Source organism: Delphinapterus leucas, chromosome 2 (genome assembly GCF_059928025.1).
Source record: "Delphinapterus leucas isolate spDelLeu-1000000601 "Yukka" chromosome 2, BTC_Dleu_Yukka2, whole genome shotgun sequence".
Classification (NCBI taxonomy): domain Eukaryota; kingdom Metazoa; phylum Chordata; class Mammalia; order Artiodactyla; family Monodontidae; genus Delphinapterus; species Delphinapterus leucas.
The window spans coordinates 108484673-108556761 of record NC_143130.1 but is presented as its reverse complement, the minus strand read 5'-3'; the positions used below and the strand labels follow the sequence as shown (position 1 = coordinate 108556761).

The 72089-nt window shown below is 41.9% G+C and overlaps 3 protein-coding genes across 5 annotated transcripts in view; all 3 read left to right on the top strand.

The window, feature by feature from the left end:
- Positions 1–49195: 49195 nt before the first annotated feature.
- On the top strand, positions 49196–56055 carry LOC111164234 (granzyme B-like). Of its 2 annotated transcripts, none has more exons than XM_022553681.3 (5): positions 49196–49405; positions 52007–52094; positions 52609–52744; positions 52944–53201; positions 53857–56055. In XM_022553681.3, the coding sequence occupies exons 1-5, from the start codon at positions 49345–49347 to the stop codon at positions 53998–54000; spliced, it is 687 nt and encodes a 228-aa protein (XP_022409389.2). In that variant the 5' UTR covers positions 49196–49344; the 3' UTR covers positions 54001–56055. The 2 variants fall into 2 exon arrangements, with proteins under 2 accessions (XP_022409389.2, XP_022409388.2); XM_022553680.3 differs by having other exon boundaries at positions 49199–49405; positions 52007–52154.
- Positions 56056–57467: 1412 nt separating this feature from the next.
- On the top strand, positions 57468–68386 carry LOC111164169 (mast cell protease 3-like). The gene is given in 8 exon segments (XM_089906260.1): positions 57468–57605; positions 66426–66436; positions 66655–66745; positions 66747–66802; positions 67282–67417; positions 67612–67832; positions 67834–67867; positions 68206–68386. Coding segments are annotated over 8 exon segments (849 nt in total). The 3' UTR covers positions 68368–68386.
- Positions 68387–71540: 3154 nt separating this feature from the next.
- Positions 71541–72089, top strand: part of LOC111164213 (granzyme H-like) — a 3068-nt gene continuing 2519 nt past the window's right edge. Inside the window, exon 1 of one of the 2 annotated variants that reach the window (XM_022553637.3) lies at positions 71541–71686. In XM_022553637.3, coding sequence (XP_022409345.2) covers positions 71633–71686 — 54 coding nt within the window. In that variant the 5' untranslated portion in view covers positions 71541–71632. The remainder of the gene's footprint in view (positions 71687–72089) is intronic. The other variant, XM_022553635.2, reaches the window with a different exon arrangement.

The following is a 72089-nucleotide window of genomic DNA, read 5'->3' as shown; positions in this document are numbered from 1 at the left end:
AACATATTTCTAAGAAAATAAAGAAAAACGTCGCTTCTCTCCTTTAACTAATGCTCTGAATAGAGCTACCTTATAATAATACTTTTATTTATTTATAAGGCATAAATTCCCTAGAGCTCAATAAACTACAGGCTAAGCAAAATGTTAGTTAAAGAGGAAAAACAGAACTTTCTAGCTAATTCTGAAACAAAACATTAGACAGGGAAAATGACTAAGGAGAGAAGCTGAAAATTTAAGGAGAGCATGGAAAAGGGCTAAAAGGAAAAGGCCGTGATGTGGCTTTTTCATTTCCCTCTCCCCTTCTACGGCACACTCTCCCCACTGTGACTCAGACAGGTAGCAGTCTGGAGGAGAAAAGTTTCAGGCACATTTAATCTTCCTTTGCTGTCAAGGTGTTGCAGGTCAGCCTGCCCCTTTCCCCACTTCCAGATGCCCTTTCAGTGCATGTAGAGTTTATTGAGCATAGAGGAACTGGGGGATCAGTGTGGTTTCCCACCCATACCCTCTTAGGATGGATCAGAAATGCACTGGGTGGCCTGTGTGGGCCTTCCAGCTTCACCGTGTTGAAGAGGATACTGGGGATGGACAGAAAGTCAGCAGTATGGGAGGGCGGTTCACATGTCCTCTGGGACCAGAAGGAAGGGGGTCAAGGTCCACTGCAGGCAGGGCCCCATGTGCAAGGAGTTGCAGAGGCAATGGGGAGCAGTCCACACTCTTCAGACGCTCGCCCTTCTGCAGAACCTTGGTGTAGCTCGGCGTACACATAGCCCTACTTAGTCCTGCCAGTCAGAGCAGACAGGAGACCCTGTGGCCACAAAGGCAGAGGAGATGAGGTGGGAGACAGGTGGGGCAAGACCTTCTTCGCAATGGCCTCTAAACCTAGCACAGTGTCCAGAAGACCATTTAAGAGTTGTGTCTGAGGCTTCCCTGGTGGTGCAGTGGTTGGCAGTCCGCCTGCCGATGCAGGGGACACGGGTTCGTGCCCCGGTCCGGGAAGATCCCACATGCCGCGGAGCGGCTGGGCCCGTGAGCCATGGCCGCTGGGCCTGCACGTCCGGAGCCTGTGCTCCGCAACGGGAGAGGCCACAACAGTGAGAGGCCCGTGTACCGCAGAGTTCCGTCCGTGTTGCGTTGAAAGAAATGAAAAGCTCCAAGTCTGCCTCTCATTCCTTTTTAAATCTGACTCAGTAAAGGAAAACTGTTTCTCTACTCACAATACTTCTGACACTAGCTGTGTAAGTTTTTCACATGAAATAATTCTTTAATTCTCTGTGGAATTCAGCTAGGTGCCCTACAACTGAATTCATTCTGACACTAACAACCCAGAATTAGTGAGACACCACAGGTTAAGGGCTCAGGCCCAGAAGACTGTCCCCCACTTCAGAATCCAATTGCTCATCGGTCCCAGGTTACTCACATTTCTGTCTGATTTGGCTAACAGGTCAGGAGTTCCCATGACCCCCTCCTCAGGTACAATTATTTGCTGTAACATCTCACAGAACCCAGGGGAACACTTTACTTACTATTACCATTTTATTCTAAAGGATATTATAAAGGATACAAATAAAAAAACACATGAAGAGGTACTAGGGTGAAGTCTGGAAGGGTCCCTGAGCATAGAAGTTTCTGTCTCCGTGGAGTTTGGGTAGCATCATCCTCCTGGCACATGGATATGTTTGCCAACCTGGAAGTTCTCCAAACATTTTCACTTGGGGTTTTTAATGGAGGTTCCATTACATAGGCATGATTGGTTAAATCATGAGCCATTGGTGATTAATGCAAACCCTTCTTCTCTCCCCAGAGGTCAGGGGGTGGGACTGAAAGTTCCAACCCTCTAATCACATGGTTGGTTCCCCTGGCAACCACCCTCCATCCAGAAGCTATTTAGGGGCTTCCAGTCACCAGTCATCGCATTCATATAAACTCAGGTATGGTTGAAAGAGGCTTGTTACTGAATAACAGAAGACTCTTTATCACTACCATATGACCCAGCAATCCCACTACTGGGCATATACCCTGAGAAAACCATAATTCAAAAATAGTCATGTACCACAATGTTCATTGCAGCTCTATTTACAATAGCCAGGACATGGAAGCCACCTAAGTGTCCATCGACAGATGAATGGATAAAGAAGATGTGGCACATATATACAATGGAATATTACTCAGCCATAAAAAGAAACGAAATTGAATTATTTGTAGTCAGGTGGATGGACCTAGAGTCTGTCATACAGAATGAAGTAAGTCAGAAAGAGAAAAACAAATACCGTATGCTAACACATATATATGGAATCTAAAAAAAAATTTTTTTTTAAATGGTGGTTCTGAAGAACCTAGGGGCAGGACAGGAATAAAGACACAGACCTACTAGAGAATGGACTCAAGGACATGGGGAGGGGGAAGGGTAAGCTGGGATGAAGTGAGAGAGTGGCATGAACATATATACACTACCAAACGTAAGGTAGATAGCTAGTGGGAAGCAGCCGCATAGCACAAGGAGATCAGCTTGGTGCTTTGTGACCACCTGGAGAGGTGGGATAGGGAGGGTGGGAGAGAGACGCAAGAGGAAGGAGATATGGGGATATATGTATATGTATATGTATAGCTGATTCACTTTGTTATACAGCAGAAACTAACACAACATTGTAAAGCAATGATACTCCAATAAAGATGTTAAAAAAAAAAAAAGACTATCACTCAGGAAGTTTCAAGGATTTTAGAAGTTCTGTGCCAGGAACAGGTGATGAAGACCAAATACATATATTTCTTATTATATCACAATGTCACACGTGGGGAAGTCACTTTACTTCATCGAGCTTCAGTTTCATTACCTATAAAGTGGAAATAATAAATGTTGTGAAGATGAACTCCTTGAATTCCTATTTTTGTAAGCCAGAATTTTTTAAATGTCAACAATTTCACATAATTCAAGCTAGTAATTAATCCATTCCTTCATTCATCATTTTGTTTAAACTATGTGGTTTGTTTGTTCTTTGGCCACACTGCAGGGCTTGGAAATCTTGGTTGCCTGGCCAGGGATCGAACCCCGGGACCAGCAGTGAAAGCACCAAGTCCTAACCACTGGACCACCAGGGAATTCCCTAAACTATGTGTTTAGAACTGAGAATTTTGCTCAGAAAGGAACAAAACAAAGTCGCTGGCCATGAATCTTATATCATAGTCAGGGCAGAGGGTAGACAAGAAACACAGAGAGAGAGATGTAATATACTATCAGGTGATAAGCAGTAAAAAGAAAAATAAATCAAGGCAAAGGCATAGAGAGTATGGAGGTGGCTCTATTTGACCAGACAGTTGGGAGAGTCTGTGATGAGGAGGTGACAATTAAATAGAGACCTGATGGAAGTAAAAGAGCTCTGAACATGGACCATTCCAGAGAGAGGAAAGAGCAGGGGCAAAGGCCCAAGGAACAGCAAGGAGGCCAGTGTAGCTGGAAGGGAGTGAGGGCTGGAGAGGATGGAGGAGGATAAGATCAGAATGTAGCCCATGGGAAGAGCTTTTGAGTTTAATTCTAAATGAGATGGGAAGTCCCTGGAGAGTTTTGAATAGAGGCAAGATGTGATCTGACTTGGAGATTTATAAGATCACTCTGGTTGTTTGAGAAGAAGATGACAGGGTGGTCTTGGGGAACAGGCAGAGAAGAAGGAGGTTGACCACTTAGGACATCACTGCTGTCATCAGGAGAGAGACAAGGGTGGCTTGGACTAAGGTAGCAGCCGTGTCAATGGTAAGAAGTACGTAGTTATATTTTGTATATATTTGAAGGTGGACCTAACAGGAATTCTAGTGGATTAGAAGTAAGATGCGAGAAAGAGAGGGATCAAGAATGATTCCTAGGCTCTGGACCCATGCAACTAAGAGGATGGTGGTGCCAAAGTGGGGAGGAAGTGTGGAGGGAGGACCAGGTTTGGGAAGAAGGGGATGAATCAAAAGTTCTGTTCTGCACACAGTTACATGTGCTGTGCCTACTAGTCATATATGGAGAGTTTGGGCAGGCCAACTGGAGTGCAGACAAAAGGTCAAGGCTAGAGATAGTATCTCTAGCTATTTGGGGCTGCAATGAGTTAAAAAGACTTTCACATACGTGGGGATCTCTAATGAGCTGTGTGAGCATGAGGAATAAATGAGTAAACGCTTCCTCTCAGTTGCTATATCAAATGCGCTCATTAATAACTTAGTAACTAAAACTCTCTTCCCATATCCTAAATGACCTTCTAGTCAATAAATTGGATTATCTAAGTTTTAAGAATGTACATTTCTTTTTAAACTCCGTAAAACTCTTATTAGTAAAACTTCTATTAGTTTTCCCTGAATTGCTCCCTCGTGTGGGGAAAAAAAAAATGCTCGGGACTAGACAGTGAAGTAACTCAGCCTGGACACAAGAGGGCGCCGTGCAAACAGTCAGTGCGCGGAACAACTGAAAAGGTGGCGAGGAAGCGAGTTCCCAGATCCCTTCCCTTCCTTCTCCCATAATTTGTAAACCAGGGCTCCTGGGACCATGAATCCAGGAGGGCAGCCCCCAGGCCACCGGCGTGTGACCATTTTGGTCAGGGTGTTAACAGGGCCAGACTGTATTTTTCCAGAGCGAACCCCTGTCCGTCCTAATGTTCATTAGAGGAGAAAAAGGAAAATAAGAAAGGCATAAAGGAGAAAAAGAGGGAAAAATAAGAAAACAAACAAAAAGGAAACCAAGAGGTACCTATTTTGGGGAATCGGAGAATTCCAGGAATTCAGGATCAGAAGGGGCCTCAGAGACCATCTTGTTGAACCGTCTATGTCCCAGGTAAAGGGGCTGAAGTGCCTTCCTGGGGTTAGAGTTCAAGGCCTTCCCAGGTTGCTTTTTCTCAACCAGTGTTCTTCATCTACCCCCTGTGTTATCTGTATGAAGTGTATAAAGTTCATCAGGTGCCTGCTGGATCATTTTATCCTCAAAAAGCCTGAATACGAGCATATACCTATTTTGTATATTTATTTTGCAGAGTCCCCAATGCACTGTGGTGTACCAGTATAGAGTGCTACCACGTCATCAGTGTGATGACACATCTCAGGCTAAGGTGCAAGATACAGTAAATCTGAATCTTAAGTTGTCATTTCAATGATTGGTCTTGTGGTTTAAACTTTAGGAGGACTCTGGGGATGACCTTAGATTTCCTAGGAGTCTTAAAAAATTAAAAACTTTTCCCAGCATGCAGAATGGTAAATAAAGAATTGAAGTTCTGGTATCACACAGACTTGGATTTAATTGTGGCTTTCCTGTGTTGCTGGCCCATGGGCAGTATTTCTAAACCCTCCTGCCTTCTCATCTATAAAATGAAAATAATACTATATTAGAGGACTGCTGTGAGGATTAAGTAAAATATTGTTGATAAAGTTCCTAGCTTATTGTATCCTCTCAATTAGCAATTTGTAATGTTTGTGTCAGACAAAAGGTTAATATCCTTAAACAATAAGGAGTTCTTATAAATAGTAAAGAAAATGGACACAGGGTGTGAATGGACAATTCACCAAAGGAGATAAACTTATGTAAATAAAATAAAGCTCACAAGTAATGAGAGGCTGCAAATTAAAGCAACAATGGGAAACATTTTTCTCCTCCTTGGTTTCAGTTAGATGCAGCCTCACCCATCGGTTGTTTAAGCCAGACACCTAGGCTTAAAACTGACTCCTTTTTCAAATATGGGACAATTTGAGCATCAAAACAAATGACAGGAAAGGACTGAATAAGGTAAAAATTCACAAGTCTACACTGATATAAATGAATGTATAAATAAAAAAATAGGAGAGAAGAGACTTTTTCTTACATAAGGAAGTCAACTAACGAATGTATAAGGAGTGAGAGAATTGGAAAATCACTATTTGGCAGCCATCCTAATAATAATTTTTTGAGTCAAGAACCATCCCAACTAGTAAGTGAACATTTGAGGAGTAACAGGATATTACATAGTTTCAAAGTATCTCCCCACAAGAAACCTATACATTACAAAGATAAAATAGTAACTTTACTATTTGACTGGAGAAATTTGGCAGGTATGACCTTAACTGAATAATCAAATGTAACACTACCAGTAACAGGATTAATTGACAGCAACTGCCTCTTGAAGTGATGCACTGAAAAGCACTCAGCATCACGTCTGCAGCATCCCAGCGAAAAGTCCATAACCTGGATCTAGTCCTGAGGAGACATCAAACCCAAACTGAGAGCCGTGCTACAAAATAACTGGCTTGTACTCCTAAAAATTGTCAAGGTCATGAAATATAAAGACAGACTCAAAAACTGCTCCAGATTAAAGGAAACTAAAGAGAGACAAGATGAAATGCAATGCATGATCTTGGATTTTTTTTTTTGCTACAAAGGACATTATTGAAATAATCGGAGAAATATGAATAAGTTCTGTAGATTATATAATAGTATTATAGCAATATTAATTTCTGATTTCAATAATGGGACTGTTTTTAAAAGAGAATTCCTTGCTTTTGGGGAAACACACTGAAGAGTTTAGGTATAAAAAGGCAATATATCCACAAATTACTTTTAAATGAGAGAGAAAAAAAATGTAGTAAAATATTTACAATTTGGAAACTTGGCATTCATGTATTATTTCATGTATTATTCTTGCAGCTTTTCTGCAATCCTGAAATTATGTCAAAATAAAATATTTCTTTTTTTTCAGTCGGTTCCTTCCTTTTCCTCACCCCACAAATGCAGTCAATCAACAAAGTCCTTATGATTCTATTTCCTAAATATCTCAACAATCTAGTCCCTTCTCTTCAGCTCCACAGCCACTATCCTAATACAAACCACCCCCCCTTGCATGGATGACAAAAAAACTAATAAAAAATAGCAAATATCTTAACGGTATAATCTTAGAAGCTTTACCTTTCCAGAATCCCTTTTAATCAAAATTGTATTTGGGGTCCTAACTTAATAAGACAGGAGAGGGAAGTAAATGTTATAAAGGTTGGAAAAGGAAAAGAAATAGTCAATTTTCACAAATGATATGACAGTCTACCTCTCTATGGATGACCCAAGAGAATCTACAAACTAATACAACTAATCAGACTCAAGATCAATATATAAAAATCAATTCATGTACAAAAACCAATTTGAGTATGTATTTTTTTAAGAAAATGACATAATAGCAATAAAATTATAGGGTTCCTAGGTATAAGTCTAACAAAGGTATGTAAAGCATATGCAGAATAAAATAATAAAAATATATGAAGAACATAAAAGAAGACTGAGTAAATTCAAAAATATAATGTTGATGGATGGCATAGCAAATCTACAAATTGCCTACTTGAAATCTATTTACCACCTTCTTTTTTGCTAACAAATCTGAATATTTAGAGAGAGAGGGATAGAAATGTATTTTGCTAAATTTTCTTGCAGATAGGCATACTTTTTGATAAAGTTCTGGCCAACAAGAGGTAAATACACGTCTGGAATAGTTTTTTGTTGTTTGCTTGTCTGTTTTGCTTTCTTGGAATAAGCATCACTGCTTTTTCTTCTTCCTTTTTCTTGACAGAAATCAGATGTGATGCCTGGAGTAGCTGCAGCCATCTTGTGACATGGAAGCAATAAGCATAGGGATGAAAAATCAACATGTACCAATAGAAGAAGTCAAAGACTTCTTCTCTACTTATGAGAAACATCATGCAGTCACTGCAGCAGCCCTGGACTGCTCACCTCCAGACTGCTTGTCATATGGGAGACGTACACCATTATTGTCTGCACTACTGTAAATCAGGTCTCTCTTACTTGACCCCAAAATATTGTTAAATGTTGCAGTTTGAAACACCTACTGTTTTAAAGATAGCAATTCTCCCCAAATTAATTTATAAATTCAAGCAAACAGTTGTGGCTGATAAACATTGTTATTCTTCTTGGAGCTGTGTGAAATGTTAAACAGGAAGCTACCACATCCGGTCCTGAGCTTTTTCAGCTTTTTCTAGAACCAACCCAGACACCTAGAAGCTGTTTGCTTTACTTATTGCATTTGTCCCCCTCCTTACACCCCAACCAGTTCATGAGCTCCCTTTGCGTTTATCTATACTCCAGAGACACCCCTCCTCAGCAGTGGCCTGGGCCCCAGGTTCCCCCTGTCCCCGACCTTCATTGACAGTCTGATTTGATGTGAAGGGGAATGCTGAGTGGGCTTCATCAGAGCTGATTCACAGTCAGGGCCAAGAATCCACCCTCAGTGCGCTGAGGGTGGGGCAGTGGGAATGGGGGGGGAAGGGGAAATTGGCTTCCCTCACTCACGTCAAAATGAGAAAAGAGGCTGTGTTTTCTCAGAAATAACCACCAGATTCTGGTCACTCATGGGGGGCTTCTGATAAGTGGTTCACCAGGCGCCTCTTCTCCACCTACTGCGGTGATGGCGCACACACCACGCCAAGGTGAGCCATCCTTTCCGGGAACACCCTCCACTCCACAGGCTCGTACTTGGGCCCTTGCCCCTGTAGCTTGGGTCCACGAGGTATCTGTACTTTGTGGCTTCTAACATAGAACTGTCAGGTTCCAAGTACCTCACTCACGTCCTCACCCTTCCTGTCCCATAATCCCTGGATGTCCCTGAAAGGAAATGCATCACAAGTGCTCACAAACTAGTGCTCTGCCAACCCACGGAGCTCCAAATGTCCTCTTCCCTGGCACTGTCTTGCTTTTCCCTACGGAGCCTGACAGGCTGCGAAGCTACACCAAGGCATCTCAGCACTCCCCGTGGTGTCACCACGGAGCCCTCAGCTTCTTTAATGTCTTATGAATGACACGGACCATTGAGACCAAAAGAATGCTGTGTTTTCTCTGAAGTTCTAAAAGCACCCAAACCCCACTGCGTCACATGCCTCAGTGGTGTTAGCATCTCTTCCCCCCCCTTTCTTTGGTAAAGGAGTTTGATATTCCAGCAGCAATTCTGCTCAGGCCTCGGTGTCTCTCAGAAAGTTTTAGGGAAAAGAATGCTTTTGGTTTTGCTCATGACCTTTCTCTTTCACAAGCTGAGCTGGGGCAGAGACCCTGTGCTGTCTCCCTGTCCTTCTCTGTCTCCTTGCAATATCCCTGCTCCTTTAACCAAAGCCAGGCGCTCCACTTTGAAGCTTTCAATAAAAGGGATTGCTTTAGTCCCTCTTCTAGTTTCTAGAGAAGGAAGACACCTCGCCGGCTGGACCCAGGTGCATCACCTTACTTGGTTTCTAGCGTCAATTATATAGAATTTGAATCTAGCTCCCTCACACATTCAGCCACTTCCACTTTCATTTCTCCGAGAAACCCTAACTCCTCTCAAACCATCTTTTTTCAGACCCTGATATGGTTTCTGGAGAAGTCTTTCTCTAGCCTCTGCACTTTCAATCTTCCATTCAACAACCAGAGGAACATTTATCAAGCAGCATCACTGACACATACCACCCAGTTTGGGTATAATCAAAAAACATTTAGCCATGGATGAGGGCAAGATTGTAGGTATAAAGATGTTTATAGCAGGAGTGTTAATAAAACAATGAAAATGTAAATAATTTGTCCCCAAATAAGTAGTTGGTTGAATAAATAATGGTACATTCACCACTGTAAAAACTTACAACCATTAAGTCTAGTTAATTGTGAGGAGAAAAGGTGACAATATGTTTTTAGATTAAAACTGTAGATTATAGAAAATAATTTACAATAAAATTCCATTTTAAATAGTATAGCTAAAATAATAAATGCTGGAGAGGGTGTGGAGAAAAGGGAACCCTCCTATACTGTTGGTGGGAATGTAAATTGGTGCAGCCACTATGGAGAACAGTATGGAGGTTCCTTAGAAAAAACTAAAAATAGAATTACCATATGACCCAGCAATCCCACTCCTGGGCATATATCAGGAAAAGAGGAAAATTCTAAGTCAAAAAGATACATGCGGGGCTTCCCTGGTGGCGCAGTGGTTGAGAGTCCGCCTGCCGATGCAGGGGACACGGGTTCGTGGCCCGGTCCGGGAGGATCCCACACACCGTGGAGCGGCTGGGCCCGTGAGCCATGGCCGCCGAGCCTGCGCGTCCGGAGCCTGTGCTCCGCAACGGGAGAGGCCACAACAGTGAGAGGCCCGCGTACCACAAAAAAAAAAAAAAAAAGATACATGCACCCCAATGTTCATAGTACTATTTACAATAGCCAAGACATGGAATCAACCTAAGTGTCCATCAACAGATGAATGGATAAAGAAGATGTGGTATATATGCACAATGAGATACTACTCAGCCATAAAAAAGATGAAGTAATGCCATTTGCAGCAACATGGATGGACCTAGAGATTATCATACTGAGTGAAGTTAAGTCAGAAACAGAAAGACAAGTATTATACGATATCACTATATGTGGAATCTAAAAAAATATTACAAATGAATTTATTTACAAAACAGAAACAGTCTCACAGACGTAGAAAACAAATTTATGGTTACCAAAGGGGAAACGGGGTCAGGGGAAGGTAAATTAGGAGTAGTGGATTAAGAGATCCACACCACTATATATAAAATAGATAAACAACAAGGATTTACTGTATAGGACAGGGAACTATATTCAATATCTTGTAATAAACTATAATGGAAAAGAATCTGACAAATATATAGAGATATAACCGAATCACTTTGCTGTACACCTGAAATGAACACAATATTGTAAATCAACTATATTTCAATTTTTTTTTAAACTGAAGATTTTCAAAAGTAGAAATTTAAAAAACAGTGTAGCTAGCTAGAGGATAGGTAGACAAGACGAAAAGGATACATGCCAGAATATTAACAGTAGTTGATGGTGAGTTTATAGAAGATTTTTATTTTACTCTTTTTACTTGTTTACTTGTTGTGTCCAATTTCTAAATTTCCAAAATAAGCATGTATTTCATGAGTACTTAGCAGAGCAATAAAAGCTGCTTTGTTTTTACAGCATTATATAGGAATTAAACTATATAAGATTTTTTTTTTTTACTTTTACTTTGGATTTCTAAAAGCAAATTTGAGGCAGCTTGCAAAATGTGCCAAGAACAAAATGTTAAAATGAAGAATTAGAAATAAAGGGAAAATGCAGGTATTAATATAAAATGAAGCCAGGATTAAGTTAGTTTCCAAGAATCCGTAGCCATAAACGTTAGTATTGTTTCTAAAGTTAAGAAATTCGGCTCCTCCCACTATTACATGATAACTGAGTGGAGGTAGGTGGTTAGGGAGAAAGAGGAATGGAGGGTCACTGAAAGCTTTTATCTTGGAACAACTATGTGGATTATAGTGCCCTGACCAAGACAAAAGATTCACTGGGAACTTAATTAATGTTATTACTCCCCTCTTGAAAAGAGAACAAGGAAACAAGGATGGAAGAGAAAGCTCCCTCTGCGGCAACTGCGAGGCACTTGGCTAAGTGACCACCCCACACAGCAGGCTTGCAGCCTGACACTCAAATTCAGGTCTCAATAAAAAGTAGGTTCTTAAAAAAAAAAAAAAAAAAAAAAAGTAGGTTCTTCATCACCTAGGGGTAAGATGGGAATAAAGACACAGACCTACTAGAGAATGGACTTGAGGATATGGGGAGGGGGAAGGGTAAGCTGGGACAAAGTGAGAGAGTGGCATGGACATATATACACTACCAAAAGTAAAATAGATAGCTAGTGGGAAGCAGCCGCATAGCACAGGGAGATCAGCTCGGTGCTTTGTGACCACCTAGAGGGGTGGGATAGGGAGGGTGGGAGGGAGACGCAAGAGGGAAGAGATGTGGGAACACATGTATATGTATAACTGATTCACTTTGTTATAAAGCAGAAACTAACACACCATTGTAAGCCAATTATACTCCAATAAAGATGTTAAAAAACAAAAGTCGGGATCATTATCAAAAGGGAGCAAAGGAGTTGAATACTAAGACAAATGGCAAACAAGCACCTGAAAAGATGTCAATGTCATTAGTTATCAAGGAAAATGCAAATGAAAACCACCATGAGATACCACTTCACACCCACCAGGATGGCTAGAATTTTTAAATAGGAAAATAAGTGTTGGCAAGGATGTGGAAAAATTAGAACCCTCATACATTGCTGTGGGCGTGCAAAATGTACACCGTAAATGTAAAATGGTGCAGCCACTGCAGAAGACAGCGTGGCAGCTTCTCGACAAGTTAAACATAGAACTATCATAGGACCCACCAGTTCTGCTCCTTGGTATACACCCCAAATAAGTGAAAACAAGCCACAAATACTTGTACGCACGGTAGTCGTAAAGGGGGAAAAAACCAAATGTTCATCCGCGGATGGATGGGTAAACAAAATGTGGTATATCCACACAGCAGAATATTATTCAGCCACAAAAATCTATGAACTACTGATGCTACAACATGGATGAGCCTTGAAAGCATTCTGCTGAGTTAAAGAATCCGGACATAAAAATATCCCATATCTCCTGATTCCATTACATTAAACGTCCAGAACAGGCAAACCCATAGAGATAGAAAGTTGGCTATAGGGTTTTCTAGGACCTGAGGGAGGGGGAAGCGGGGTATGACTGCTTAATGGGCGCGAGATTTCCTTTTGGGGTGATGAACATGTCTTGGAACTAGAGAGAAGTGATGGTTTTACAACACTGTGGATGTACTAAACGTCAATGAATTGTACAGTTTAAAATGGTTAATGGTTAATTCTATGTTATGTGAATTTTGCCTCAATAAAAAAAGTCAGGGACTTTCAGGGTCACTTAGTAATCGTTTGTGAAAGTTAAATCTGAAGATACTGGGATTTTCAATTAAACTCTGTTTGGAGAGGAAGTGGAAATAATGAGTTCAGTTTTGAACCTTTGAGTTTGATGTGTCCTTAGGGCATCTAGGTGAAGGTGCCGGAGCCAATTAGGATCACAAGTCCAGAGCTGGTCTCTAGGTCTGGACTGCAGCTGTAGATTTGAAGGTCGTCAGGCTGGAGGTGAAGGTTGAATCTATAAGCCTGTGTTCTCTTCAAAGGCCCAAGCACAAATGGAATGGAATGCAGGCCCCGAGGGGAAGAAATCCCGCCATTGGCCCTGGATCACTTCCTTGAAAAGTTTCCTCATGGGTGTGGGCTTTATCTTCTTCATTCACTGTTTTCATTGAAAGTGGAGCGGAGTATGTCAATTTCCACTTTGCAGAAAAGCCTTTGCTGGGCTGTGGTTGGCTTTCTCCGACATGCCAGCATAGTAAAAACTGTGACCGTGTGTTGGCACATCACCGAAACAACTGACCACAGGTCCCTCCTTCTCAGCTTTCATCTCTCTGTCCCCGAGGAAGTGTGAAGAGGGTCCTCCCTCGCCTTTCTCAGCATTTGATCCCAGGTGTTTGTGGTGGGCTTACCGGAGAGCCCACTGATGTGTCACAAGAGATGTGACGCTGCGGCTGACAAAGCCGGGTCCCATAATTTTTTCCAACTTATTTCTGATGTTTGAACTGGAACAAATTTCAGGGCCCAAATAATATTGAGAATGGCATTTTAAAAAGAAAACATGATAAATTTGGTAACTGTTTGTTCTGGGTGAGGAGTGTCTGGGCATTTATTGTACCATTTTCTCCATGTTTTACATGTTGAAAATATAAGAACTTTTTAACAGAATCTTTGACATTATAGTCATTTAGATTTCACACAAGTTTATTAAACCTCAGGTTTTTTTCAGGAACTAAGCTAGGGAGTTTCAGACATGACTAGTGCCTGCATGATGGACCAGTTTGGGGATATTTCCTATTCCAAATAAACACCCTAAGCCTTAGGTTACAATAAATAATGCTGTGCAGTAGGAATGTGGTTAACAGTTATCCCTTGAGTCAATAAGAGGTGAAGGTGAAATTTGGCATGGATAAGAAGTTTGGGGATAGGAGGCATTCCCTACCCTCCAAGTGATAAACTTAACTTTTTTGTATATCTCCCAAAATAATATTTGGGGGAGGGAGGGGTTCAATCACATAGCTACATTCCATAGAGAGAGGAGTTGATTCCCCCAGCTACAAGCTGAACTTCCCAGAACAGGCTGCTCTTGTCCACCCTCTGCTGAGTATTCTCAGGACAGCCTCCTCTGCTGGGTGCTGGTCTGAGGCAGGTCCTGCTGACAGCACCTAAATCGGGCCTTCCTGACACTGCCTTGATTGCCGTGGGCTGTGGTGACCACAGGCCTGAGCAGGCCAGTCCTCCTTATAGCTTCTTGGGTATGCAGATCTTTTTTTCACTTCGGCAAATATATTAGTATTTTCCTTTATGGTCTCTGCTTTTTCTATCTTGTTAAGGAAACCTCTCTACCATAAGGTCATAAATATGTTCTATATTTTCTTTTAGAGTTGTAAAAAATTGTTTCTTACATTCAGGTCGCTAACAATCTTTCGTATATTTGGTATGAATTGGGGATGTCATTTAATTTTGGCCCCTGTGCATAACCAATCGTCCTGCACCACTGATCAGAGTTCACCTTTTCTCCACTAATTTTTCATGTCTCTGTCATCTATGGAGTCTAAATATGAGAAGATCTGTTTCTGAACTTTCTACTTTCTTCCACTGGTCTTTTTTTTTTTTAAATCCTTGTGTAAATACTGCATTGTCTTAATGTAGCCTTGAACAAATATTGATATTTGGTAAGGTAAGCCTCCGTTTTATTCTTCTCAAATTTTTTCTTGATTATTCTAGGCCTTTTACTTTCATATTGAAATCTTAAAAACAACTTAAAGTGCTTGAAGAACTCTGTTAGGCTTTTGATGAGAATGTTATTCCATCCATGAGTTAATTTGGGGAGAACTGACACCTTTAAGAATATTGAATCTACTCATTCAAGGACAAAGTATATTTCACCATTTCTTTTTTAAAAATAACTTTCCCCATAAAAGTCTCACAAACCTATTATTTATTCCAAGATACCTTAGAGACTTTGCTCCTATTGCAAATAAATTATACTTTATGACTGTTTGTTGTAGGTGTCTAGAACCCAGTTGATTTTTCTATATTCATCTTGTACCTGGAAACATTGCTGAACTCTTTTATTAGTTTGTAGGTCCTATTAGATTGTCCAATGACTTTTTTTTCCACTAATAAGTATTGCATTGATATAGGCACTCAAAATTATGGATATACATGTATAAATTTTTAAAACTCCAGAATTTGAAATATATCACCTCGCTTGTTTTCTATAAATCAATGTAATTTTGATTTGAGCTGGCAGGGAATCTAACCTTAATCAGCCATTCTTGGGACTAACTTCACATGAGGGTCATGTCATAGTTCCAGGGTCTTCAACGTGGCCAGACCTGGGGGCTTGGGAGAGCTCTCTCGAGTCACGTGTCATCAGTACAGTCGGTTCACTGCTGCGACATCTGCTCTCTCTGTGCAGTCTCCTTCAATCTCGTGGCTCTCTACAACGTTCGTGCCCTTTTGGTGATTGTCTGGAAGGTGTAATGGGAGGTGAATCCCTGAGCGTGCTTCCTCAAGCATCAGCAGCTATTCCGTGGACAGATTGGAAACAAGACATTGTGATGGAGAGAAAAGGAGAGCAGACTAGTAAAAGGGAAAGAGAGGAAGGGAGGGAGAAATCCATCTTATCGTCTGACGGTCACACATCATAAGTAGTGCTCCTTCTTGGGCATGAAAGGAAGGGACAGAAGACTGAAGAGAAGGTGCCCTTTTAACAATCTCTCCTAGAAACCCTGCTCAGTGACTTTCCTGGGCTAAAACTGTGTCACACATAAACCCTTATGTGCACAGGAGTCTGGGAGGGTGTGTATATTTAGCTGGGTACATTACAAAATGTAATGAGCAAATTTCTGAGCAAAATTGGAGTTCTTTAGTGAGGAAGAAGCGAGGATGGGCATTGGGCAGGAAACTCTCAACATCAGCCACAAATAATAGCCTCCATTTTTAAAAGGAGGACGCTAAGTCTTAAAGCTTTATCCACACACAGGAGCCGGGAAATCTTTGGGGCTGCTTGGGAGAATCTTAATAAAACTTATCTCCTAAGGGAGTCAGGGATGGACTCTGAAATGAAACTGTGTACCTCCGTTTGCCGCCTGTATATAATGAAACACTGCTAGAGCTTGGAGCTACGAGAGATGTTTTGATGTGGTTGCTGTGTTACCAGGGAGGAGGCTTATACAGCTAGACCTGAGGTTGTGCACAGGGAGTAATCTGCCCCCCCTCCAAGTCCTCGGGTGGTGGCAGCTGATATTGGGAAAGTCACACCTGTCATTGTGTTTCTGCACCAGAGGGTCCTAAACAGCTATGGTGCTACGGTATCTCCCCAGCCGGTGATAGGGACTCTGCTCTGGGACCACCAGGAGGTTTTTTATTGGATTAAAGAGGTCTTTGGACTACTTGCCTGGGCAGAGTTGGCTGTCCCCCCAGGGCCACAGCAGGAGCAGTCTCCCTCAGAATCTCAGGATATAGGTCCAAGCAGTGGGCAGCTTCCAAGATCCTCAGACGCCACCACTTCCTCTAGCCAGGCTGCCGGTGAGGGCCTGAGTGAGGTATAAAATTTCTTTCTGACGCTTTTCCAATTTAACTCAGAAAGCGGCTCAAGGATACTCCTGACACCAGAAAATCACTTAAGACTACCTGCTCTCACCACCACCCCTAGGATGTGCAGAAGACCCGACCTTGTCCTGGAGATTGGGGCAGCTCTAAGAAGACCAGGCGACAGTCATCATGTGGGTGGTAGAGAGAATGCCCAGGGAGCTTGGAATTCACAAGGATACACACAATGTATTAAGTTTTCCCAAAAAGAATTTTGACTTGGATAAAAATTTTCTGTGTAGTGGTTAAGTGTGCATACTCTACAGCCAGAACCACTGAAGTGTGAATCCTGGCTCCACCCCTGCCTAAATCCACAACCATGGAAGAGCTGCTTCACCTGGCTGTGCCTCAGTTTTCTCAACAGTAAAATAGTGATAATAACAGCACAACCTCATGGGATTGTTGTAGGAGCAAAGAAATGCATATAAAGCACTTAAAATAGTGCCTAATGCAGAATAGGTGCTCAATAAATGCTGTCTGGTCATCATTTTCCCCTTCTTACTGCAAGGGGCTCACAAGAGCTCACAGCTCACACCTCCCTGGGTTGCTGATCCCCCTAAGGCTTCGCTAAGAAGCGAAAGTGGGATTGCACCATAAAGTGGGAGGGAGATTTTCTATCACCGTGTAACAAGTTACCACAAATTTAGCAGCTTAAAATAACACCCATTTATGAGTTCATAGTTCTGTAGGTCGGAAGTCTGGGTGGGCTCAACTAGGCTCTCTGCTCAGGGTCTCTGAAGACCAGATCACGTTGTCAGCCAGGCTGGGGTCTCATCTGGAGGCTCTGGGAAGCCTTAGCGCCAAGCTCACTAAGGATGTCAGCATGAATCAGTTCCTGGCAGTTGTAGGACTGAGGTGCCATCTCCTTGCTGGCTATCAGCAGGGGGCAGCTCTCAGTTTCTAGAGGCTGCCCTCATTCCTTGCCTCATGGCCCCCTCCATCTCCAAGCCAGCAATGATACATCAAACCCTCTGCATGCCTGGGATTTCTATGACTTTTTCTTATGCAACCAGCTGGAAAAAAACTCTCTGCTTTTGAAGAGCTCATGTGATTAGGTTAGGCCCACCTGGATCATCTCCTTTTTGTCATATAACATAACATAACCACAGTCACACTCAAAGGGGAGGAGATTATACAAGGGTGAGAGTCACCAGGGGTCATTTTAGGATTCTGCCTGCCTCAAATGCCATGAACTCCAAGAGTGACAATGACAAAGATTTTAAATGGAATTAGGGAGAAAAACGGGGCAGGGACAGTTCAGGGTCTCCTGAAGAGTTGAGTTTGGTCATCTCCATCCTAAGACATTAGACCTTCTCTGTCTCAGATTCAAGATCACCTCCAGGGGTCAGACACTCAGGAAACACAAACAGCAACCCAAGTAAAAGGCATGTAGGCCATGAAGAAGCAAGAGCAGGTTCCTGAGCAGGTGGAACTGTGAGCAGGCCTCAGGGGACATGAGGCAATGCTCACCTGGTTCTGACCTGAGGGGTCCTGATAGAGTGGTCCCAGGACTTAGACATCACGAGATATCAGCAGAAGCTTGGGACATTCAGTAGACATTCAATGGATTAAGAAAAGGAGGATTTGCTTCTCCATGGGCTTCTTTAAGAAATTTGAAGACTAGCTTGGGCAGAGGAATACTCACTGGCTCCTCTTCCAGTGGGAGGACTCCAATCCTGCCTACCTCACACTGCAGCTCAGAAACAGATCTGGGGGCTTCTACTCCAACAACTAGGGAGCAGACCCTGCCCCTGACAGGACAGTGATAACCACAGAGCAAAGAGGAGGTCCCGCTCAATATCCAGTGCAGACTCTAGTCACCACAACACCAATCACGCTTCCTACCAACGTGATAAAGGCCAGCATACACTGAGGAAAGAGGCAGCAGGCATCCAAACAGCCCTTGCACCAAAAATATTAAACCCACACAGGCTACACAGGGACACTCCCACATAAAAATAGCTCTCCAAGACCACAGTAGATAGTTGTTTCTCCTAAACTCATGGAGCAAGAGAAATATAAGTAAAATGAAGAAGCAGAGGAACCACTCCCAATTAAAAGATCAAGAGAATTCCCCTGAGAGAACAAACCATGAAACAGACCTCTTCAGCCATCATTAAAAAGTCTACAAATAACAAATGCTAAAGAGGGTGTGGAGAAAAAAGGAACCCTCCTAGGCTGTTTGTGGGAATGTAAATTGGTGCGGCCTCTACACAAAATGGTACAGAGGTTCCTCAGAAAACTAAAACTAGAACTACCACATGATCCAGCAATCCCACTCCTGGGCATATAGCCAGACAAAACTATAATTCAAAAAGAAGCAAGCACCCCTACGTTCATAGCAGCGCTATTCAGAATAGCCAAGACATGGAAACAACCTAAATGTCCATCGATGGATGGGTAAAGAACATGTGGTACATGTATACAATGGAATATTACTCAGCCATAAAAAAGAATGAAATAATGCCATTGGCAGCAACATGGATGCAACTAGACATTATCACACTAAGTGAAGTAAGTCGGAAAGACAAATACCATATGATATCACTTATTTGTGGCATCTAAAATATGGCACAAATGAACATATCTATGAAACAGAAGGAGACTCACAGATATAGAGAACAGACTTGTGACCTTATCCTCCTGCTGGAGGGGACTAAGACACACCAACTACAGAGCTGAACTCAGACACACCAAGGTTTAGAGATCTGAGCAGGTCACAGTGTAGACATCAGCCAATTTATACTTTTATTATGACAACATATAAGCAGATTTCAGCAAAGCGCCTTGTTCCAACTCAGCCGGCATACTGTGACAATTTTCTGACAGAAGGAAGTAAACAAGCTTGGGGAGGAAGGAGAGCAGCTGACAAGATCAGCCAGAGGAGCTGGGCTTTCCAGAGAGGCTGCCCAGGGCAGGAGCTGCTCTGCACACCAGGTGTTTGCCCTCAGCAGTGAAAGGAGAGTGGGAACTCAGTGGGCCCAGCCTCTCCCAGCTTGTGTGGGTTGTAATATTTCACTGGTCTTCGCTATATTTTTCTTCCCCTGTTGTCTTTATTGTCAGAAGCAAATAATGGAAGAAAATCAAGAGCTTTGGTTTCCCGCCAATGCAGTGGCTCAGGTTTAGAAACCAAAGTGGTGAGTCTGGACTCTGAGTTCAACTGTGAACAGTCTGGGTGGTCGAAACAATGTAGGGAGCAGAAGTGACCTGGTTGTTCTTCACTGTGTCTGTTTTTAAACTTTAAAAAATAATACATCCTATATTTATCCTATAAAAGCCCTCTGCATCCTTTTTATTGTTTAATAATAAATTAAATTTATTGAATCATTGTATTATTTGTATTTTTTCAAAAAGAACTATGTTTAGTTGGTACAAAATTTAGGTTCCAAAAGCATAAAAAGTAAAAATACTTCTCTCACCTCTGACTCCTAGTCATCCTGTTTCCCTCCCTGGAAGAAACAAATCAATGATATATTTACTGAGATTTAGCCATGTTGATACATGTAAGTATAATTCATTCATTTTAATGAATGCATAATATTTCAATATGTGCAAATAGCACAATTTTTTTTATCCATTCTTTGGAAACTTAGGTTGTTTCCAATTTCTGCTGATAAAAAAGATTGCAGTGAGCATTCTTTACCATGCCTCTAAGTTTACGTGTGCAAGAATTTCTCTGGGGTATATCCTTAATGTGGGATGGCTGGGCTATAGAGTATATGTACCTTCACTTGTCTTTGACATTGCCCAATGGCTTCACAAAGTTACTGTTCCATGTGATACTCCCAACAATACTTGGTATTGCAAAGCTTAATCATTTTTGTCAGTCTACTAGGTGTGAAATGGTAAATCATAGTGATTTTTCTTACCACTTCCCTGACTACTGGTAAGGTTTATTGTCTTTTCAACTATTTATTAGTCATTTGAGTTTGCTCTTCCATGAACTGTCTGTCGTATCCCTTGCACATTTACACTTGAGTCATTTGTCAAGGATTTAAAGACTTCTTGATACATTCTAGATATCAATTTTTTAACAAATGCTGTAAACATCATCCCCCAATCCAAAGGGGGTTTGTTTGCACTATTATGATGCCTCTGGTTAAACAGAAGATTTAAATATTCAGAGATTCCAATTTATTCATTTCTGCCTCTTGTCTTTGAATTCCACATAGTTTCTGGAAAACAGAAGAATTTAACTTTTGGTAAAATCCCTCATTACTTCTCATTATGCTCAGGCCCTCCAGAACCTCTGGGTGTGTGACCACCTCAAGATACACTTTCCATCCTCAGCTGTGTGTTTGCATGATTGGCAAATATTACCTCCTTGGGAAGGTCAGGTTAGCCTCTTATAGTCTCCAATGATTTTTTTCCTTCAGAGTATTTGCCACCATTCATAATCATATACATGTGTGTTGATTTGGCTAATGTATGTCTCACTCCTCAAGATTAGAAATTATATCTGTTATTTCTCACCATCTGATTGCCAGTGCTCTGTAGACTGCCATACACAGAGAAAGTACTTAACAGTACTTAATACATATTTTTGAATGAAAGAATTGCCCAGACAGGGACATTGCATCTCCACCTGTACCATATTAAAACCCTTCCCTTAAGGACTTCTTCTCCGGTGTTCCTATGATTTGGCTTCCCATGTCAGTTTAAGCAGTGGAAAGGCTCAGAGTCTGCAGGAAATAGCATCTCTTCCTTTGATCTAAGGCCCACAACAATCTCTTTATGAGGTTCCCACTGTGGCAACAATGGCTATAAAGAGTCAATGGCGCTTTTGACTCAGTGAGCCCTAGGAGGGTGATTTGTGGTGACAGCAGGTAATTGCAAGATTGTGGTTATTGACTAATAAAAATGAGTCCTCAGCCTTAGCTCATCCCCCAAGCATTTTGTATTTTTCTTATCACACATTTTCAAGGGATTATCTTAATTTTTTTAGGTTTAGGGCAACTAAAGGAATGTCAAGGTTATATGATGACTGATTCGGTCAAGTTGGAATGTCTATCTTCCATTTGGATGCTATAGCACAGGGTTATGACATATGGACCCCACCCATTACCCTCCCATTGTCTGCCCATTACCGGTTTCCCTGAGTATATCATATGTACTCTCCTTCCCTTAGTTTGGCTAGAGTTTGGATTAGAAGCAAGAGGTCAGAATGTAACATTGATGTGGAACATCAGATACATGGTGTACAGTCACTTTATATAATGAAGGAAAAAGAAGGGTGGAAATCACATAGGAAAGAGGGAGTCCAGTGGAATTCCTAAAGATGATAATTTATTCTTCATGGAAAAAGGCAAAACTGAGGTTACACAATTGGTCTCTACTTTTAGAATGGCATCCTCCTAGAAAGGAAACTTAATGGTGGAAGGTAATGATACACAGGAAGGGGTATGCACATCACACCATTTAAAAGTAATCCAAAAAAGGCAAAGAGGATGAGAGTAAATGCCAGAAATGAAACAAGCTACAAAGAGACAGAAAAAGTAAGAGATAAAGTCTTGGTTGCACAGATTGAGAAAAATGCAAAAAAGTACTTGGAGACAATGAATTCTAAAAGATTCCTCCAAGTCTGATTTCCTGGAGATCCCGAGAAGCTCTTGCAAAGTCAGTCTCTTTTCCTATCACTGACTCTTCAACAGTCTTCTGAGTATCAACTAAGTAATTTATAAACTATCAGTTTATTTCTCACTATCCCTCCCCTTCTTACTCCAGGTTCATCCCAAGCCTTAAAGTTCACATCTTTTCTGTTTTGCCTCATTTTTATCATCCTCATTGTTCCCTGACAACATTAAGTAAAGCTCTACATGTGGGTGGTCCCCAAGGCTGGCACTGAGCATACAATCGTGCACAGTGAGTTATTCTTTGCCTGTTTTTGTCACTGTCTGATTGAATAATCACACAAGTGTAAAACAGGAAGAATGAAGAATATGGAATAGTGGAGGAAAATACAACCTCTTTTGAGGTCAGCAGTTTTTTTGGTGACTTTGTAGCACTGAACCCCAATTCTTCTTTTATTACTAAAGTATTTGCCAGTATAGACATCTTATTTTCCCCCATGAGATGCTGTGCCCTTAAAAGGCACAGGATGTGCTTCCTTCCTTCAGGAGGGCTGAGAATCTCCGAATGCCCTTTATACGGCTGCAGTACTGGCTTTACTCTACCAATAGAAAGTATTTAGGTGAAATACCTGGTTGGTCCCCCAGAAACAGATTGTAAAAAGGAATAAGAAAGGGATTTCCATCATAAACCTTGGTTAAACAGAGGGGAGAAATATCCAAGGACTACCAGGAAGGGATAACATTAGGAGGAAAGATTTTAATGGAAGTATATCCCTGGGGATTATCTTCTCTGTAATTTATGAGAAGACTCCCTCTGAGTTTTAACTTCCAGCCTGAGGTACAAGGAAACAAATGTCACAAATTGTACTTTACTATCCTATCCTGACTCCTGTAGATAACAGAGCCTGAAGCAAGGATTACAGAGACAACAATTTATTTGGGAGGTGCAAGCCCCGGGCAATGACAGTTGAGAAAAAGAATGGAGTCAAGGAAAGATGCAATGCTTTCTCCCTTGGATCTCCTTTTTACATTCTCCCCCGTTTTTTATCTATAGACATTCCTGAAAGGATCCCACTTGCGATATTTTCTAAACTCAAGCCTCCCAAGGAAAAGAGCTGAGAGAAGAATACCAGTGTCACACACTTTATTTGCAAAGCAGCCTGGAGAGAAGGGCTTTCTTGCATTCTTGTGGGAAAGATAGAAACCCCAATTTCCTTACTAGATAAGCAGTTGACTAAATGGTTTGTATAGGTTTTAAAGGTATTATTAGATTAAGGAAACTTCTCTCCATTTTGGTCTGCTAAAATATTACCTTTGTTATCAAGAGAGGATGTTGAATTTTATCAAATGCTATTCTGTTTATTAAGATAATAATATGGTTTTTCTCTTAGATCTGAGTGGCAAATTAATTGACCTAAGGTTAAATGAGGTCTGCATTCGTATAAACCTAATTTGCTCATGATGTAGTGACCTGTTTATATATTGCTGGACTAATTTCAAGAGTTGATACTTTGTGTAGGATTTTTGTGTCTATGAATCATGAATGAGATTAACCTGTAAATTTCCTGTCTTACTCTGTTATTTGTATCAAGACTATGCCAGCCTTATGAAGTGAGATGGGTAGTGTTCTTTGTTTTACTCTTTTCTGGAAAAGTTTGTAGATGAAAAGTTTTCCTTCCTTGAATTCCAGTGGAAATATACAGTAAAGCCATCTAGGTTACTTGGAAAATTTTTGATTGCTGATGCAATTTCTTTGGTAGATCCCGTATTACCTGGAAAGTATGCAATTTCTTCTTGAGTAGGTGATAGGCAATGATATTTCCATTTTGTCTAAAATTTCAAATTTATTAGCAGAAAGTTTCTTATAATATTCTTGGCTTATCTTTTAATGTTCTGTGGCATTGGTTAAAAAAAATTCCCTTTTTAGTTCCTGATATTGAATATTTGCACCTTCTTTTTTCCTGTGATAGTTTTCTATGGTTGCTATAAATATGGTATATATCAATTTCCTTGTTTTTACTTTCAACTTTTTAAACCTGTCTATTGCACAGAGCATATATTTATGGCTTTATTTTTCATAGCTGATCTGATATTCTTTAACTTTTAATTGGAACATTCTGTATGTCTATATTTAAAATATTTATTGATATACTTGCTTTTAAATCTACTCTTACTTTATCCTTTGTATTTGTCCTAACTATTCTACAGGGTTTTTTTCCCTCTCTTTTCTTACTTTTCCTTGGATGGATTACTTTTTACCTTTCTTTTTTCCCTTCTACTAATTTGGAAGTTATACATTGTTTATATTATTTTGGTGGTTACATAAAAGTGCTGCATGTTTTCTTAACTTATCAAAGATTAAATTTAATCAATAGATTTACCCTCCTCCCTGAAAAAACAAGAAACACAGGACTTTTAATCTCATTTAATTTCTCTCAACATTTTTGCATTTTATTTCTACCCTGTTTTTTAAGTGCCATTAGAAAATGTGATTATCATTATATAAACAATGTTCATTTTCCTTTACTAGACTAGTTTCATTTTTTCTGCATTGTACTCTAATAATTTCTTCTAATATTTCTTCCAGTTAATAATTCTTTTTTCTGCTGTCTGCAATCTGCAAGCAAATGATTCATTTAATTTTTTATTTTGTTATTTCATTTTCTACTTTTAGAAGTTCTGTTTAGTCCTCTATCAAATCATAATGACACTTCATATTTTCCTGTTCCCTCCAGTTTTTTTTTTAATAAATTTATTTATTTTTATTTATTTATTTTTGGCTGCATTGGGTCTTCATTGCTGCGTACAGGCTTTCTCTAGTTGCGGCAAGTGTGGGCTACTCTTCGTTGTGGTGCACGGGCTTCTCATTGCGGTGGCTTGTCTTATTGCTGAGCACAGGCTCTAGGCGCATGGGCTTCAGTAGTTGTGACACACGGGCTCAGTAGTTGTGCCTCGTGGGCTCTAGAGAGCAGGCTCAGTAGTTGTGGTGCACAGGCTTAGTTGCTCTGCGGCATGTGGGATCTTCCCGGACCAGGGCTCAAATCCATGTCCCCTGCATTGGCAGGCGGATTCTTAACCACTGCGCCACCAGGGAAGTCTCCCCTCCAGTTCTTTTAAAATTTGTGCTATAATGTGTGCTAGATAATTCCAAAACCTCAAGAACTTGCTGATCTGTTCCTGCTAAGAGTCATTTCTCCTGGCTCTCATTCATTGTGCCATGTTTTCCTGTGTTCTCTGGTATTTTGACTATGTGCCACTTATTATGTTTAAAAAGATATTGTGTGTGTGATGGGGGAGGGGAGGGGATGGCAGGATGCCCTAGACTAAATGTATCTTCTTCGGAGAGGATGTGCTAATGCTTCTACCTGGCATCTGAAGGCATTTCCCCTGTAAACCACCTGAAAACCAAGACCACTGCTTGAGACCCTATGAGAACCTAGGCTGTAAATCATCAAGAAGACAGGCCCTAGGTCATAGCTTCTCAGATTCTTGTTGTTTTTCCCTTTTTTTTTTTTTTTTTCTGCTTTGCTCAGTACCAAGGCAATCTTCTCTGTTGGGGGTACATTTCATTGTGTTTTATTTTTATGCTAAGGGGCAGCCCTTGGGGCCCCAGATGAACACAAGGAGAGTTTCTTTCTTGACTCTCCATATTGGTTGGACCCAGGGCCTTAACTTTTATCCTTCTGTCCCAAGAAATCACCAAAACCAAAGGCCAAATTGTTTAGATGACAAATACCTTTAGATACCCCAGACTTACATTTCTTAAAACAAAATTGGTAAACCATAGCTGTAAAACTTCCATAACTGAATGGACTGTCTGTCTTGTTTGGTATTTCAAGGCTTCCTCAAGTTACTGGAAGCCTAAAATTGCCTCCCTCCCAGATAAGATTTTAAGATTCACTGAGGCAAGCAATAATTAAAGAAAGCTAACATGGCTTCTGACCTCACGCTTTTCTTCCCTGGCTTCTTTGTCTCAGGCTCCGCCTCTGGCACCATCATCCTCCTTCCCTCCTATACCACCTATGCCTCCTCCATACCCTCAGTTCCCCCTACTAATTCTCTCATTGAACCTCCCTCTTTCCCTGAAACTCTCCCTGCTCCTATTTCCCCTGAACCTAACAGAACCTATCCCTTTAAAATTAAGCCTTCTGAGGACCCAGAGGCTAAACCCTGAATTTCTTATATTCCCTGGACTAAAGCAGAACTGTGAGACATAGTCAAAGATTTTCCCCAATTAACCAAAGATCCTCACAGATTTGCTGAGAAATTTAATATAGTCATTCAAACTTATCAACCTGGTTTCTCTGATTTAATCAGCTAGTTCATATGCTTGTCAGTGAAGGCCAGGCCCAGCATTGGATGAAAACTGCCACTTGGGAAAATCCTGAAAGGTCTCTAGAATTATAACTGAGACACCAGCCCAACAACATATTATATGATCAGGCTCAGGAAATTCTTAGGCAACTTTATCAGGCAATTCTCAGGGCTTTCCCATAGAGATTCCTACTATTTGAATTGTCCTAATTAACACCAGAGCTACACTCTTGGTGCTTGACCCCACTACTATAAAATAGCCCTTGCCTCGGGAATACCAAAACAATTCAAATAGTAGGAATCTCTAATGAACCTCAAAAGGTTCCTGTCTCTGAACCTATTCCCTTTTATCTAGGCTCTTTGAAAGATACACACCACTTTCTCTTTAGTTTATCCACCCCTATCCATTTATCAGGCTGAGACTTCTTGGAGAAGTATCATGCCAGAATTTCTTTCTCCTAAAAAGGGAAAATAATTCTAGAATTTGACAGTAGAATTTGACAATTCACCACCAGGTGAATTAAATGACCATTTGACATCTTTTATTTGCTCCATCTCTGATGATACTAGAGCTGAGTCTGGAAACACTGATCATTTGTCCCGATTGAATCAGCCACTAGCTACCCTTCTTACCCGCAAAATTTCCAGCTGATATTGGCAAAATTCACAGCACACCTTCCACCGTGATTCAAACAGATTCCTCAGAACCTCTTCCCAGAATTGATCAATACCTAATGAGTAATGAAGCCCCTCAAGGCGTAAAACCCAGAATAGAAGATTACAAGTTTCAAGGCCTCATTATCCCTTGTATTGTACTAGTTCCTGTAACACTCCCTTTTAAGGGTGAGAAAAAAAGGGCTGAGGGTGGAGGTTTGTCTGGGACCTCCAAGCAATAAACAACATTGTTATCTCTTCACACCCTGTTGTTCCCAGCTCTCATAAGCTGCTAACATCCATTCCCACTGGAAACAAATCCTTTCCTGTAAGTGATTTATGCAGTGCATTCTTTGGTATTCCTGTTGAAAAAGCTTGCAAATACTTTTTTTGCCTTCACTTGGGAAGGAAATCAATTCAGTAATGCCTCAGGGTTTTAATGAGGAAATGCCTCAGGACAGTAATGCCTCGAGTTTTACTGAGAGTCCTAATTTCTCACAGACCCTGAAGACTGGTCTGGATGATATAAAGTTCTCTAGAGGTTCTACTTTGTTGCAGTACATGAATGATTTGCTTCTTTGCCCTCCTTCTCAAGCCTCCTCACAAGAAGACAGCATCCACTTGCTAAAGCTTTTAGTCTTAAAGGGACATAAGGTCATCAAGGAAAAATTACAGTTTATCCAAAACCATGCTTCTTAGTTCCCTGTGAAAAGACCTAGAAATAAGATATATACATTTTCAACTTTAAAAAGTAATGCCAAACTGTTTTCCCTTGTAAATATAACATTTTACACACTCAACAACAATAGATGAGAGTTCCTGCCACTCTACTTCTTTGTCAGTACTTGATACTGACAGATTTTGAAAGGTTTGATAATCTGTAAAATATGAAATGTATCTAATTGTGGCTTAATTTTCACTTCTCTTACTATTAATGCAATTTAGTAACTTTTCATCTTCATGAGCTGTGTTTCCTATTTTGTTTGTTTCTGTTGTTTGTTTATTTTTGTTTTTTGGTCGCACTTCATGGCCTTGAATCCAGGCGACGGCATTTAAAGAGCCAAGTCTAACCACTGGATTGCCAGGGAATTCCCCTATTTTTTTTTTTATTTTTTTATTTTGGCCTCACCACATGGCTTGCAGGATCTCAGTTCCCCACCAGGTATTGAACCTGGGCCACAGCAGTGACAGGGCTGAATCCTAACCACTAGGCCACCAGAGAACTCCCTCCTATTTTCTTTGTCTTTTCCTAATCTTAATGTAGTTAAATTTATCAATATTTTATCAATAGTGAATTTTGAGTCTTGTTGAAGATTGCTACCAGTTTATCAAAAATTTGTTTTTTCTTCTTCCTGGGCACACAGCTAGACTACATTTCACAGCTTGTATTGTTAGATGTGTCTGGGTGGCTGAGTTCTAACCAATGGAATGTGAGTAGACATGATGTGTGCCACTTCCTGGCTTGACCCAAAAAGCCCTACCAACACCTCAATGCTCTTTTCTCCCTTCCAATTGATTAGGTTAGAAAACCCCAGGGGATAGTGGAAGCCACATTTTGAAGATGACAGGGCTGCCATTGGATTAACTGCTTGGAGGAGAGCCACCCTGCCAGTCATGTGTACCCTCTTTAAACTTACAGGAGTGAAAAATAAACTTCGATAGTGTTTGAGAAACTATACCTTAGTGGTCTATTTGTTACAGCTGTTATCATTAGGCTGACAATACATGTTTAAGATATTCTTTATTAATCTGAGATCAGAACAATAGCTCCTACATTTTTTGCTAAAAGACTGAAGAATTCCAGTAAAGAACCAGATGAATTATTGGACAAATGAGTAATCTTGATCTTTTGCCCATTCCCATCTGTTATGGGCTGCGTTGTGCAGTGCTGTCACCCAACCCTCACCCCTCCCAGCCCCAGGATTCATGTGTTGAAGTCTTTATCCCCAGTACCTCAGAATGTGACTTTATATGGAGATGGAGCCTTTAGAGAGATAATTAAGTTAAAATGAGATCATTAGGGTGGGCCACAATCCAGTCTGACTGGTATCCTTATAAAAAGAGGAAATTTGAGTATAGGTCTATACAGAAGGAAGACACTGTGAAGGCACAGGGAGAAGACAGCCATCTTCAAGGCAAGGAGAGAGGACTCTGGAGGAACCAGTCCTGCTGGCACAGTCATGTTGGACTTATAGCCTACAGAACTGAGAAAAGAAATTTCTGTTCCAGCTGATTTAGTTTCTTGTGAGGTCTCTATCTGGCTTGTGGACAGCTGCTGTCTTCACATGGCCCTTCCTTGGCGAATGTGTATGGAGAGAAAGAGAGAAAGCTTTCTGGTGTCTCTTCTCCTAAGGACACTAATCCAATTGGATGGGGCCCCACCCTTATGACCTCATTTAGCTTTAGCTGCTGCTTTGGAGACCCTGTCTCCAAATACAGCCACACAGGGGTTAGGGCTTCAAGACATGAATTTTAGGGGTACACAAACATTCAGTCCATGACAAATGTCTACCGCTACATGCAACAATATGGATAAATGTCAAAAATGTAAGTGAAATAAACCAGACACAGAAGAATACATACTGGGTGATTCCATTCACATAAAGTACAAAAATACATAAAAGTAATCTATGTTTCTTGAATACAAGTTAATGCTTTGGATTGGGAGACAGTGACTAGAGTAGAGCACAAAGTGGTGGGACTTTGGGGGGCTGGTAATGTGTGGTTTATTGATCTGGATCCTGGTTACATGGGTATGTTCAATTTGTGAAAATTTATCTAATATGTTTATATTGTAAATTGTACTTTATTAATAAATTTTTTAAATGTGCTAAGATCATGTTCAGAAAGAAAAAATGAAGGAAACAAACAAAAACATACTATACTCACATGCACACACAAATATACATGTACATATATATACATGTGTGTATGTAATCATATAAAAAGTGTACATAAAACAATGTGCATACTTGTGTCTATATACATAAGTATAAATATACATATAAGATATAGGTATAGATATAGATATTTGACTTCAAAAAGCTACCTTCGCACATATATAATCCATTTGAGGAACCGTTTCTATGGTTAACAATGTTTAAGAAGCCTCTACTATAGCCCAATCCTCTTTTATGAGTTGAAGACAATGAGGCCCAGAGAATAGCAACTGCGTCACATCACTGAACAGGAGACCAGGGCTCCCAACCCCCAACTCAGGTCTCTTCCTACTGAGAGATAAAGTCTCAGAGCTGCAAAAGGTCTTACAATTGATCTTATGCCCCCAGCCATGATAACCTCCCAGTCCTCCTGACAAAGGTGTTTTCCAGCCTGTGTTGCAACAGTTCCCTGCAGAGAAAGCACCTGAGCAGCCATCCCAAGAGAACTGTCAGAACACTCTTCTTTGCTGAGCTGAAATCTGCCTGCTCTGACTTCCACCACTTCTGAGAATGATATAGAGGAAAGTTTGCAGCTTACCAGGCATGTGTCCTCTGTGTGTGTGTGTGTGTGTGTGTACACAGTCTCTGTAACCATGTAACCTTGAGCACATCATTTAATATCTCTGAGTCATTTTCATTTTAAAATGTGGTTAATAATAATGACCAGGCAGAAGGTGGAGAATTCAATGAGATAACATATATAAATTATATATGCTTTGGAACATAATATGGTGTGGGTTATTATTAATGCTCTTTGCCTTCCCTCTTCCCGGATTTCCCCTACATTATATTTGTGTTAAAAAAAACAAACAAAAAAACCACACCAAGTGACAGCCTCAAATTTTTTTTTTTTTCCCTCAGTACGCGGGCCTCTCACTGTTGTGGCCTCTCCCGTTGTGGAGCACAGGCTCCAGACGCACAGGCTCAGTGGCCATGGTTCATGGGCCCAGCCGCTCCGTGGCATGTGGGATCTTCCCGGACCGGGGCACGAACCCACGTCCCCTGCATTGGCAGGCGGGCTCTCAACCACTGCGCCACCAGAGAAGCCCCAGCCTCAAAATTTTTGAAGCTAGCTATGATATACACCCATATCCCAGTCCACTTTTTCCTACATGAGTCAGCTGGGAGTTACCTTATCAGTGAAGACTCTTTCCTCTGGACACTGAGTAGAACCCAGTGTGGACACCATCTCAGGACACAACTTTCCTCTTCTTTTCTCTTTTAACCTCTATGGAGTCAAGAAAAAAAGCCTGACCTCCCTGCCCTTGTAAGACGGTAGCAAAGATGATATTTCTGGGAGAAAGGGGCCAAGCCATAGGATACAAGTCAATGCTAATTCTACTGATTCTGGTCCCCATTATATTCTCAGAATTTATCAAGTACCATTTATGTATATTTATCTGTAGGTATTTAACATGCTCATACCTGCACAGCCAAAATCTTAGCATATGATGCCAAAGGAAGCTGGAAAACCACAAAGGTGGAATTCAATATCTTGGTGAATTAAACATGGTACAGTAACAGATCAATCCTCAGGCTTCCAGGTTTAGAAAACTGAAATCAGGGAACATAAAAAATATCTAGAGTTTTGTAGTCACATCCTGGAAGTTCTGACAAATGAATGCTAATAGAGACTACAGAGAGACTAATATGGTCATTGGTATCACAGGAAATCATCCTGCCACAGTTCCTTTGGTAAAATGTTCTCAGCAGCCCAGCAGGTTTCTGCAGTGCCTGATTTCTCTTGGGCAGACTTTGAAGGGCTGAGTGGAATGGTCCAGATCTTGCTTTGTTCATATATATGGTTCCATATATATGGTTCATATATATGGTTGCTTCTTGGTACTTGGTCATAAACAGAGAAACATAATAGTAGGGGATATCTACAACTAGGAGATGACATACCAAGACTGAAAGACAGATAGGAGATGTGACACAAAAATTCTTAGGTGTGAATTAGATTTTTGAGAAACAACACTTTGTTACATGTGCCCTGAACTGTGAGATAGAGAGAAAGAAAGAATGAACAGTTTTGCAGTCATATGCTGGAGGTTCTTGTAAATGATTCAGCAGCATTTCTCTTACCTACCCCAAACCAAACCATTTGCCACATCCCGTGCAGACATGGTGAGACAGCACATAGCGCTAGACCTTGAGTGAGATGGGAAGAGAACCCATTCATTCCAGAAGCTTAAGGTGAGACCTTTAGGCTCTGTGGGAACAAAATGCTTGGGGAAAGGAAATGGTCTTGGTGGGCAAAGATCCTGGGGAGATAAAGATTCTCAGGTGGGGAGCAGAGGGTAGTGGGGTCTTAAGTGAGATTCAAAGTCACATCAAAGGCAACATCCCCACCTGGAACATCATTCCCTTCTAATTCACTCCCACCCAGAAGCGCAGTCAATACCAACTGATTTTTCGGCTTCTGTATATTTATATTTTCCCGTAGTTTGCTGGGAGTAGGCACACCATTCTCAATCAAGCCCACTTCTGCTCTCCTTTCCTCAGTAATCTTCTCCCTACTCATCACCCCAGATATCTAAACACTCAACAGTTTTACTGAATTATCCCCAATCCAACATCCAGACCTTCCTCTTTGTTGGCTGGGCAATGAGTAGAGTAGGCAACAAGGGAAAATTAAGGGTGTTCTAGTGTTTAACATTACTCTGGAAATCCCATAGAAGTATATCTGCCATAAAGACATTTTCTCTCCACATCCCTGCCATCTCACTCCATCATAACTACTACAGAAACAAAATGGAAGTACCACTTCCCCACTCCATCACATGACCTAGGTTCATCTTCACTGACAGTTCTTTCCCTTAAAGCTGTCTTTGATGTCATGTAAGCACCCCAGAAATTCTGACTCTCATCCTAGCCTCCTAATAGGAATGCAGGGATAACTCATAAGGCAGGAATCTCTTCTCAACGACAGGGCTGAGTCTCATTGTTGATCAGCTGGGGCCAAGTTCTGACACCTTGCACCTGTAGGTTCTGATTTTAGCCATAACAAGAGTGATCAGGCTCAGGGAAACTGGTTTATAGCAACAGACTCAAATGTCATGCATGAATGTGGGAAGTGAGAGTGTGGCAATGTCATGTCATTGGGCCATTGTCATTACCTACCAGAAATGGCCCTACCCCCTTCCAATAGGCACTAATTATGAGAGGTTAAGGCCCAAGGGGATTATGAGCCAAGCATGACATTATCTTGCATGTTGGGGAAAACATCAGGGTATAAAGGATAAAACCAAAGAGGATATGTGATCCAAATGAACTTTTCCAACACAATATGGTAGCCACTGAGGCACCTTTCATTTCTAAGAGAACCAGAGGCGTACATTATAGACATAGACAGAAACTTTTATTATTCAGCACCCCCTTAATTTTTCCCCAGAATACAGGGGGAACAATATAGGAAATGGTCAGGTTACTGGAGCTATGGATAAGATCACAGACTTTGGAATCAGATCCCTCCACTCTTACAAGCTGAGTGAGATAAAACAAGTTCCTTTCCCTCTCAGTGTCTTAATTTTCTCATGTGTGAAATGGAAGAAATATCCATAGCTAACTCGGAAGGTGGAGTGAGGACCTATGATCAGTGATCAAAAATATTAACCACCCAGTTGCTCCCATCAGGAAACTTGCATAAGCCTCTTAGATAGCCTCATCCACCAGAGGGCAGACAGCAGAAGCAAGGAGAACTACAATCCTGCAGCCTGTGGAACAAAAACCAAATTCACAGAAAGATAGACAAGATGAAAAGGCAGAGGGCTATGGACCAGAAGAAGGAACAAGATAAAACCCCAGAAAAACAACTAAATGAAGTGGACATAGGCAACCTCCCAGAAAAAGAATTCAGAGTAATGATAGTGAAGATGATCCAGGACCTTGGAAAAACAATGGAGGCAAAGATCGAGAAGATGAAAGAAATGTTTAACAAAGACCTAGAAGAATTAAAGAACAAACAAACAGAGATGAACAATACAATAACTGAAATGAAAACTACACTAGAAGGAATCAATAGCAGAATAACTGAGGCAGAAGAACGGATAAGTGACCTGGGAGACAGAATGGTGGAATTCACTGCTGTGGAACAGACTAAAGACAAAAGAATGAAAAGAAATGAAGACAGACTAAGAGACCTCTGGGACAACATTAAATGCAACAACATTCACATTATAGGGGTCCCAGAAGGAGAAGAGAGAGAGAAAGGACCAGAGAAAATATTTGAAGAGATTATAGTCGAAAACTTCCCTAACATGGGAAAGGAAATAGCCACCCAAGTCCAGGAAGTGCAGAGAGTCCCATACAGGATACACCCAAGGAGAAACACGCCAAGACACATAATAATCAAACTGGCAAAAATTAAAGACAAAGAAAAATTATTGAAAGCAGCAAGGGAAAAATGACAAATAACATACAAGGGAACTCCCATAAGGTTAACAGCTGATTTCTCAGCAGAAACTCTACAAGCCCGAAGGGAGTGGCATGATATACTTAAAGTGATGAAAGAGAAGAAGCTACAAACAAGATTACTCTACACGACAAGGATTTCATTGAGATTTGATGGAGAAATCAAAAGCTTTACAAACAAGCAAAAGCTAAGAGAATTCAGCACCACCAAACCAGCTCTACAACAAATGCTAAACGAACTTCTCTATGTGGGAAACACAAGAGAAGATAAGGACCTACAAAAACAAACCCAAAACAATTAAGAAAATGGTAATAGGAACATACATATCGATAATTACCCTAAACGTGAGTGGATTAAATGCTCCAACCAAAAGACACAGGCTTGCTGAATACATACAAAAACAAGACCCATATATATGCTGTCAACAGGAGACCAACTTCAGACCTAGGGACACATTCAGACTGAAAGTGGGGGGATGGAAAAAGATATTCCATGAAAATGGAAATCAAAAGAAATCTGGAGTAGCAATACACATATCAGATAAAATAGACTTTAAAATAAAGAATGTTACAAGAGACAAGGAAGGACACTACATAATGATCAGGGGATCAATCCAAGAAGAAGATATAACAATTATAAATATATATGCACCCAACATAGGAGCACCTCAATACATAAGGCAACTGCTAACAGCTCTGAAAGAGGAAATCGACAGTAACACAATAATAGTGGGAGACATTAACACCTCACTTACACTAATGTACAGATCATCCAAAATGAAAATAAATAAGGAAATAGAAGCTTTAAATGATACATTAAACAAGATGGATTTAATTGATATTTATAGGATATTCCATCCAAAATCATCAGATTACACTTTCTTCTCAAGTGCACACAGAACATTCTCCAGGGTATATCACATCTTGGGTCACAAATCAAGCCTCAGTAAATTTAAGAAAATGGATATCATATCAAGCATCTTTTCTGACCACAACACTATGACATTAGAAATCAATTACAGGGGAAAAAATGTAAAAAACACAAACACATGGAGGCTAAACAATACATTACTAAATAACCAAGAGATCACTGAAGAAATCAAAGAGGAAATCAAAAAATACCTAGAGACAAATGACAATGAAAACACGACAATCCAAAACCTATGGGATGCAGAAAAGCAGTTCTAAGAAGGAAGTTTATAGCCATACAAGCCTACCTCAAGAAACAAGAAAAATCTCAAATGAAATATCTAACCTTACACCTAAAGGAACTGGAGAAAGAAGAACAAACAAAACCCAAAGTTAGTAGAAGGAAAGAAATCATAAAGATCAGAGCAGAAATAAATGAAATAGAAACAAAGATACTACAGAAAAAGAAATTACAGACCAATATCACTGATGAATATAGATGCAAAAATCCTCAACAAAATACTAGCAAACTGAATCCAACAACACATTAAAAGGATCATACACCATGATCAAGTGGGATATATCCCAGGGATGCAAGGATTCTTCAATATATGCAAATCAATCAACGTGATACACCATATTAACAAACTGAAGAATAAAAACCATATGATCGGGCTTCCCTGGTGGCACAGTGGTTGAGAGTCCGCCTGCTGAAGCAGGGGGCACGGGTTCGTGCCCTGGTCCGGGAGGATCCCACATGCCACGGAGCGGCTGGGCCTGTGAGCCATGGCCGCTGAGCCTGCACATCTGGAGCCTGTGCTCCACAACGGGAGAGGCCACAGCAGTGAGAGGCCCGCGTACCGCAAAAAAAAAAAAAAAAGAAAAAAAAAACCCATATGATCATCTCAGTAGATGCTGAAAAAGCTTTTGACAAAATTCAACACCCATTTACATGAAAAAAACTCTCCAGAAAGTGGGCATAGAGGGAACCTACCTCAACATAATAAAGGCCATATATGACAAACCCACAGCCAACATCTCAATGGTGAAAAACTGAAAGCATTTCCTCTAAGATCAGGAACAAGACAAGGATGTCCACTCTCCCCACTACTATTCAACATAGTTTTGGAAGTCCTAGCCATGGCAATCAGAGAAGACAAAGAAATAAAAGGAATACAAATTGGAAAAGAAGAAGTAAAACTGTCACTGTTTGTAGCTGACATGATACTACACATAGAGAACCCTAAAGATGCTACCAGAAAACTACTAAAGCTAATCAATGAATTTGGTAAAGTTGCAGGATACAAAATTAATGCACAAAAATCTCTTGCATTCCTATACACTAATGATGAAAAATCTGAAAGAGTAATTAAGGAAACTCCCATTTACCATTGCAACAAAAAGAATAATATACCTAGGAATAAACCTACCTACAGAGCCAAAAAAACCTGTATGCAGAAAACTATAAGACACTGATGAAAGAAATTAAAGATGATACCAACAGATGGAGAGATATACCATGTTCTTGGATTGGAAGAATCAATATTGTGAAAATGACTATACTACCCAAAGCAATCTACAGATTCAATGCAATCCCTATCAAATTACCATTTTTTATGGAACTAGAAGAAAAAATTTTTAAATTTGTATGGAGACACAAAAGACCCCGAATAGCCAAAGCAGTCTTCAGGGAAAAAAACGGAGCTGGAGGAATCAAACTCCCTGACTTCAAAGTATACTGTAAAGCTACAGTAATCAAGACAATATGGTACTGGCACAAAAACAGAAACATAGGTCAATGGAACAAGATAGAAAGCCCAGAGATAAACCCACGCACCTATGGTCAACTAATCTATGACAAAGGAGGCAAGGATGTACAATGGAGAAAAAACAGTCTCTTCAATAAGTGATGCTGGGAAAACTGGACAGCTACATGTAAAAGAATGAAATTAGAACACTCCCTAACACGACACACAAAAATAAACTCAAAATGGATTAGAGACCTAAGTGTAAGACCGGACACTGTAAAACTCTTAGAGGAAAACATAGAAAGAACACTCTTTGACATAAATCACAGCAAGATCTTTTTTGATCCACCTCCTAGAGTAATGGAAATAAAAACAAAAATAAACAAATGGGACCTAATGAAACTTAAAAGCTTTTGCATGTCAAAGGAAACCATAAACAAGACATAAAGACAACCCTCAGAATGGGAGAAAATATTTGCAAACGAATCAACGGACAAAGGATTAATCTCCAAAATATATAAACAGCTCATGCAGCTCAATATTAAAAAAACAAAGAGTCCAATCCAAAAATGGGCAGAAGGCCTAAATAGACATTTCTCCAAAGAAGGCATACAGATGGGCAAGAAACACGTGAAAAGCTGCTCAACATCACTAATTATTAGAGAAATGCAAATCAAAACTACAATGAGGTATCACCTCACACCATTTAGAATGGGCATCATCAGAAAATCTACAAACAACAAATGCTGGAGAGGGTGTGGAGAAAAGGGAACCCTCTTGTACTGTTGGTGGGAATGTAAATTGATACAGCCACTAGGGAGAACAGTATGGTCGTTCCTTAAAAAGCTAAAAATAGAATTACTATATGACACAACAATCCCACTACTGGGCATATACCCAGAGAAAACCATAATTCAAAAAGACACATACACCCCAATATTCATTGCAGCACTATTTACAACAGCCAGGTCATGGAAGCAACCTAAATGTCCAGTGACAGACGAATGGATAAAGAAGATGTGGTACATATATACGATGGAATATCACTCAGCCATAAAAAGGAATGAAATTGGGTCATTTGTTGAGACCTGGATGGATCTAGAGACTGTCATACAGAGTGAAGTAAGTCAGAAAGAGAAAAACAAATATCATATATTAACGCATATGTGTGGAACCTAGAAAAATGGTACAGATGAACCGGTTTGCAGGGCAGAAATAGAGACACAGATGTAGAGGACAAAGGTATGGACACCAAGGGGGGAAGTGGCGGGGTGGTGGAGTGGTGGTGGTGGGATGAATGGGGAGATTGGGATTGACGTGTGTACACTGATATGTATAAAACTGATGAGTAATAAGAACCTGTTGTATAAAAAAATAAATAAAAGAAAATAAATAAATACAATTTTTAAAAAGGAAAAAATATATTTACCAGCATTATGATGTTGGATATTATTCTTTCATTGGTTCAGTGGGCTGATTAATCATACCTCCTTTTACAAATGTATGTTTTTATTATTACTTATTTCTACTTAGACACAGATTCTTAAAGTTATAAGTCCCAAATGGTTTTCACTACCTCTTAGTGTGGCTCCCTTTGGTCACATCTAGAAAGAAATTTGGTCTCTCCACTAAGGCTTTTTCCAGGTGGGGGTTCTTTCTTAGGAAGTTTCCTGTATGATGCTCTTCTCCACATGTGTCCACCTCAGTAAGCTTTCCTCTGCCTTATATTTGTGTTACTGTTTCTGGGTTTGGGAGGGATACTACACAGTCTTGGCCATTTGACTAGCCATTGAAGAAGAAAAATTTTCCCAAACTCCCTACACCCTCCCTCTTCAGCCTAATCAGCATATCATGTCAACATGGCTATATTCAGGACCTCAACCCAACTCTTGAATAATCAATCCAAATAGGGAGGGGGACAGAAATGAGGGTGGCAGGAAAGGGCAGGACCTGAGACTCTGAAGTTCCAGGTCCTCCTGTAACATCTCCTTCCTGTATGAGAAGCTGATACTAAAGCAAGGGAGTAGTTAGTGAAATTGTGGGACCTCTAGCAATTCAGAGAGGAGTCACCTGGGCAGCGATGGACACAAAGCCCTGAAATTCTCCAGCTTAAAGACAACAGAAATGACACACACACACCATAGACACAGAGCAAATAAATGTTCCATAGAGCTGTGCTCTGCTGACTCTGTTACCCCGCATCTTGTCTGATCAATCTGTCACTTTAGTCTTCAGACAGCACTGAAAGCCACGAAAAATATTCTGAAACATCTCCCTGGTTTCTGTACTTACAGAGATTGAGCCAGTCTTCGCAGGGGCAATTAGACAGAGATAAGGTAACAGAGACTTCAGTGACCACACAAACATGGAATATAGTCCTTGCAAAAATAGTTTGGAAAAGTCACTAGACAAATGGATGACTGTATCATTCAACAAACAATACAAGCAATCCCTGGGGGATGGGGACAGTGCAATTCCCAGAGTACAGTATTGTATTCAAAATATCCTGTTTTCAATGAAAATATGCAAATACAAAGGAACAAGAAAATATGGTCCATTCACAGATGGAAAAAAAGAACTTGACAGAAAACATTTTTGAGGAAACCTGGACATTATTTACACTAGACACAGATTTTCAATTGACTGTCTTAAAAATACTCAAAGAGCTGAAAGAGACCATGAAGGGAACTAAAGCAAATCAGGAACAATATATGAAAATGTAGAGAATGTCATAAAGAGATAGAAATTATAATTCTGGAACTGAAAAGTACAACAACTGAAATGTAAAATTCAAAAGAGAATTTCAAAAGTAGATCTGACCAGGCAGAAGGAAGAAACAATGAACTTGCAGGGAAAATAAAATAACCCAGTATGAGGAGCAGAAAGGAAAAAATAATGAAGAAAAATGAACAGAGCTTAAGGGATCTATGAGACGATATCAAAAGTATCAACATATGCATTATGGGAGTCATAGAAGGAGAAGAAAGAAGAGTCAGAAAACACACCTGAAGAAGTAATGGCCAAAAATATCCCAAATTTGATGAAATACAGGAATATGTGTATCAAAGAAGCTCAACAAACTCCAAGCAGGATAATCTCAAAGAGATCCACACTGAGACACACTACAACCAAACTGTCAAGAGCCAAAAACAAAGAGAAAATCTAGAAAGCAGCGAGAGAGAAGTGACTCATCATGGACAAGTGATTTTCAATGAGATTAATGGTCAATTTCTCATCAGTAACCATAGAGGCAGTGGGATGATATATTTAAAGTGCTGAAAGAAAAAACAAAAAACTGTCAACCAAGAATTCTATATTAGCAAAACTTCCCTTCAAAAATGGAGAAATAAAATGTTCTCAGACAAACAAAAACTTTGGGAATTAATCATTAATTCCTGCCCTGTAGACCTGCCCTACAAGAAATGCTAAAGGGGGGTCCTTCAAGTTGAAGCCTAAGGACAAGAGATGGCAACTAGAAGCCAAATGAAGAAAAAAGATCTGGTAAAAATAACCACATAGATAATTACAAAAGCTAGTAGTATTGTATTTTGGGCTTTTGTAACTTCTTTTTATTTCTTGTAGGATTTAAAAGACAAATGCATAAAAAGAAATTATAACCTATGTAATGGACACACATGTAAAAAGATATAATTTGTGTCAATAACAAGATGGAGATGGAGCTGAATAGGGTCAGAGTTAATGTATGTTGTTGAGGCTAAATTGGTATATATTCAAACTATATTGGTATAAATTTAGGGCATTAAATACAGTAACCATTAAGAAAGTAACTTTAAAATATACAGAAATGGAAATGAAGAGGTATTTAAAATAGTATAGTAGAGGGTCTTCCCTGGTGGCACAGTGGTTGAGAGTCCACCTGCCGATGCAGGGGATGCGGGTTCATGTCCCGGTCCGGGAAGATCCCACATGCCACGGAGCGGCTGGGCCCGTGAGCCATGGCCGCTGAGCCTGCGTGTCCGGAGCCTGTGCTCCACAATGGGAGAGGCCACGACAGTGAGAGGCCCGCGTACAGCAAAAAAAAAAAAAAAAAGTACAGTAGAAAAAAAAAGCAATCAAACAAAAAAGAATGCAATATTGGAGGAACTGAGAAACAGAAAATATATAAAAACCAAATAGCAAAATGGCAGAGGTAAGCCTATCATTATCAGTAATCATTTTAATTTTAAGTGGATTAAACTAACCAATTAAAATATAGAAATTGGAAGAATAAATTTAAAAATATGATTCAAGTCTATGCAGCTTTCAAGAGACTCCCTTTAAATACAAAGACAAAAATGTTGGAAATGAAAAAGTAGAAAAAGATATTCTATGCAAATAGCAACCCAGAGGAAACTGGATTGGTTATATCAATACCAGGTAAAATAGATTTTAAGTGAAAAATTGTTAAAAGAGACAAAGGACATTATATATTGACAAAAGGTCAATTCATTAAGAATACATAACACACCAAACATCAGAACTCCAAAATATATGAAGAAAACATTGAGATAATTGAGGAGAGAAATAGACAGTTTTATAAAAATAGTTGGAGACTTCAATACCTTACTTTCAATTGTAGATATAAACTACAATATAAATTGTAGATAGAACAAACAGACATACAAAACATTCTGACAGCAGTATGCTACACGTACTTCTCAAGTGCATACAAAGAATTCTCTAGGATACACCATAGGTTAGGCCATAAAACATTTCTCAATACATTTTAAAAGATTAAAATAATACAAATTATCTTCTTCAACCACAATGGAATGAAGCTAGAAATCAATAACAGAAGGAAAACTGGAAAATTCACAAACATGGAAATACATGGAAATTAAACAACACAATCTTAAGTAACCAGTGGGTCTAAGAAAAAGTTGCAAGAGAAATTAGAAAGAACTTTGGGACAAGTGAATATGAAAACACAACATACAAAATGTATAGGATGCAGTAAAAGCAATGCTCAGAGGAAAATATATAGCTGTAAATGACTACATTAAAGAAAAAGAAAGATTTCTAATCAACAACACAAATTTAAGCCTAACAAAACTAAAAATAGATCAAACAACCCAAGCCAGCAAAAGGAAGGAAATAATAAAGATTAGAGCAAAATAATCAAAATAGAAAACATCAACAAAACCAAAAGTTTGTTCTTTGAAAAGATCAACAAATTTGACAAACTTTTAGCTAGACCAACAACGACAAAAAAAGAAGACTCAAATTAAGAAAATCAGAAATGAAAGAAGGGGACATTACTACCAACCTCAGAGAAATTAAAAGGATTATTAGAGAATGCTATCAACATTTCTACACCAACAAATTAGATAATTAACATGAAATGAACAAATTCCTGGAAACACAGAAACTACCAAAACTGACTCAAGAAGAAATAAGAAATCTAACCAGACTTATGACGAGTAAAGAGATTGAATCAATAAACAAAAACCTGCCAACAAAGAAAATCCCAGGACCAGATTTCTACACCAGTGAATTCTACAAAACATTTAAAGAAGAATTAACACCAATCTTACCCAGACTTGTTCCAAAAAATTAGAGGAGGGAACTCTTCCTAACACATTGTATAAGGCCAGGATCACCCAGATACCAAGACCAAAGATACCAAAAGAAAAGAAAATTACAGACCAATATCCCTTATGAAAATAGATGCAAAAATCCTCAACAAGATACTATCAAATTGAATTCAACAGCACGCTAAAAGGATTATACACCATGACCAAGTAGTCAACCCGTGTGGATGGGATGTTCTTCTGGGATTATGAAAAAGTTTTCAAACTAGAGAGAGCAGGTGGTTGCACACTTGGAATGCACTTAATGCCACTAAATTGTATTTAAAATAGTTAATTGTAGGTTATGTGAATTTTACCTCAATTTTAATAAAGGGTCACAGCCTTGTATTTAGCATAATCCCCTTATGATTTTTAAAAATGCAGATATACATGAGAAAAAATGTTAGATCACCCTTCAAGATATTAAAGATGATTATCAATGACTGATGGGAAATCAGGTATTTTTAATTATTTTCTTTCTGCTTAAATTATTTTTTTAATTTTCCAACAATTTTAGAAATTAATTTCATGTTAAAATTTTTAATAATTAGAGAAGAGAGACTATGGTGATATTGACTAATAGATGTTTAGGAACGTGGGGGAAACGCTTAAGTTGCAGGGTTTAGTGAGGATAATAGAAAATTACATTGTATATGTAATATGACCCCAAGTATTTTATTTTTTTTAACATCTTTATTGGAGTATAACTTTTTTACAATGTTGTGTTAGTTTCTGCTGTATAACAAAGTGAATCAACTATATGCATACATATGTCCCCATATCCCCTCCCTCTTGCGTCTCCCTCCCACCTTCTCTATCCCACCCCTCTAGGTGGTCACAAAGCACTGAGCTGATCTCCCTGTGCTATGCAGCTGCATCCCACTAGCTATCTATTTTACATTTGGTAGTGTATACATGTCCATGTGACTCTCTCACTTCATCCCAGCTTACCCGTCCCATGCCCTGTGTGCTCAAGTCCATTCTCTACTTCTGCGTCTTTATTCCTGTCCTGCCCCTCGGTTCTTCAGAACAATTTTTCCTTTTTTTTTTAGATTCCATATATATGTGTGTTAGCATACAGTATTCATTTTTCTCTTTCTGACTTATTTAATTCTGTATGACAGACTCTAGGTCCATCCACCTCACTACAAATAACTCAATTTCATTTCTTTTTATAGCTGAGTAATATTCCACTGTATATATGTGCCACATCTTCTTTATCCATTCCTCTGTTGATGGACACTAGGTTGCTTCCGTATCCTGGCTATTGTAAATAGAGCTGCAGTGAACATTGTGGTACATGACTCATTTTGAATTATGATTTTCTCAGGGTATATGGCCAGCAGTGAGATTGTTGGGTTGTATGGTAGTTCTGTTTGTAGTTTTTTAAGGAACAACCATACTGTTCTCCATAGTGGCTGTATCAATTTACATTCCCACCAACAGTGAGAGAGGGTTCCCTTTTCTCTGCATCCACTCCAGCATTTATTGTTTGTAGATTTTTTTTTTTTTTTTTGCGGTATGCAGGCCTCTCACTGTCGTGGCCTCTCCCGTTGCGGAGCACAGGCTCCGGACGCGCAGGCTCAGTGACCATGGCTCACAGGCCCAGCCGCTCCGCGGCATGTGGGATCTTCCCAGACCAGGACACGAACCTGTGTCCCCTGCATCGGCAGGTGGACTCTCAACCACTGCACCACCAGGGAAGCCCTGTTTGTAGATTTTTTGATGATGGCTATTCTGACTGGTATGAGGTGATACCTCATTGTAGTTTTGATTTGCATTTCTCTAATGATTAGTGATGCTGAGCATCCCTTCATGTGTTTGTTGGCAGTCTGTACATCTTCTTTTGAGAAATGTCTTTTAGGTCTTCTGCCCAATTTTGGATTGGGTTGTTTGGTTTTTTTGATATTGAGCTTCATGAGCTGCTTATAAATTTTGGAGATTAATCCTTTGTCAGTTGCTTCATTTGCAAATATTTTTTTCCCATTCTGAGGGTTGTGTTTTCATCTTGTTTATGGTTTCCTTTGCTGTGCAAACGCTTTTAAGTTTCATTAGGTCCCATTTACTTATTTTTGTTTCTATTTCCATTTCTCTAGGAGGTGGGTCAAAAAGGATCTTGCTGTGGTTTATGTCAAAGAGTGTTCTGCCTATGTTTTCCTCTAAGAATTTGATAGTTTCTGGCCTTACATTTAGGTCTTTAATCCATTTTGAGTTTATTTTTGCATATGGTGTTAGGGAGTGTTCTAATTTCATTCTTTTACATGTAGCTGTCCGGTTTTCCCAGCACCACTTATTGAAGAGGCTGTCTTTTCTCCATTGTATATTCTTGTTTCTTTTATCAAAAATAAGGTGACCATATGTGTGTGGGTTTATCTCTAGGCTTTATATCCTGTTCCATTGATCTATATTTTTGTGCCACTACCATACTGTCTTGATGACTGTAGCTTTGTAGTATAGTCTGAAGTTCAGGAGCCTGACTCCTTCAGGTCTGTTTTTCTTTCTTAAGAGTGCTTAGGCTATTTGGGGTCTTTTGTGTTTCCATACAAATTGTGAAATTTTCTGTTCTAGTTCTGTGGGAAATGCCATTGGTAGTTTGATAGGGATTGCATTGAATCTGTAGATTGCTTTGAGTAGTATAGTCATTTTCACAATGTTGATCCTTCCAATCCAAAAACATGGTATATCTCTCCATCTGTTTGTACCCTCTTTAATTTCTTTCATCAGTGTCTTATAGTTTTCTGCATGCAGGTCTTTTGTCTCCTTAGGTAAGTTTATTCCTAGGTATTTTGTTCTTTTTGTTGCAATGGTAAATGGGAATGTTTCCTTAATTTCCCTTTCAGATTTTTCATCATTAGTGTATAGGAATGCAAGAGATTTCTGTGCATTAATTTGTATCCTGCTACTTTACGAACTTCATTGATTAGCTCTAGTAGTTTTCTGGTAGCGTCTTTAGGATTTTTTATGTATAGTATCATGTCATCTGCAAACAGTGACAGCTTTACTTCTTTTCTGATTTGGATTCCCTTAATTTCATTTTCCTCTCTGATTGCTGTGGTTAAATCTTCCAAAATATGTTGAATAATAGTGGTGAGAGTGGACATCCTTGTCTTGTTCCTGATCTTAGAGGAAATGGTTTCAGTCTTTCACCATTGAGAATGATGTTGGCTGTGGGTTTGTTACATATGACCTTTATTATGTTGAGGTAAGTTCACTCTGTGTCTACTTTCTGGAGGGTTTTAATCATAAATTGGTGTGGAATTTTGTCGAAGCTTTTTCTGTATCTATTGAGATGATCATATGGTTTTTCTCCTTCAATTTGTTAACATGGTTTATCACATTGATTGATTTGCGTATATTGAAGAATCCTTGCATTCCTGGGATAAACCTCACTTGTTTACAGTGTATGATCCTTTTAACGTGTTGTTGGATTCTGTTTGCCAGTATTTTGTTGAGGATTTTTGCATCTATGTTCATCCGTGATATTGGCTGTAGTTTTCTTTCTCTGTGACATCTTTGTCTGGTTTTGGTATCAGGGTGATGGTGGCCTCATAGAATGAGTTTGGGCGTGTTCCTTCCTCTGCAACTTTTTGGAAGAGTTTGAGAAGGATGGGTGTTAACTCTTCTCTAAATGTTTGATAGAATTCACCTGTGAAGCCATCCGGTCCTGGGCTTTTTTTTGTTGGAAGATTTTTAATGGCAGTTTCAATTTCAGTGCTTGTGATTGGTCTGTTTATAGTTTCTATTTCTTCCTGATTCTGTCTTGGAATGTTCTGCTTTTCTAAGAATTTGTCCATTTCTTCCAGGTTGTCCATTTTATTAGCATGTAGTTGCTTGTAGTAATCTCTCATGATCCTATGTATTTCTGCAGTGTCCGTTGTTACTTCTCCTTTATCATTTCTAATTCTATTGATTTGAGTCTTCTCCCTCTTTTTCTTGATGAGTCTGGCTAATGCTTTATCAATTTTGTTTATCGTCTCAAAGAACCAGTTTTTAGTTTTATTGATCTTTGCTATTGTTTACTTCATTTCTTTTTCATTTATTTCTAATCTGATCTTTATGATTTCTTTCCTTCTGCTAATTGCGGGGGTTTTTTGTTCTTTCTCTAATTGCTTTAGGTGTAAGGTTAGGTTGCTTATTTGAGCTGTTTCTTGTTTCTTGAGGTAGGATTATATTGCTATAAACTTCCCTCTTAGAATCGCTTTTGCTGCAACCTATAGGTTTTGGGTTGTCGTGTTTTCATTGTCACTTGTCTCTAGGTATTTTTTTATTTCCTCTTTGATTTCTCAGTGATCTCTTGGTTATTTAGTAGTGTATTGTTTAGCCTCCATGTGTCTGTATTTTTTTCCAGATTTTTTCCTGTAATTGATATCTAGTCTCATAGCACTGTGGTTGGAAAAGATACTGATATGATTTCAATTTTCTTAAATTTACCAAGGCTTGATTTCTGACCCAAGATATGATCTGTCCTGGAGAATGTTCCATGAGCACTTCAGAAGAAAGTATATTCTGTTGTTTTTGGATTGAATGCCCTGTAAATATCAATTAAGGCCATCTTGTTTAATGTATCATTTAAAGCTTGCATTTCCTTATTTATTTTCATTTTGGATGATCTGTCCATTGGTGAAAGTGGGGTGTTAAAGTCCCCTACTATGAATGTGTTACTGTCAATTTCCCCTTATATGGCTGTTAGCACTTGCCTTATGTTTTGAGGTGCTCCTGTGTTGGGTGCATAAAAATTTACAATTGCTATATCTTCTTCTTGGATTGATCCCTTGATCATTATGTAGTGTCCTTCTTTGTCTCTTGTAATAGTCTTTATTTTAAAGTCTATTTTGTTTGATAGGAGAATTGCTACTCCAGCTTTCTTTTGATTTCCATTTGTATGGAATATCTTTTTCCATCCCCTCACTTTCAGTCTGTATGTGTCCCTAGGTCTGAAGTGGGTCTCTTGTAGACAGCATATATACGGGTCTTATTTTTGTATCCATTCAGCCAGTCTATGTGCGTGGGCTTTCTGTAGTTGTGACGAGCTGGGGCTACTCTTCGTTGTGGTGCGTCGGCTTCTCATTGCGGTGGGTTCTCTGTTGCGGAGCACGGGCTCTAGGCACATGGGCTTCAGTAGTTGCATCATATGGGCTCAGGATTTGTGGCTCGCAGGCTGTATAGCGCAGGCTCAGTAGTTGTGGCGCACGGGCTTAGTTGCTCCGCATCATGTGGGATCTTCCCAGACCAGGGCTCGAACCCGTGTCCCCTGCATTGGCAGGCAGATTCTTAATCACTGCGCCACCATGGAAGTACCTCAAATTTTCTTAATAACATATACTACCACTAAAATAAAAAAACTACTTTTATTTTTAAAATTTCTACCACTGGGCAAGCTATGTTCAAAACAGTAGAGGCTTAATAAATGTATTTGTTTTCATAAGGAGGATATTTACCCTGGAATTATGTCTTTTGATGCATAATATTCCTCATAGAAAAATTGTAAAGTACAGAAATGTAAAGATGGAACCTTAAATCACCAGAGTCTAATCACTGAGAAATTCTTTGTTGTCCTTGAACAGAACTGGGCTTGGGCTATTTAGAAAGGATGGTCCTTCATTTGCATTTTAGCAAGATCATTAGCAGAGTTTGTTCAGCCAATGTCATCCTATTATGTGCCAGGCCTGCTGTATCAGAAGTGTGGCTTTCTGCACACAGCACAGAGAATACTAAAAGGACAATTATTGGTCTTTGGTCAGCCAGCATGCTTTCCCACTTCACATGGTATAGGCAACTTAGTAATTTGAACTTCCTTTGGCGAACCAGCCTTTTCTCTGTCTCAGTTCATGTGGTTTGGGTGAAACTGACCCCAGCTTATCCAAAGTAGGAATGACCTAGGCTTAAATCATCCCTGGATTCAATTTCTAGGGTCAGAGTGATTCATGAATTTAGGCCAATAAATGTCAAGTGCAGAACATTTGTTTCCAAACATTAACAAGAGAGATGGACCCTATCACTCTGAGCATTTGTAATTAAAAAAAATAAAAAATGTTAAAAGTCCTCTAGAAAGGAAGTTAAGGTGATGAATGGGTGCCTATATAGATTTAGTACATGGTGGCCATGCTCTGTTATTGTCCTGTGCGTCCCTCAACCAAGCCCTTCCCGAGTTGCAATCTGGTCACAGATGTTTCTTTCTCTTCCACCAGACCGTCAGCTCTCTAAGGGAAGGAGACACATGTGCAGTATGTTTGGTCATAGCATAGAGAAGAGCCTAAACTCACATCAGCTAAAGAAATCATCCTGTGGTCTCAGGAGCATGGAAATGAGGCCCTGGTGGTTCAACCACTGATGACTCAGATTTCTGGGCTCCAGGACCTCTACTGCTGCGATACCACACCCTACAGTCCCCGCCCTGTATTCTTGGGTTCCTGCTCTAGGCTGGAACAAGTGGTCTGCTCTGAGTCATCATCTGTGGGTACCCATGTGGTCACTACATGTTTCTCACACAACCACCCAGAGAACGTCGTCAGGTAGACGGAGTGGGGGCGAGGCAGCTTCCATAGAAAGCCTTCTAGTTTGAAGCACCACAAAACCAGAGGGGAACAAGAGGTCACTGAGCCCACTTGCACCTCCTTCCTCTCCTAGGGGGGCTAAAAAGAGAGCAAGGAGGAAACACCAGCAGCTCCGACCTGGGCAGCCTTCCTGGGAAGATGCAGCCACTCCTGTTCCTGCTCCTGTTGGCCTTTTCACTGTCCCCCAGGGCAAAGGCAGGTGAGTGACCATCCCCACCCTCAGAGGCCCAACCTCTTACCCCAGTTGGCACCGATCACCTGCCCCTTCTGCACACCCCTGATCCCTCTATCCACTGGGAACATTCTGAACACCAGCTCCCGTCCCACCTCATACCCCCAAGTATGATGCTGGATACGCCTCCAGCAGGAGTGACAGAGCAAAGGTTGTTCTCAAGAAAAGCCAATGGGTACTATCCCCTCCTCCAGCCCTATATTTGCTGTGTGGAAAGTCGAACTTTCCTAGAAATGATGGCAGAGGGTCGGAAACTGGAAAAGAGAAAATAATCAATTCCCCTGAAGAGGGCAGAGTGGGCTTGGCTTCTGCGTCTAGGATGAGACAGGTGCTCCCTCAGCAACTGCTCAGCAGACCTCGGAGTTGGTGCTGTTGCCTTTGCTCAGTCCCCAGGCTCCTCAGTCCCTTTCCCCACCTCTGCTTTCCTTTTCTTTTTTTTTTTTTTTAATATCTTTATTGGAGTATAATTGCTTTACAATGGTGTGTTAGTTTCTGCTTTATAACAAAGTGAATCAGTTATACATATACATATGTTCCCATATCTCTTCCCTCTTGCGTCTCCCTCCCTCCCACCCTCCCTATCCCACCCCTCTAGATGGTCACAAAACACCGAGCTGATCTCCCTGTGCTATGCGGCGGCTTCCCACTAGCTATCTATTTTACATTTGGTAGTGTATATATGTCCATGCCACTCTCTCACTTTGTCACAGCTTACCCTTCCCCCTCCCTGTGTCCTCAAGTCCATTCTCTAGTAGGTCTGTGTCTTTATTCCCGTCTTACCCCTAGGTTCTTCATGACCTTTTTTTTTTTTTTCTTAGATTCCATATATGTGTGTTAGCATACAGTATTTGTTTTTCTCTTTCTGACTTACTTCACTCTGTATGACAGACTCTAGGTCCATCCACCTCACTACAAATAACTCAATTTCATTTCTTTTTATGGCTGAGTAATATTCCATTGTATATATGTGCCACATCTTCTTTATCCATTCACCTGCTGATGGACACTTAGGTTGCTTCCATGTCCTGGCTATTGTAAATAGTGCTGCAATGAACATTTTGGTACATGACTCTTTGTTGTTGTTGTTTTTTTGCGGTACACGGGCCTCTCACTGTTGTGGCTTCTCCCGTTGCAGAGCACAGGCTCCAGACGTGCAGGCTCAGCGGTCATGGCTCACGGGCCCAGCCGCTCCGTGGCATGTGGGATCTTCCCGGACCAGGGCACGAACCCGTGTCCCCCTGCATCGGCAGGTGGACTCTCAACCACTGTGCCACCAGAGAAGCCCCATGACTCTTTTTGAATTATGGTTTGCTCAGGGTGTATGCCCAGTAGTGGGATTGCTGGGTCGTATGGTAGTTCTATTTGTAGTTTTTTAAGGAACCTCCATACTGTTCTCCATAGTGGCTGTATCAATTTACATTCCCACCAACAGTGCAAGAGGGGTCCCTTTTCTCCACACCCTCTCCAGCATTTATTGTTTGTAGATTTTTTGATGATGGCCATTCTGACTGGTGTGAGATGATATCTCGTTGTAGTTTTGATTTGCATTTCTCTAATGATTAATGATGTTGAGCATTCTTTCACATGTTTGTTGACAACCTGTATATTTTCTTTGGAGAAATATCTGTTTAGGTCTTCTGCCAATTTTTGGATTGGGTTGTTTGTTTTTTTGTTATTGAGCTGCATGAGCTGCTTATAAATTTTGGAGATTAATCCTTTGTCAGTTGCTTCATTTGCAAATATTTTCTCCCACTCTGAGGGTTGTCTTTTGGTCTTGTTTATGGTTTCCTTTGCTGTGCAGAAGCTTTGAAGTTTCATTAGGTCCCATTTGTTTATTTTGTATTTTATTTCCATTTCTCTAGGAGGTGGGTCAGAAAGGATCTTGCTGCGATTTATGTCATAGAGTGTTCTGCCGATGTTTTCCTCTAAGAGTTTGATCGTTTCTGGCCTTACATTTAGGTCTTTAATCTGCTTTTCTTCCTAAACCATTTCTGGCTCCCCTCTTTCAAGGATGAAGCCACTGTTGGGCAGACCAGGACTTCTCTCCTTTCCAGAATCCCACCAGCATTGGCCCTACCAACAACCCCCTTCCAGAGGCCCATTTTGTGTGTGTGTCGGTAGGGGGTGGACAGGGGTGTGGTCATTCCTTCATGTAGCCAACAAATACTTATTGGGCACTTACTGTATGTCAGGCCCTGGGAAATAGGCTATGATGACATCTAGATCCCTACTCTAAAGCCCTGAGCACTGGAAAGCTAGGCTATCCTAGACATCACGGGATGACAGGGCCCTTAGAAACTCATTAAAACAAAGCATAGTCGGGAGAGGAATGTTCTAGGACTTTGCTGTACCTAAGACAGGTATGCTCACCTCCAACTATGTGTGGAAGACAGTTTCACAGACCCAGACTGCTGCTCTTCCCTTTTCTAGAAGAGGATGTTGAGGCCCCTCACACCGCCAACCTCAGGCCAGGCTGAACCAGCAGCGCCCAGCAGTTCTGAGCATCAAGCCGATGCCTACCAGGTGCAGTCAGTGGTTGCACACAAGCAGAACAGTCTTTTCCTTCAGGGGAGATCATCGGGGGCCATGAGGCCAAGCCCCACTCCCGTCCCTACATGGCATTTCTTCAGATCTGGGACCAGGATGATCAAAAAAGGTGCGGTGGGTTCCTGATTCGAGAGGACTTTGTGTTGACAGCCGCTCACTGCTGGGGAAGGTGAGGAGCCGGAAGTAGCCCGCACCCTCCTGGGCTCACCCTCCAGGGAGCCCTGCCTTTTTCTCTGGAAGCAACCAGCCTCCTAGGAACACATGAGCTGGGAGGGCTCCTGAGAGGGTGAGAAAGAGGGCAGCGGGGAGGGGCAGGTCAGTGTCAGAGGCATCGCTGAAGTAAGAGAGACTAGAGATAGGGCATGCCTTGGGATCAGAAGGCAAACTAATGCAATTTCACATGTTTTCCTGGGGCTGACACTTGGGAACCACTGTGCCCTTACCAATGGCTCCAGAATCCGACCTTGGCTGCCAAGAAACAGAGGGCACAGACAGTTCAGCCCCCGGGGCCCTCCTGTTGCCTGCATTTCCCCTCAGCTGCAGCCCGGCCCTGGTGTCACCTGCTCTTCGGCTCCTGGGCTGTATCTCCTGTGACTCCACCTCCTGCTTTGCTGTCTGTGCAGCTCAGTCAACGTCACCCTGGGGGCCCACAACATCAAGGATCGGGAGAGGACCCAGCAGGTCATCCCAGTGAGAAGAGCCATCCCCCACCCAGGCTATAATAAAAAGAACTACACCAATGACATCATGTTACTAAAGGTAAACCTCCTTGCTTCTCCTGCCCTCCTGGAAACAGATCATTTCCCCTCCCACTGCCACGCATCCCTTTCCTCCCTCCCATCTGGCTGCCTGACCAGTCCCTGTGGCTCAGGTGAGAGGGAAGACACTGCAGCATCATTGCCATGTCCAGGCCCGGGGACCACTGGCTGAGCTGGACTCTCTTGCCTCTTCCCATCAGCTGGAGAGAAAGGTCAAGCAGACTGCAGCCGTGAGACCCCTCAGCCTGCCCAGGGGCAAGGCCCGGGTGAAGCCAGGACGGGTGTGCAGTGTAGCCGGCTGGGGGCAGGTCGCTATGGGCACGTACTCAGACACGCTGCAGGAGGTAAAGCTGACCATACAGAAGGATCAAAAGTGTGAATCCTACTTACACAATTATTACAACAATGCCATTCAGCTGTGTGTGGGGGACCCAAAGGAAAACAAAGCTTCCTTTAAGGTGAGAATGACCACCTACCTTGCCTGGCTCTGGGGAGACACGTGTTTGTAGAAGATCTGGGACCAGGGGACCCAAGCAGTGTGGGAACTGCCCCACCCTCTAAGCTGGGACCTTTCTCTCCAGGAAGAGAAGGGGGAACAGGCAGAGCTGGGAGTGCCTAGGGCCCCTGCAAGTCTACAAAAGACCTATGGGGAATCTAAACCTGGTGCTCCTTCAAAGCGGGAATTTGCAACACACTGAGGCACAGGTGTTAGAAAACGGGGCTTCCTGAGTGTGTGGTAGTTAAAACCAGGTGCCTCCTCAGAACTGGAACCCACCTGGCTTAATGAGCTCATCCTCCCTGATGAGTGTCAGCCCACCAACCTGCTTCCATGTCCTTGAACAGCAGCTTGGAGCCCACAGTCCCACAGCGTCTTGATAGAGAAAGGATCTGAGACCTGGGGGAGGAGAGGGTGCTGCCACCTGGTGAAGTGAAGCGGTGACAATGTCCAGGGTCAGGGCTTGGCAGCCGAGGGGACCACGGGGGCCTGCCCTGCCCTCTGGCCTCCTACCTGGAGGCCATGCAAGGTGGCCTCCCCCGAGAGGGGGCTTGGGACGGCAAGGAGGCAGGACCAGGAGGAGACCTGGCTCAGTGCTTCCCCTTCTCTGTCCTCAGGGGGACTCCGGGGGCCCTCTGGTGTGTAACAATGTGGCCCAGGGCATTGTCTCCTATGGACAAAAAAATGGGTCACCTCCACGGGCCTGCACCAAAGTCTCGAGTTTCCTGCCCTGGATAAAGAAAACCATGAAAAGCCTCTGACTGCGGAACCAGACCTTCTTCCCTGGAGCTGATCCAGAATTACACTGGGGGGCTGGGGGTATCAGCAGCTGAATAAATGTCTCTCAGCTGAGCAGGAAGGGCTGGCTTCTCGTTTACTCATTGACCCTTCTTCATAGGCACCCACTCTATGTTTCGAAAGCCAACGACAAAATTTTTCAGTTTTCTGCTTCCACCTCTTCCCCCTCCCACCATCTCTTCCCATAAACCCCATGCAAAGCTGTTACCCAGGTCCTGCATACCCACACCTGTCTTTCAGGGCCTGCCCTCCTTCCAGGGCTGAAGCTGAGCACCATCAGGAGAAAACATGAACCTCTCTGGTCCTGGGGCTCAGGGTGAGCTTCTTGGCTCCTGGCCCTGTGTTACATGGCAGAGAGGAGGGGATCACACCATGGGTCCTGGACACCAAGCAGGCACAGCCTGGGGCTGCAGCTCCAGGACAGAGCCCCACCACTGGGGAGGGGAGGCGCCTTCCTGAGCAGACGTTTCTCTCCCACAGCCAGGGAGGCTGGCGCAGAGCAGGGATGGGTCTCGTGAGAAGCTCCTCATTCTCACCTAGGCTGAGTGTCCTCCCAGCCCTCCTCGGAGCTCACGGACCAGCTCTGCCTCCAGTCCCCAGGCTGCCTCTTGTCCATCCCTGCTCACCACCATGAGTTCTCAGAGTCCACCGACTCCTGTCCCCTCCAGACCACACTGATCTGAGCTGACCCCTTCCTCATATCCTTCCCACCCAGGACACCCTGAGCACCCTAGGGTTCCAGCAGGGCATCACCACTGAGATGCCAACCCAGCTCATGCCCTGGCAGAGAGAGGTATCAGAGGGACCAGGCCTGTGCTGGCACCAGGCAGGGCCCATGAGGGATGTCTCTCCAGAACCCTTGGCCCCATCTCTCTCCTGGTCAGGGCCAGCTCAATTTCCACATGCAGCCCAATGCCCGCCATGTGTTCAGGGTCCACTGGCCACGTGGTCACTCAGTAGCCTGAGTCCCTTTCAGCCTGTCCCTTTAGTCACTGCTGGCCTCTAGGCTGAGATTCCCTGCTGGTCACCTGGGAACTTTTGAGTTAGAAAGGACTCCTGTCTTTAGCAGGACTGAAAAGCACAATGTTTTTCATCAGTCAACACACGCACTGATTGAGCACCTACTAAGTGCCAGACACTGGGGTTGTACGGTGGACATAAGATAGGTGTAACAGTGAGGAGCCAAATCTGACTACATGTTGGATCTGTTTCTTTTACTTTAACCTTTACTTTCCGTTGCTTTTGTTCACTAAAAGGATACTGTCTATACACAGTGGCCTGCCTCAGGGAACCCTGCCTCTCTGCCTGAATGTTAAACGAAAGTGCCTTTGTTTAGGGAAACATCCTGACCCTTTCAGGATGTTTGCAAGAAAGAAGATGGCTGGCTTCTTTGGATGGCTGCAAGAAAGAAGAAATTGGACTTCCCTGGTGGCACAGTGGTTAAGAATCCGCCTGCCAATGCAGGAGACATGGGTTCGAGCCCTGGTCCAGGAAGATCCCACATGCCACGGAGCAACTAAGCCCGTGCACCACAACTACTGAGCCCACGTGCCACAACTACTGAATCCCGTGCACCTAGAGCCCATGCTCCACAACAAGAGAAGCCACCGCAATGAGAAGCCCGTGCACCACAACGAAGAGTAGCCCCTGTTCGCCGCAACTAGAGAAAGCCTGCGTGCAGCAACGAAGACCCAAGGCAGCCAAAAACGAACAAATGAATGAAAATAAATAAACAATAAATAAATAATAAATTTATTTTTAAAAAAAAGAAAGAAGAAATTATCACATCCCCTCCCCAAGGGAAGAAATTAGCACATCCCCTCCCGAAGGCTGGCCATTCCAGGGGACAGTTGCCAATCTTATGGCCTTTTTACCTTACTTCCTCATCTCCTCTCCCATCTCTCTTCTGTAAAAGAAATTGGCATCCAAACCAAGACAAGATGGTTAGTTTTGAGACTTTAGTCGGCCGTCTTCTCGGTCTGCCGGCTTTGCGAATAAAGCCCTATACCTTGCCTCAATACCTCGCCTCTGATTTATTGGCCCATCATGCAGCAAGCAGAGCGCATGTGGACTCGGTAACACAGGTTCTATCATCTGAGCGCGGGTGGAACTGACAGTGTTGACTTTCATCTGAATCTTTTCTCTCCCTTCCCACCTTCACATGATTCCACCTGAGGGGCCTAGATCTCTTTATCCCTGTGGGAAGTCCACAGGGATAAAGCATTTGTGTTTATTTTTATTGCTGGTTACACTCTGTAGAAGTGCTATTACATGTGACTCTAGAACGAGTCATTTGTTTTCTAGATGTGAAGATCCCGCTGTGTTCACGGGAGCATCCTTGTCCCCTAGGGGAGAAGGTAGCAGGGAGGGAGGAAGAAGGAACAAGGGCAACCTTATTTCTTTTACTCTAAAAGTAGCAGGTAGGAATGTCATTGCACACATTCAGATGGTAGGAAAACCCATATGAAGTATTTGTTTGAAGGCAATCAGAATCTGAGTCTACACGCTCATCCTGTTGGATGGACCAAAAACATGATCCCTGTCATGACTGCAAGCTCCTGCCTGTGCAGATGAAACTGGAATCAGGGAGGCCCACGTGGTCTGGACAAATGGAGAAGCGTCTCTGCTCTTTAGGCCATCACGGCTGCTGCTGCATCCATACAGTCCAAGATGACCTAGACTTTTCAGACTTAGGAAGGAAAGGCTTGGAGGTCACATGTAGAGTGTGTGATTTTTTGCTGAGCAAGGACCTCCCTGGGCTGGGCTCACCTCGCCAGACACTCCTAGCAGCCATCTACCCAAGGTCTTGCACTGCTATGCAGCACTGCCTGGGAGGTGAGCGTCACTTCTAACTCTGTGATGGTGCCATCCTGCCCCCAAAACACACCATGCTCCTCTGCGCCATGGGGTCAATACCCTGGGATCACGTAACCCTCAAAAGCATGCCGTTTCCCATTTCTGTACACAAAGCATGCAGCAGCGTAATCTCCTAATGACCTGGGCACTTTTACAAAGGAAGAGCAGTGATGTCACACAGCTTCTGATTTAGAGCTGAAAAAAACCCTAAGACATACTAAGGACCTGGCTCCTTGATTGAAAAAGACAAAAAGGAAAATACAGAAACAAAAAACACAGCATTTTAAAAAGTTGCCCAGCCACATACATGTTCAGTTCAAGTATTACATTTATTTTGAGGAAATGGTTTTATAATTTAAAACAGGTTTAAGAATCTTTGTTGCAGACCCTCATTCTCCTTTGAGAGATGAGGGAGACAAAGTCCCAGGAGGGGGTAGTGACCGACTGGAGGCACCATAGCGTTAGGACAGAGCCTGGACTAAGCCAGGCTCCCTGACAGCCAAGCCAGCAAGAGGCCTTCCATGTTTTCTAACCCCTGCCCTTGTGATGACTTCCTGGCATCCCTGGACAAGACATGAACCTCTGCTCAGACACTTACCTCTCCAGAGAGCAAGCCTCTGGGCCCCTGTGGCAGCCATTCTCTGACAAGTATTCAAAACGCCCTCCTGGTGAGCTGGTCTTTCTGCTCATGGGCACACTTGGATGGAGGCAGGTAAGTACCTGAAACATGCTGATTCCTTCAAATCTTCTTGTCCTTAGAAGTATCCTCTGTCCCCCACCTTCAAGGAAAAAATTCTTGCCTTGCTTAAGCAAGATCTCTGTAATGGAAATAAAAAATGAAATGCAGTAAAACATCTCTGCAATGACCTCTAACGAAATGCCTCTACTCACCAAGACCCTCTCCCATCACCCCTCCTGCCCTCCAGACCCACAAGAAGACTCAGGTCCCAGTGTGGTTGGAGAGAGAACTGCCAAGCCAGCTCTGGGGCGAGAGACCTAAAGGGATGCAAGTTCTTGCTAATTTCTCTTGGGAATGTGCATTGGAACAGAGATGGCTCTGCCTTCCCTGCCCATGACCATACTTCTGCCAATAGCACTCACTGTGGACTTGCAGAACTTCCAGGGTTTATTTCCTGTCTTGGTATCCCCCCACACAATACCCTTTTGGCCAACAAACACATTTCACTATGAAAAAAATTCAACAAAAGTTTCCTTACTTTCCAGAGGCATATTGCTAGACTACATTTCTTATTCAGAGTCAAGAGGCTCAATGAACCTGTGTTAATCAAGCAAGACAAAGAAAATCACATCTAAGCATGTAATAGTCAAATTAATGAAAATCAAAGATAAAGAGAAACAGTTGACCATAGGCAGAGGGGAAAAGAACTTACATTACTTTAGGGGAAACAAGAATCACAACAAGCTTCTTGTCAGAAATAATGGAAGTCAGGGAAATAACATTTTTAAATGATTGAAAGAAAAAAATAGGCAACCTATTTCTGGAATTCAACCTAGAATTCTATGTCCAGTGAAAATAGTGTTCAAAAATGAAGACAAAATAAAGACATTTTCAGAAAAACAAAGGTAAGAGAATTTGTTGCCATCAGACCTGCACTGTAAGAAATACTAAAAGAAGTCTTCAAGCTGAAGGGAGATGATTCCCCCATTTGCAAGCAGGAAGGGAAAAACAAAAATAAAAGTGTAAAATGTGGACTCAAGATGGTGAAGTAGGAAGACCCTGAGCTCACCTGCCCCCAAGAACACATCAAAACTACAACTACATATAGAGCAACTCTTGCTGAGAATAACTGGAAGACTAGCAGAATAGGTCTTCTACAACCAAGGCTATTAAAGCACACATACACACACACAGGGAGTCTGGGAAGAGGAGGGGATGATATCTAGGCAAGACCATTATCCCTAGTGATGACCCATAAAATGAGGGGATGTCACAGACTCAGGGATCCTCACTGTGAAGAGAGGGGGTTTGAGCTTCATATTAGGCACCCCAGCCCTGGGGTCTGACACTGAAAAGGTGAGACCCATTAGCTGGTTTAAAAATCATTGGGCTTACTGGAGGGCTCTCCCTAGACTCCACTCTTAAAGAGTGCACAGACTTGCTCCCAGTCCCCACACCAAGGTAGCATACTGAAAACTGCCCATGTTTTTTTCTTTTTTTTTAAGAAAAAAAGGGAGAGAACCCAAATAAGTAAAATAAGAAATGAAATAGGTGAAGCTACAACTGATACCACAGAAATACAAACAATCATAAGAGAATACTGCAAAAAAGTTATATGCCAACAAATTGGACAACCTAGAAGAAATGGATGAATTCCTAGAGACATACAATCTTCCAAGACTGAATCAGGAAGAAATAGATCATCTGAACAGCTGATAACTAGAATTGAAATTGATTCAGAAATCAAAAATCTCCCAGTAAACAAAAGTCCAGAACCAGAGAGCTTGGCAAAGGAATTCTACCAAACATTTAAAGAGTTAACACCTATCCTCCTCAACTATTCCAAAATAATGAAGAGGAAACACTCACAAATATTCCATGAGGATAACATTACTCTGATACTGAAACCAGACAAATACAAAAGAAGAAAGAAAGAAAGAAAGAAAAAGAAAGAGAGAGAGAGGGAAAGAAAGAAAAAGAAAGAGAGAGAGAGGGAAAGAAAGAGAAAGAAAGAGAGAGAGAGGGAAAAAAGAAAGAGAGAGAGAAAGAAAGAAAGAAAGAGAGAGGGGGAAAGAAAGAGAAAGAAAGAAAGAAAGAGAGAGAGAGGGAAAGAAAGAAAGAAGAAAGAGAGAGAGAGAAGGAAGGGAGAGAGGGAGGGAGGGAGGGAGGAAGGAAGGAAAGAAGAAAGGAAGGAAGGAAGGAAGGAAGGAAATACAGAAAAAGAAAATCCCTGACCTACATAGATGCAAAAATCCTCAATAAAATATTAACAAACCAACTTCAACAATACATTAAAAGGATCATACACCAAGATCAAGTGGGATTTATTCAAGGGACAGATGGATGGTTCCTTATCTGCAAATCAATCAACCCTACACCACATTAACAAAACAAAGAATAAAAATCATATGATCATCTCAATAGATACAGATAAAGCATTTGACAAAATTCAACATCGATTCATGATAAAAACTTTCAACAAAGTTGGTATAGAGCGAACATGTCTCAACATAATAAAGGCCATTTATGACAAACCCACAGCTAACATCATACTCAACGATGAAAAGCTGAAAGCTTTTCCTCTAAGGTTAGGAACAAGGCAAAAAGGCCCACACTCACAATTTCTATTTAACATAGTATTGGAAGCCCTAGCCACAACAATCAGACAAGAAAAAGAAATAAAAGCATCCAAATAGGAATGAAAGCAGTAAAATTGTCACTATTTGCAGATGACATGATATTATATATAGAAAACTCAAACGGCTCCACCAAAAAAAAAAACATATTAGAAGAAATAAATGAATTCAGTAAAGTTGCAGGATACAAGATGAATATATGGAAATCTGTTTTTTTTTATATACTAGTAATGAACTCTCAGAAATAGAAAGAAAAAAATCCCAATTACAACCCATCAAAATAAGTAAAATACCTATGAATAAATTTATTCAAAAAGGTGAAAGATCTATACTCTAAAAACTATAAAACATTGATTGAAGGAAGTTGAACAAATAAATGGAAAGATATCACATGTTCAGGGATTGAAAGAATTAATATTATTAACATGAGATATGACCCAAAGCAACCTACAGATTTAATGCAATCCCTATAAAAATACCCATGCCATTTTTCAGAGCTAGAACAAATGATCCTAAAATTCATATGCAAAAACAAAGGACCCCAAATAGCCAAAGAAATGCTGAGGAAAAAGAACAAAGCTAGAGGTATCATCCTCCCTGACTTCATACTGTACCATAAAGCTACCATAATCAAAACAGTATGAAATTGGCACAAAAACAGACACAAAGATTAATGGAACAGAATAGAGAGCCCAGAAATGAACACATGTACATAAGGTCAATAAATATACCACAAAGAAGGCAAGATAATACAATGGAGAAAAGTCTCTTCAATAAGTGGTGTCAGGAAAACTGGACAGCTACATGTGAAAGAGTAAAATTAGAACATTTTCTCACACCATATACAAAAATAAACTCAAAATTTATTAAAGACCTTAAACCATTAAATTCTCAGAAGAAAACATAGGCAGTGCACTCTTTGGCATAGGTCTCGGCAATATATTGGGGTTTTTTGGATATTTCTCCTCAGGCAAGGGAAACAAAAGCAAAAAGAAACAAATGGGACCTAATTAAACTTAAAAGCTTTTGCACAACAAAGGAAACCATCAACAAAGCCAAAAGGCAACCTACTGAATAAGAGAAACTATTTACAAGTGATATGTCTGATAAGCAATTAATATCTAAAATATATAAAGAACTCACACAACTCATTATCAAAAAAAAAAAAAAACCCAACTGAAAAATAGGCAGGGTGCAGGGAACTATACTAATATCCTGTGACAAATCATAAAGGAAAAGAACATGTAAAGAATATACATACATGTATAACTGAGTCACTTTGATGTGCAGCAGACATTAGCACAACACTGTAACTCAGCTCTACTTCCATTAAAAAAATGTTTTTAATGGGCAGTCATCTGAATAGACATTTTTCCAAAGAAGACATGCAAATGGCCAACAGATACATGAAAAGATGTTCAACATCACTAATCATCAGGTAAATGCAAGTCAAAATCACAGTGAGACATCACCTCACACTTCTCAGAATGGTTATTGTCAAAAAGACAAGAAATAACAAATGCTAGCAAGGATGTGTTGAAAAGAAAAAACTGGTATCCTGTTGGTGGGAATATAAATTGGTATAGCCCCTATAGAAAACAGTACTGAGGTTCCTCAAATAGTTAAAAATAGAACTACCATGTGATTCAGCAATTCCACTCCTGCGTATATATCTGAAGAAAACAAAAAAACTAGTACCAATGTTCACAGAAGCCAAGCTATGGAATCAATCTCAGTGTCCATCAACAGATGAATGCATAGAGAAGATGTGGCACATATATATGCACAATAGAATATACTCAGCCATAAAATAAACAATGAAATTTACCATTTGCAACAACATGGATGGACCTGGAGGGTATTATGTTTAGTGAAATAAATCAGATAAAGATAAATACTGTACATTTTCACTTACACGTGGAATCTAAAATATAAAACAAATGAACGAATGTAGTAAAACACAAACAGACTCATAGATACAGAGAAGAAAGCTAGTGGTTACCAGAGGGGAGAGGGTAATGGGAGAAAGAAGATAGAGGAAGGAGACTAAGAGGTACAAACCACTAGGTATAAAATAAATAAGATACAAGGATGTAATGTACAACACAGGGAATATAGCCAATATTTTATAATAACTTTATAGTCAGTATAAACTGTAAAAATACGGACACCTGAAACTAATATAATATTGTAAATCAACTGTACTCTAATTTTTAAAAAGTGACCAAGTGGAAAAGTATTTATATCAATTTCTTACATGGATTATTGACTTTAAGGCAAAAAATGCTTTAGTATTTACGGCATATAGTGGTGAAATGTATGACAAAAAGAACTCAAAGGGTGAGAAGGAAGACAAATGAAAATATATCATTACAATGTTCACATATGAAGTGGTATAGCATGAATTCAAGGTTGCCTGTAATATGTGAAGGAGGCATACTGTAATCCTAGAGTAATAGCTAAAATAATATATAGATATATAACTAAAAGCCAATAAAGAAGACAAAATGAGATACAACAAAATATAGCAGGAAAAGTAGGGCAAAAGAACAAAGAATAAATCACATTAATAGAAATCAAATAGCAATACGATATTCTTCAATCCAACCCTATCAGTAGCTGCATTAAATGTAACTAGATTAAATACTCCAAAGGACACAGACTGTTAGTCTGGATGAAAATGCAAGACTCAACCTTGTGCTGTTTAATGAGAAACATCTTAAATATAAAGACATGGATAGGAGGAAAGTAAACTTATGGGGGGAAAAAAGATGTATCCTGCAACACCAATTAAAAAAACAGCCTTACCCATGGTATATGCTGTTTAACTTTAGAACTTTCGGCCATCTGAGAGATGAGATAGAGTAGAATAATTATTTTCTTTTTTCCTTTTCTTATTTCTGTTTATCTGAATAAGAGTGAAGTTGAGACTCTTTATTATTTTTTACGTTTATTTTACTGTGAACGCTCAGGTCTTTTGCCCATTCTATCAGGTTTTTGGTCTGTTTCTTCTGGATTTAGAGATCTTTGAATATTAGATTAGCTCCTTAATTGTGACAAAGGTTGCAATAATTCTTTACAAGTTTGCTGCATGTAATTTAAATTTTCTTACACTCTTCTTTGATATATAAACTTTAAAATTTATTTTTTCAAATCATAATTTATTTATCAGTCTTTCTTTTAAAGTGTATGAATTTAGAGTCATTGCTAGAAAGGCTTTCTCCACTTTCACTTTCTAAAGGACTTTACCCATGTTTATTTCTAGGCAATATATGGTTTTATTTTGTGTATTTCAGTATACAAATATCTTACCTATTTGGACTTTATTCTGGTGGTTTCCGTAAGATACTGCTCCAACGTAATCTCTTAACAAATGACTATCCAGTTGTTCCTAAATCATTTATTAAAAGTCCATCTTTTCCCTTATGATTTGAATTGCTACTTTATTATAAACTTCATTTCCATATATACCTGTGAATGTTTCTGAATTTTTCCATTGTGTTTCACTAGTCTCTCTCTCTCTGTTCACGATACAACACCACACTGTTTTTCAGAAAGAATTTTTATAGACGTTCTTAAGATCTGATAGGCTAACCCTCTGCCGTACTATTCCTTTTTCTTTTTAACAATTTCCCTAGTGATTCTTTCATGCTTATTTTCCACACAAATTTTAGAAACAATCTAGACCTTGTGTAACGCCAAGTGAAAAAATTGGGTGGGTTTTTAAAAATCACATCATATATATTATTTTTATAATCACATTTATATATTAGCTTTGGGAGAATCAGTACCTTTTTGGTGTAGATCTGTCATATGTGAGAACTAAGAATATCTTGCTGTTTCTAAAGTCTGTTTTTGTGTTTTTCAGAAGTTCTTTAACATTTTGCACAAATAGGTTTTTCACAATTCTGGTTAAGGTTTTCCTAAGCCCCTCATCTTTTTTTGCTGCTACTATAACAGATTTTCTTCCCAATTATATCTTCAAAGTGGTTATTATTTGTATATATGAAAGGTACAGATTTCCTTTTAATTTTGAAATAATCTCCAGCTTATAGAAAAGTTGCCATTGCAATACAAAAACTTTTGTCTTCCAGACCCATTTGCGAGTAAAGTTACTGACGTGATGCTCCATCAACTTCTCAAATACTTTAGAGTGTAATCCCTACAAACAAGGGCACTCTTACATAACCACAGTCCTACGATCAAACCCAGGGAATTAACATTGATGCCGCCAATACCATCTAATCCTCAGACAGTGAGAAACCTGGCTCATTAGCTTAATATGTTGACTTGTTTGATTAATCCCCACAGAGATTTATATAACAGAGCTCTCACTCATCTTCTCCAAGTGCCTCCCCTGCTCCCCCCACCCAGGCTCTGGCAATCCACATCAGGCAGCCCCTTCATACCCATGCCCACCTCACCCTATTTATCCTGCTCTGACACATCCCGCCAGACTCCCCCCCACCTCCACCACCCCGACTCCATGAAGGCCTTTAAATCTCCCTTGAGCTCCGATACCACCTAATAGCCAGTCCCTGTTTGAACACCCTCTTCAACAGACTTGGGCATCCACTCCCTGCCTCACATGTATTCTAATTACTCATCCAGGCTGCCCAGTGCAGGGTGTCCGAGCCCACGTAGGGGGTGTGTCCACACAGGAGAGAGGCCTGGAGTGGGAACATTCCCACCCCACGCAGGCTTGGCTTGGACACCACGCTCTCATTTACTGTGGCTCCCCTGCCAGAATCCCTACTGAGAGTGTGCTTTGTTTCTTTAAGGTTTTGTTGCTTTTTAAGAGACTTGGGATCAAGATATTTAGAACCAACAATGTTTTCAATTCCATGACTCTCTCCTTCTTTTCCATTATGGGGACATGATCAGGATAATTTGTTTAGCAAATGGTACAGGGACATCAGAATGCAATTCTCTGGATAGTGGTGTGGGTATTCTGCTTTGGCTCCCTGGCATCCATTCTCACTTCACATGGTATCAGTGATTCATTAAAAAGAGTAACTCTGGGGACAGGCAAACTTCTTCCATTCTCAGTGCACGTGGGTTGGACAGAGCAGACCCCAACCTATCCAAAGGCACTGACCTAGGCTTAGACGGATCAGTGGTTTCAACGGCTCTGACTAACTCTCCAGACCCCTAAAGCAGTGTGGCAGGTTCTGCTTTGCTATGACTGCCGTTGTGTATCTCCCATCCCACACGTTCTCCTTACATGACGGCAACACTCCTCCTGCTGGGAGGTGGGGTCTATGACCCTTCCTTTTTAATCTGGTGGGGGCTCTTGATTGCTTCAGTTAGTGGAATATGGTAGAACAGATGCTTCTGCCTGGCTCATTCTTGGTTTTAGCAGATGCTCGCTCTGGGGAAGCCCACCACTGTGTTGTGAGGGAGCCAAACAATCCCATGAGCTGAGACTACTTGAGGGGACCTTGTGAAGAGAAACCAACGGGCCCAGTGAACAGCAAGCCCTAACCACTGGGCGGGTGTGAATGAGCCTTCACATGATTCAGCTTCCAGGAGTCAAGCCCCCCTGACACCAAGGGGAACAGAGGGATGCTATCCACACTGTACCCTGACCAAAATGCAGATCTGTGGGTAAAAGCAATGTCGCTGCTGTTCTTAAACCACTCAGTTCTTTATAACTGGAATAAGCCCTCTTCAGCATCACTCTCACACCATTCTGTCCATCCCATACCAAGGATCTCACCATCCTTGTCTGATCATGACAGCTTGTCTCCTCCACCAGAAGCAAGAGTTGTTATCTCCAATGTTTCCCACAGTCTCACACAAAAAGAGGCCTCAATACACAATCCCCCTGGTGATCTAAAGAGAACCGCGAAAATTAAGATATTCTTGAATCTATCATCCTGAGACCCAGGCTGCTAGGGCTCAGGGACCTGCTACTGGCTGATACAACATCTCCAACTACCCCTACTTGGAGCTGCCTTTCTTGTTTTCTGCTGCTGTGGTGGCGCTGAGCCGAGAGCTACGGGTCCTTCCGTGGTGACTGGTAGTTCATGCTCCACTCAGACCCCAGGACTTGATCAGACAGAGCTGTGAGACTTTCAGAAAAACCTCACTTGATAAAGGTCACAACACCAGAGGGGACCCCCAGGGTTAAAGGACCAGAAGGAAGCAGTGGCGACTCAGATCTGGGCAGCCTTCCTGGAGAGATGCCCCTGCTGGCCCTTCCTCTGTCCCCCAGTGGGGAGGCAGGTAAGTGACTGTCCCCACTGTCAGAGGTCCAGTCCCATCCTGCACTGGAGAAACCCTGCTCAGGTGCTACACTCATACATATCCTGGCTCTGGTCCATCTCCAGGAACTTTCTGAACTCTGGTCAAATTCCCTCAAAGACCAGCAAATCTGCTCCCATCTCCCCTCTCCAGGCTTTGGCTCCATGAGCACAGCGGGCAGACTGCAATCTTTCTTTCAGGCCAAATCATCGGGGCCATGAGGCCAAGCCTCACTCTCACCCCTACATGGCGTTTCTTGAGTACCATGCTTCAGAGAAAAGTTTCATCTGTGGGGGGTCTCCTTGTGCATGAGGACTTCATGCTGACAGCAGCTCACTGCTGGGGAAGGTGAGGAGGAACACCTGGGCCCCCACCCCTCTGCAGACCCCTCACAGGGAACCCTCTTCTCAGGGGCTGCAGACCTGGGCCACCAAGTAACATAGAAGAGCTCTTCAGAGGACAGGTGAGCTTTGGGGAGAGAGGAACAGGTCAATGCGAGTGGCCCGTGAAGAGAAGGGACTGATCAAAGGTGGGATGGAAGGAAGCTGAGGTTGCACCCTGGAGTCCAGAGTGCAGATGTGAGAAATTCCTGGTTTTCCTTAGAGATGGTCAAGCTCTGTGCAGGACTGAACACCCTAAGTGGACTCCAGGAACTTGCACCCAGCCCGGGCTGCCAGGAAGCAGGCAGCACAGAGAAGCTCAGCCCCAGGTCCCATACCTAGAACTTTCTCCCCTCCAGTCCCACCCTGTCCCAAGCTGTGCTCTTTCCTCACGGCTCCTGGCCTGTATTTCCTGCAACTCCACCTCCCTCTCTGCTCTCGGGGCAGCTCAATCAACATCACCCTGAGGGACCACAACATCTACCAGCAGGAGAGGACCCAGCAGGTCTTCCCAGTGAGAAGAGCCATCCCCCACCCAGGCTATGATCATAATAAGTGGGTCAATGCTATCATGTTACTGCAGGTAGGGCACGTAGCCACACTGGTTCTTGCACACTTTCATACCTGGGTTTTGAATCCCCCATGACCTCATTCCTGTCCCTCCTTCCGGTATGACCCCTTCAGTTGTCCCAGGGCAGTGAGGGAGGCAACCCCATAACTGTCCCTGAGGCCTCTGTGGGCCAAAAGTAGGTTAGAATGCCTTTCCTCTGCCTTCAGCTGAGGAGGAAGGCCTACCTGACCGCCGCCGTGAGCCCCATCAGGCTGCCCTGGAGGAGGGAGCTGGTGAAGCCAGGGATGGTGTGCAGTGTGGCCGGGTGGGGGCACCTGGGCGTGAACAATCCCATGGCAGAGAAATTGCAGGCGGTAGACCTTGAAGTCCAAAGGGATGAGGAATGCATCTCTCACTACAAAGATTACAACACCCCTACCCCGATATGTAGGGAACCCAAGAAAGAGGAAGGGTTCTTTTTTTGTGAGGTCCCCAGCGTTATCCATGCAAAGCCCTGAGCACAGCCAAGCTGTGAGGGTCCAGGGCAGTGGGAACTAATCATATCCCTGTGTCCCCAGGCTTTTCTCCTATCCAGTCTCTGTCCTGTTTCCCTGGGGGCATGGAGACTGTCCCACCACCACATATGGGCAGAGGCTTCCTTGGCGAGGAGAAGGGGAGATTGTCAAGGCCAGGCTGAATCCTCAGGACCAACAGCCCCTGATATCAGCCAGGGCCCCCAACAGAGACCATCCACCCTGGGGCGGCGCAGAGGACCACACCTGAAGAAGATCCGGCTCAGCCCTTCCTCTCTCTGCCCACAGAGCGTCTCTGGGGGCCCCCTTGTGTGTAACGGCATGGCCCAGGGCATCGTGTCCTTTGGAGAAGAGAATGGGACACCTCCAAATGTCTACACCAGAGTCTCGAGCTTTCTGTACTGGATCCAAAAAACAATGAGCTACTATAAACTGCAGGGACCAGACTAACGTGCCCCTGGGATGGATCCCTCCATCTCCTCTGGGATAGAGGTCAGAATGGCACTGGGCCAAAAGGGGGTGAAGGGGAGACTGCCTGGAACTTAATAAACTTTCATCTCTTGAGCAAAAATCATTGATTCCTATTTTATTCATTCAAGCACATTCGTTAGGCACCTACTGTGTCTGGCAACCATCCATTCACATTTCTGATCTGTTACGGGCTTCCCCCTCCAACACACCACCCACCCTTCCAACTCTAGAATAAAAATTCCTGCTGCACTGACAGCCAGCTCCCTCCAGTCCCTCGTCCCCAGTGCCAGCTCCCCCTGCCAGGCTGACCATGGGCTCCATCAGAAAAGGGAGGCACCTCCTCAGGAGAACACGACCCTCTTCTCAAGGACCCTCTTATCGCATCCATATGCCCTCCTCCTAACCCACACCCGCTCCCCTGCCCCACCCTATCCCAGTGCCAATGTGGCAACATAGGAGAATCCAGATTTGGAAGGAGGACCACCTGAGAAGCTCTGGGGTTGAGGGGGGCACTTCTCAACCCCAGAAACAGAAATGTGGGGAGGCTTTAGAAATGTGTAGTGCTCCCCATGCAGAGTTCCCTCTCCACATCAGAGCAGCCAGAGCTCCGAAGGCTGAGAGAATTTCAGGAGGGCCTTCAGTATTCCCAGGCCCAGCTCAAGTGCCTGTTGCAGCTCTGTCCTGGAGTCCTGAGCCCAGGACCCTGTGCAACCTCTGGTGTCCTGACGGCACATCCTCCCTCAGCCCAAAGTGACCTTGAAGGCGCTCTTCCATCTTTTTTTTTTTTTTTTTTTTTTTGTGGTACGCGGGCCTCTCACTGCTGTGGCCTCTCCCATTGTGGAGCACAGGCTCCGGACGCGCAGGCTCAGAGGCCATGGTTCACGGGCCCAGCCGCTCCGCGGCATGTGGGATCTTCCCGGACCAGGGCACGAACCCGTGTCCCCTGCATCGGCAGGCGGACTCTCAACCACTGCGCCACCTGGGATGCCCTCAGCTCCTCCCTCTTGGTCTCAGCCAGCGTCTCTTCAACTCCCACTGTTCTCACCTATGTGTGTTTAAATATATTTATCTCCAAAGGAAACTCACTGAAATGAAAATTATTGGTTTCAAGGGTATCCTAATGTTTCAAAGGTGTTTATAGCCCATATTTTGTTGAGTAAATATTTTCTTCTATTTTTCAACAATATTTGAATTTTTTTTGTGTGTGTGTGCGGTACGCGGGCCTCTCACTGTTGTGGCCTCTCCCGTTGCGGAGCACAGGCTCCTGACGCGCAGGCTCAGCGGCCATGGCTCACAGGCCCAGCCGCTCCGTGGCATGTGGGATCTTCCCGGACCGGGGCACGAACCCGTGTTCCCTACATTAGCAGATGGACTCTCAACCACTGCGCCACCAGGGAAGCCCCTGAATTTTTAATATAACAACATATTCAGAAAAGCAACCTCATTTTTCAAACATGCAGCTTAGAGATGGCTGGGCTGAAGAGAAGAACTGGTTGGCTGAATGTTTGCATGGTGAGTGAGCTTCATCTCTGGCAATATGTGTTTTGGGTATAAAAGGAACATATATTCATCATAGAAACTAACGTATTCATCATAGAAAGACAATTAAATACAGAACATATAAGTAAGAAAATTAAAATGACCAAGAATTCCACCATCCCAAGATAATCATCATTCATGCTTAGGCATGTTTCGTTCCCCTCTTTTTCTATAAGCCCATAGAATGCTGTTTCTTCAACTGACTTGGGGTTGGGTGGCTGAGAACTCCTCATGCCTTCCCTGCCATCACTCTTCCTTCTGTCCTCACACTGGTGAGAGTGGTGGGATCATCTACAAGTGTTTAGGATTACTATGCCCAGGGCCATCAGAGACGTGGTTCTCTGGACAGAGAATACTTAGTGGGTAGTAATTATTAGGATGACCAGCATCCGTTTCCCCTTCAGTGCACACCAGTAAGAAGCATTTCTATAGAGGAAGCCCCTCCCCACTCACAGGCACCCTGATTTGAGTGGGACAGCCCCCATCTCAGCTCGAGGGGTGCTAAACACCTCAGCACAACCCAATCAGTCACTCACTTCCGATGGACCCAGTGATGGTTTGTTTTGGTCAAGTGAATATCAAGTCCAGGAATTTTGTTCAAGATTGGGGGATAAGAAAAGCTGTCTTGGACTTACCCAGTGGCACAGTGGTTAAGAATCCACCTGCCAATGCAGGGGACACGGGTTCGAGCCCTGGCCCGGGAAGATCCCACATGCTGCAGAGCAACTAAGCCCGTGCGCCACAACTTCTGAGCCTGCACTCTAGAGCCCATGAGCCACAACTACTGAGCCCACATGCCACAACTACTGAAGCCCACATGCCTACAGCCCGTGCTCTGCAACAAGAGAAGCCTCTGCAATGAGAAGCCCGCACACTGCAACGAAGAGTAGCCCCTGCTCACCACAACTAGAGAAAGCCCGGGTGCAGCAATGAAGACCCAACACAGCTAAAAGCAATTAATCAATTAATTAATTTTTAAAAAACACACACAAAAACAAAAAACCACCAAAAAAAAAATGGAAAAGCTCTCTTTGTTGCAGAATGTTTACATTTAAAGAAGCAATTCTAAACACTTCAAAAATATGAGACTGGGATGGTGGCAACATAAGAAATGGGGTTGCTGCACAGGGTACTTGGGTGGTCCAGGCCTATCTGCTCCTAAAGCAAGTCCAGCCTCTACCTCACAATGGCACCAAGCAGACCCCCCTCACCATAGTCCTTGCCATCTTATTCTCTACCCACAGATTCTAGGTCTACTCCAGCTGACAGCCAGCCTCTCAGGGGCAGGAGCTGTGTCTCTCGTATTACACAATAGGACCTAGCCTATTGTGTAATTATTCAGGATTTCACCAGAATCGAAAAAGAACCAAGAGTCGAAAAATGAAGATATTCTTGATTCAGTCACTGAGGGGTTTCTGGGACTCAGCCCCTGTGCTGGCTGAACCACAGCCTTCACTTTCTTGATCTTTCTTCTGGCTTTGTGACTCAGCGGTGGGAGTACAAGTGTGGTGACAATGTCGTTCTCACTTAACCCACGGCAGAGAACGTGGATGACCACGTGGCCTGCTGACACCTGGCTCGGCGGGGGAGCACAAGTCTGGGAGGTCTGTGTGTGAACTGAGCCTGCCCTCCTTCCTTCCCCTGTGTTTTGTGTCTGGAAGGAAGAAACACCAGCAGCTCCAACCTGGGCAGAACTTCGGGGAAGATGCAGCCTCTCCTGCTCCTAATGGCCTTTCTTCTGCCCACCGGGCTGGGACTGGTGAGTGACAATCCCCATTCTTGAGGCCAGAGCCCATCTCACTGAACCTACTGTAGTCCTGACCCTTCTGCCCAGCTCAACTTTCTCAATCCCAGCTCCCATCCCAAACCCAGACTAACAATTTCGATGCTGCATAGTCACTCAGTGAGGATGAATGGCAGAAAGGAAGGGTGGGTCTTAGCTTCTCTCTCACCAGCAGGGAAAGTGGGCTGTGTATTTGGCAGAGGATGTGAAGCTGCAAAACACAGGTAATTAAAATCCCTCACTTCAACCCAGGAATAGGCAGCTCAAGTGAATCCACTATAGTATAGGAATTGTCAGTGGACCCAGCTTAAGAACCAACGAAATTTCTCAGTACCCTCCACCCCTCACTCCTGCCCAGGAGAGGAACCCAGGGGGTGAT

Coding starts and splice junctions, on each gene's coding strand:
- LOC111164234 (XM_022553680.3), top strand. CDS start 49,345: ATGCAGCCACTCCTGTTCCTGCTCCTGTTGGCCTTTTCACTGTCCCCC. Junction 49,406..52,006: donor GTCCCCCAGGGCAAAGGCAG/GTGAGTGACCAT, acceptor CTTTTCCTTCAG/GGGAGATCATCGGGGGCCAT. Junction 53,202..53,856: donor AAAACAAAGCTTCCTTTAAG/GTGAGAATGACC, acceptor CTCTGTCCTCAG/GGGGACTCCGGGGGCCCTCT.